Below are 60,735 nucleotides of genomic sequence, written 5' to 3' on the forward strand. Positions count from 1 at the left end.
TTTGAACTCATGTTTGTGTCCACCTGATGGATAGAAATGCAATATTCACTCTCCTTTTGGTCTCCACTCCAACTGCTGAGAAAAATATCTGGCTCTTTAACTGCTAAATTCTGCCCTATGTTCACCAGCTAGTCTCTGATTTTGTCTGTCTGCTGTTTGATGCTGTACAGGAGGGGTTTACCAACCTGGTATGATGCCAAAACGTGTAATACACACAACGGTCCACTGTGTCAGTGTCATATTTTGCCTAACCTAGGCGTGAAAAGTACACAAGTATTTTTTGTGCCTGTACCACGTTAGGAGCAAAAGTAATTATGTTTATGGTGTGACAATGCTGTGGTTAAGGTCTGGTTAGGTTTAGGCACAAAAAACACTTCCTACTACAGTCCACTTTTTGCCAGCCATCCACCCAACCCACCTCTTCCTCTTATTTGTCACCCTATATAGATATCATCTGAACTTCTCTGGGTAGGCAAGTACTTTTTATGCCTAGACGAGGCAAAACGCAAAACGTGACACTGGCAAGGTATTCTCCAGTGGATTGGTTTGTGTATTACATGCTTTGGTGTGATACTGGGCTGGGTTGACTGGAAATAGCTGCCTACGGCCATGGCCAGATTGAGCCCTGGGGCAACAATGAGACATGGGCTCCTACTATCCCCTGTGCCTCCCACTTTGTGTATTGTGTATGCACCTTCAAGTAGGCCTATGCCTACTGGGCTGTAGTGGGACATATTCTTTGCAATTAAGTAAATAACCACAAAGCAACTGCCACACAGTGAACCTGGAGGTCCCAGATGCATGCTGTAACTTTCAAAACATTTTCTACTGTTAAACTAAGAGATGTGGATGATTGTGCATCCTGGGTGAAAAAGCACTTTGCAATCTTGTTGTTGTATTGGGGGATTCAATTTTAATTTCAAACAAGATGGGAACATATAAAACTCTACATAGTGTATTTTATTGTCCCCTTGAAGATATATACATCACATATATAATCTATATTTCTATTTCTCTGTACAGTATAACCAGAGCCATAGTCACACCATGGTCATTTAAAGAAAGCTATAAAATCAAAGGCAGCTTATGCAATGTTCATTCCAGCACTGTATGCATTCATGAGCATTAGTTAAAAATTGAGACCATCAGAAAAAGGAAACCTGTCATTTACTTTGCTGAATGAACCTTCCTTCTTCCCAAAGCAAAAAGACAATACATGTAGAGTGTTATCATTAACCTCAAGCGCTTTATTCTGACTTGTTCTTATATACATATGTAGTATTTCTATACTGTTCTACTTGTATGATACTTTGACAGTATGCAAGTTACATGAGTAGTGATGCAAATGTAATGTAATTGGGAAGAAAAGATTCTATCTACATTGCAATTGGAGAAATTGGTAATTTGTTCCGGTTGGCCCTGGTGGTAACCACTGTTCCTGTAAAGAAGATAAAAAATGGACCACATGGAAATTGAAGGTGACATAATTCACTTTATGCTCAATGAACACTAGTTTGTATCACGTGTTGTCTGACCAAAATTGGACAACACGTGTGTGAAAAGCCACCTGTCATAGAGAGGGGGTAGATGTGATATTGTTTATATATGGGGAAAACAGTGTACATTTTCATACAGTCTCTTCTGGAAGACATTCATAGTGCTGCCCTCAGTGGTTCTCTTGATAACTGACAGAAGCCGTTATGTACAGAATGAACACAGAGAGCTGGAGAGACAAGTTAAAGCCCTGGCTCCTCTCTCACCTCTGAGCAGCTGGCAAATCACAGGGTTAAGTGGGTGTCAGTCAGTCAGTCAGCCCCCCCAATCTGACATCGGAAAGGTGTGTGGGGGGGATATCAGATGCTCTTTGACTGTGTGACAAGAAGTTCTGACTCAGTGTACTGGACCATTCTGTCTCTGCCTACTCTGAAACAGGCTGTTTTTTGTGCTCAACCACCTAGCGACGCCTTAGTAACTATGTAGCAACACTAGGTACTAAGTAAGCAAATAATTAGCCACAATCAACTAATGTTTACTTTATTAGTAAGTATTTTCTTCAGAAATATCACTTTTCAAATTGTTTTCTTCAACTAACTTTTATACAGTGTACTCACAGTTAAACTATGACTATTTGTTTACTATTTCAAACTTTGCTAAACAGCAAATCTCAGACAGAATTGAAATCTCTGCACTGCATTACCACACAATGTTTCAACTTTCTACAAGTTGTTTTTCCTGCAAAACAGAAATGAATAAGAACCAACGGAAGGCTAAAGGGTAGGGAAATAATTGTAAAATGGCTCTAAGTTATGTTAAGTGTATTTGATTTGTAGTAAATGATGTTGCAAAGTGTGAAGTGAAACAGTAACAATCTTGATTTGGCCTTGCCTAGCATGGAATATTATGTGGGCAGAATGGAGAGATGATTTGTAATACACATCATGACAGAATCATAGAGACTTTACTATTGTTCACCATTGTAGTGAGTTTGATGTGAGAGTTTATTGTCAGTGTCTCCTCAGTCAGTTTTCTCAGGGTGTGTGTGTGTGTGTGTGCCTTGCCCCCCCAACCCCCCCCCCCCCCCCCCCCCCCCCAGAACTGAACATCAAACTGTTTGCAGCAAACTACAGGTGTTCTTCAAGCAGCACAGATTCACCAGCGCTTTGTTGTAGGGAAAATTTTACCTTTATACTCAGTTTAAGTGGAGCTGCAGAAGCATCCTGATGAGAAAGAGAGAGAGACAGGCAAAGTCAGATCAAGGGAAGGAGAGAGTGCAGGCTATGATGCGATGACTCAGATCTCTTTTTTTGAGGGATTACTTTCTCAAGGATTTCATCTTTTTTATGTTATTTTTTTGTACTGGTATTGGTCTTTTATCACAGCCCCAGAAAATATGTTCATATTGGATGATTCTTTCAATTCTGCAGATATTGCAGGAATAATTAATTACAAAAACATTGGCACTGAATGTTCCACAAATTCTGGGTCTGCAATTTAACCGCTTGGCTTGTGGGTGGTTTTATCAACAAGACTCAGAGCCAAAACCCCTGCTGGTGGCCCCTAGAGGCTGATCTGTTCATTATACCAAACAATATGAAAGGATGGATGGTGATTTTGGTATTTTCAAAGGCTAAAAACATAAAGATAGTGTGGGGTGTGGCACTAGAGATCATGGGTTTTTTTGATTTTAATGACCCTCCATGTCAACAAGGTTCATATCACTCTGCCTTTTAGTTAAACTTGACATTTTGAGGGTGGTGCTTGAGGAAAAGTTAATGGAGTGCTCAAATTCCAGTTTATTACATCTTACATCTAATTTTCCCACTTTTTATATCAGTAATAATAAAACCGTACTCAGCAAGTCACTCACTGAGATCTTGGAACACGGTGACATCACTAAAAAGAGGTCAGATGGGGCAAGAAACATGAGCAGTCAGAAATGTTTAAAGAGCCACTGATGTGCAGTGAAAGTTGAACAGATAGTTTTCAAATAGGTACAACTAATAACATCATTAGTTGCTGCATTGCACTTCAATAACTGCCGGGACTGACTCATCTTTAATAGTTTTAGTTCCACTTGTACTTTTTCTGCAAGGCAAGATGTTTGCTGTGAAAAAGGTCTATAAATCTCATGCTAGTAAGACACTGTAGACTTAACAAGATTTATAAGAAAACATCCAAATGAGGCATGACAGAAAAAAGTTTGGGAAGTTTTGGAAATCTACACAGCTTTTTAGCCTTTTTTAGCTCATTGTTTTGGTTTTGTGGCACATTTACAGGCAGCTGTTTTCAATGAAAAAGCTCTGATAAATCTACCTGTCAAGCACTAAACAACAGACAGACACAGTTAAAGACTAGCTGGTGAACACAGTGGAGCATTTAGCAGTTAAAGAGCCAGATATAACAGAGCTAATGGGGAGAATGAATATTGCACTGTGTCTGCTGAATGTGTAAATAAGCAACACGATTGCTGTAACAACTTTATGTGGTGATAATATTTGAGTATTATGTTTATAGCTTGTTCGGTGGCCAAAAAAAAAAAAAAAAAAGAAAAAAGAAAAAAAAATATTACTGATTTAAGATTCATCCTCTGGGAACCAATAATATTCATCAGAAATTTCATATTGGTTTAAAAAAGTTCCCAATCTGGACCAAAGTATGAAACTTTCCTGTACCCAAAATTCAGAAATGTTACCTTCAGTGTTGGCCATCTCTGATATGATGGGTATGTTAATGACAAACCAACCTGTCCCCTAGTTTTCTGTGTATCGATTAGTTCAAGGCAATTTGAAAAAATACACTTTTAGTTTATATGGTGCTCATGGTTCATATTTCCATAAAGACAGGGTCACAGGATTACAGTAGGTAATATTACAGCACCTGCCTTGGTTGATATAGTACTTTTGTAAAAACAACAACAACAAAAAAACAATTTCCTATGCACATTTTGCAATTAATCAAATTACATACAACCAATTCAGTGAATCTCTGTGAATTGCCTGGCCGGGTATCCAGCCTTGGTTTATGGGATGACATTTTAAAAGAAGCAGTAGGTGATGGGCATTTCCTTTAAACATACAAAAATGTTACAGAATGCTTAACTTCATATGGGATGACGTTACTATTTTTGCTACTAATACATTATGGAGTTGCAACCATCACAAAACAACAAAAGCCGCTGCGCGTGTACCACTATGTGCGCGGGCATGTGTCAGTTTCCACTCTGCCCAGTAGGTGGGACTTGAAGCTCAGAGGATAGAGTCTCTCTCTCTCTCTCTCTCTCTCTCTCTCTCTCTCTCTCTCTCTCTCTCTCTCTCTCTCTCTCTCTCTCTCTGCCTCCCTGTGTCTCTCTGTGTCTCTCCACCATCATCAGCGCTTGGCACCAGCAGCAACAGAGAGAGAGAGAGAGAGATGGAGGGATGACATAAAACGATGCAGAGAGAGAGAAGGTGAAGAAAAAGAGAATCGGACTGCACGCGCTCAGACTCCTTTATGTCATATAACTGGAATATTTTCGGGATTTCTTTTCATTTTTTTTTTTTGTCTTTCCTTCCCAGCGGTGATTTTTGCGGGCTATAAACGAGCAGGAGAGCCGTGACTGGCATCATCAAAATCTCTGACATAACCACATACACATATGGATATGGACGCACATGAAGGAAGATATGTTTTTGTATTTTAACATTTGGACTCCATTGAGAGAAATAAAGTAAGAATATCGGTTACGCATTCATACACCCACGTACGCGCGGAGCGGACCTTGAATAGAGGATTTGAGTCTTTTTTTTATCATCGCTCCTGCGCTGTAAAGTTGCGAAGAAATCTGGGGACTTGAATCGTGACAGCATGGATGGATTTGGTGCGTTATTTGGCGCATTCGGCGTCCGTCGCCCTCCCAGGATATGGTGCTGCTGGAGGCTTCTCTTTCTGCTCAGTGTCTTCTTTCATAACTACCTGAGCTCCTTGTTGGACTGTCCGCCCACCTGCACCTGCTCGCCCACCGAGATCTACTGCAATAAGTCCGACAACAGCAAATTCTTCCCGCTGCTGTCGTTCCAGGGCACCGGGAGCGCCGGGAACAGCACCGGGGGCATCGAGGACCTTTTCCAGAACATCACCTCTATGTAAGTGCTGCTGTCGCTGGAGATCAAAGCTCTCGGAAACGTCCTTGCTGTGTGTCGATGGTTTTATTTGAGCTGCAAGTGGAAATACACTTACGCTGTTGTTACCCTGGTTATGTTTACAGAATCTGGGTTTTTATGTCATTAATTTTGGGGTGGAAAAAACCCGCACACGTTCATGTTCACCTGCAGAATAGAGGAAATCCTTTATGAGACACATCTATAGTTGGGATATTATGGGCTACTGTTAAACTGACGTCAGTTATTCCTCAACTGGGCGAAAAATCAGTGATCCATGCTTTGAAAATGTGCTTTTTGGCTTAAATGGGTGTTTGTCTTTTTTAAAATACACAAAAATAAACTTTACATCATTCCTATTAAGGTGGACTCAATGAGGGCCTTTTTAAAAACTTTAAATAAATAAAACCATGGACATTAAAAAAACCCGTACCCACAATAATTTACCCTCACCCAAAACTGAAGTTAAGCTATATTGGCAGTTCAGTTCTTTATTATTAAGAAAACAGAACAGTCATTGTTGTGGAAAATATGAAAATCTGTGATTTTTGGATGCTGAGAATGCTTGAGAATATTTAATTGACTGGATATCACAGTTTACTCTTCTGTAGTATTCTATATATCCATCTACTCTATATCTGTGTAAACTAATCTATACTGTATGTACTGCTTTACACTGAGCACACTCAGCAGCTAACTAGCTTTAAAAAAGCCTTTAAACACTTTAATCGTATCTATTTTTCTTTTTATTGTGATCTATTTTGAATTCCTGCAGACACCTTTAATGTAGAGTAAGAATACGCAATATTCAGTGATTCCAAGCTAATTTCGTCGTAATATGAAAAGTTCAAGGAGGTTTTAAATTTTGTCTAAATTTTGTTGCCTAGTCATGGTCCAACATTCAGTAAGTGAGTGAACCATGACTCTGACCATCAATACGAGCAACAGGAATGCATTTTTCCCATTGAAAGATAGATGGTTTAACTAACTTGAGGAGGGCTAACCTTTGTCAACATTGCTGATAAAAGGCAGACTGTGCTTTGTCACCTTGACCTTGAGCAAGATTACTTGGAAACCTCCTGTTTTTTGTCACATGAATCAGTCCAAAAAACAGGGGATAATCATAAAAGCCTAAAATGTTTATAGCCTTTTTACTTTGAATGAGCATCCGGATGATGATATGGAAGGCCCGGTTCTTTAATAAAGTGCAGCAGAAAAGCATTTCCTGATTTTGTGCCTTTAAATATCATTATTTCTCTTCCCCGTTACTTGCTGCAGTATCTCCCTAAATACCTCCTTTTTATATCCTTTGATGACTGGAAACAGCACAGCCTGAGAGGCAATAAGCCCAGATATCTCCAAATAGCTTTTTCATTGGATGATAAAAACCAGTCATGACTCAGTTGCTCGTAAGCACAAATCTAAGTCTAAATGTCAGTTTCCTTAGGATGAACTGCCAAGCATTCATCCAAATACCCATGAAAGCCTGATCTTCCCTGGGTGGGCACTGAATACAAACCATCATAGACCCAAATCACTTTAGATATCCCATTTTCTTCGGGAAGCAAGTCTGAGAATCCCAGACGGCTGAATTTCTCTCAAGAAATCCTCCTTTCTTTGGATGAGAACGGCACAAAAAGACCCCAAAACCAAAATGTATCCACAGGGTTTGATGGGATTTTTTGGTTAGGCGATCAAGAAAATCTTTTATGTCAAGATTGTTCACAACTGAACTAGAGGCGTGTGTAAAAGGTTAAGTCCATCTCACATGTTGAATTTGTGAGTGGCCACCTGTAGGATATTCCACATACATCCTTGCGTCACCTGCTTTGAAAGTGCTCAGCATTCACAATCAGATGTTTCTGTTTGGGTCAGAGCTGAATCCATTAAGTAACACAGAATAATACATTTTTCATACATTTGTGGTTGATGTATGTAGTATATGTCTTGTGCATTTCCATATGTTCCAAATTTTCAGATGTATGATATCTAATGACATATACACCAACTGAAATACAACACCATTTATACTTGTCCTTAACAACATTTCAAAAATTAAGTTTGCACTGAAAATGTGGCCAAAATGGGCTTTATCTAACTTTGAAGTAGCTTAAAGAGAAGCTTGAGGCTGAATTCAGGTTTCAGGAGATTCAAACTGTTGAGTTTTATTGAGTCTTTGTCCTCTTTATACCACTGCAAATTCCTCTCTAGACAGGTGAAGCTGTAAAAAGATAAGAAAAATCAGTCTAAAGACATTGATTATAACATCACTGTGAAAATGTCCAATAATTTGGTAACAGTACAACCAAACTAATCTTGCAGCTGAAAAGCAAATAGTTGATGTTGTGTTTGTCATTTTGGATAAACAGGATGTGCACCATTAAAAAAAGGCACCAACACAGTACACCAGAGCTGACATCATGCTAGCTTGTGGCATGACAGAAGTTAGTGCTACCAGTTAGCAGAGCTAGCTGCTAAATGGTGGAGTTTATCTGTAGCCCAGCTGTCAGTTTAACATGGTGTGCAGCAGGTGAGCTTCTAGCAGGACATTAAAACTGCTGTAGATTTCATCAGCAGGTTGGAGATGTGGTACAAAGCGTTCGCCATGTCGGTGCTGTTAAATTTTAATCATTCACAATTCTTAATGTAGGGGCATTACAAAGGAATGATTACAGTGGTACGTTACTCTTTCAACTTTCATATGGGCATGTAAGTATTGTATTTAAGATTGATTTGAGGTAATCTGAACAGGACGGGTTCAGATGGGTTTCTACACATGTCAAGCCATAGAACAGATGGCTTGACATGTGTAGAAAGCTTTATTTAACAGAAGACTAACTGAAAATGTACCTTTAAACAAATGAATGACTGAGGTTCAAATACGGACAACCACACTGACAGGAACTTATCAATATTTTGGTTCTGACCAGTTAGGAACTGGCTCCAGTTTAAGACCTGTCCTTGATACCCATCCCTACTAACAATACATGACTGGACTGCAAACAGCTAATATTATATAGCATATATTCTGACAGCAAAGTATACATTGTCAGTGGCATGAGTTAATGGGAAATAATGGCTTCATTGCATCGTAGTAAAAACTGTGTTGTGTTGTGTTGTTGTTCAGGGACTCTCTGTACTGTATGGCTCAGGCTCAGTTCACTTGACTTCACTGTGCTTTTTTGGTGTGAAAGTAGAAAACAATGTTGACAGGGTGTTAAGATAAAAGATCAACAATTTTTACATGAAATTCCTTTCGCCACCTTGTAGTAGTGTTGGTCTGTGACTGTGTGTGTGTTTGTTTCTGCTCTGAGGGATTTTCCAGCAACATTTCACCTGGCACTCACAGGCTATAGTCCATCAGATCCTTGTTGTGGAAGGAAGTGGAACTGGCTGCCACTGTATCCCCATGCTTTCTGCTCTGTACTCTGTTGTTTAGCCTGCAAAACACATGCACACAAATGCACACACACACACACACACACACACACACACACACAAACACACATGCACACAGAGACCGTCTCTACTCGTCAGTTTCCCATCTCCCGCTGCATTCTGCATCTCAACGGCACCAGCGTCCTGAGTGTGAGTGCTTTAGATGTGCGCTGTCACTGCTTCCTTGAAAAGCAAAATCCCCTCTGCATCTTAGTTTGAGTTTTGTTCAGATCGTTTTTCTGTGTCCATGTGAATTCGACCTTGGTGCTGCTCACAGTCAAATGAATTTTCTCCTCATGCTTCCATGCGGTGGAGCATGAAGAGAGGGAAACCCAGAATTTGTGGTTTGCATAGGAGAATGGTCACAGCGTAAACTCATACTTTCACAATTACTTTATTGTTCTATGGTAATATAGTGAAGAGTTCAAAATCAATCTGATAGTGATCATTGTAATGTCATCAGCACATTGGGGCCGCAGCTCTCAATTTTTATCCAATGATTTGTTTTTTGCAGCACGCCTATGAACGAATGTTCATCTTAGCTGAAGATATTTAAACCACCTCATCTGTTTAGTCTCTCTGCTTTCATTGCAGTCTGTGCTGCTCTATGATGGGACGCAATCAACTGATGGTATCACTAGAGAAGATGTTTTACTCTGTTAACCACAATGTCCACAGCACGCACATGTGTCCGGTTCTGTTGTGGATTCCGGAGACAATCCGGCGTGTGTGTGACCACTGAGTTCATGAGGCATGAGTCTCTTTTCCACGCTGGCATCTCTAATATGTGAAATTCACTTGTGAATATATAGAAATGCCTGTTTTTATTGACAGTTGACTTAAAATGAACAGAGACAGCGACAGAGAGAGGGAGGGATATGTTCAGTCTCCTGCTCTATATGATTACATACTCTGTGTCTTAATGCAGCTTAATTCAAGATATAGTAGGTCTCATTTATAATTTTTTCTGTTTCTGGCATCAGATACCGGAGGTAATGTGAATTTGATCAAGGTTCATAAATACAAAATACTAACCAGCGGCGATTATCAAAATGCCGTGCCGCAGATAGTCATTATTTTATTATCACATCATCTGACAAAACAAATAAAAATCCAGTTTGCCATGATTGTCATATTCAAGTAAAGCCACAAGCATCTAAAGGAGCTGCAAAACATTTAGGAAATATGCTGTAAAACAAGACAAATGTCGGCAAAACAACTCTGAACTATATTATACATGTGGCTGCTGAAGAACAGATGTTCTACTTCTCAAATGTTTCCAGTGGACATTGAAACAGTGACGGAGGTGCGAGTGAGCCATGTTGCAGCCGGAACACCAGACAGGCAGATCCAGTGGACATAAGGAGTTAGAGTTATTGTAATTACAAAAACACTCTGGCCTGCCATCAAGCTACTCAGAGTTAATGTTAATTAACAACAGCTGGTATGATCTGCAGCTGGTGTTGTTTCTCATTTTAACCAGTCAAAGCAACTGCCAGTGACAGCCAAAACAGAGAAGCTGCTACCTGAATGATTGTACACTGCTCTTTGTGAGTAAAGAAAGGATCCACATTTATTGTGTATATATTAACTAATACATTGCTCTTTAATAATAGAGCATCTGCATTTTTGTTGACTTATGGTGTCCGAGTGAAGTGATTTATAGAAAAGAAATGAAATCATGAAAAAACTTGTGTGGTTCTTAAAATGGTTTGGTTGAGAGTGTGTATTGAACTCATTGTGGGGCTTTGCAAACATTAGGTAGTACATTTCATACAAGGATTATAGTTCAATGTGCTTTACATGCAAATGACAAAGTCAGCACCAGGACAAAGTCAAATCAAGGATCAATAAAAGCAAATAAGAAGAGAAAGAAGTAAAAACATTTGAAGACTTGCATCTTGCTGTGTAAAGTTCATTGCAGTGGCAGTTTTTGGACTTGTGTTTTGGATGGTACAACTACATTTCTTCTTCTTACTGCAAGAATTTCTTGCTTGTTCTGTCTTCCTCACTGTCTCTCCCTCAGATACTGTGTGAAGCCTTTCAGCTGGCAGCAGTCAAGACATCACAGCACATTAGGATCACACAGTAAAGCAACGATTGGAAAATAAAATGGAGAAAAACTAAAAAACAGGAGCTGTATCTGTAAAATCACTGCTTGAAGAAGGGGATTAAATGAGACTATCAATAGCTCTTTACAAGGTTGCAGAGAAAAGGCAGAAAGAGAGAACTTAAAGAGGTTATTGGTGTGATAGACGCTGATTATTTTGTGAGAACAAAACCTCAATTCATTATTGATCCGTTTTGCTTGCGAGAATATTTGGAGAAAAAAAAAGAAGCTGCAGCAGCAGTGATTGAGTCCTGAGTCCTGCATTCCACCCACCACTGTGTGTAGGAGAGTACAACACAGGCCCGCTTTCACGCTGAGCGATTGTTTTTCCCACTAGTCACAGAGAATTTAGTGAAATGAGTGGAAAACCCAGAAAATGAGAGGCACTCTGTGATAAGGAAGCGTTGTGTTTATTTAATGTGTGGAGAAGGAAAAGTGGGAGAGGGGTGTAAAACAGAAAGAGCGACAGAGACTATTCAAGGACAGAAGGAGAGTGTGTGTGTGTGTGTGTGTGTGTGTGTGTGTGTGTGTGTGTGAACAAGTGGGTTGGGTGAAAAAGAGCGAGGAGGTGGCACATCTAAGAGACAAAGAAAGAAAAAGGATCAAATATAACAGCAAAACACACGGCAAGGAAGAAAGTACTGTACCATTTGAAATCAGCACTACATACATGGACAGCTCCCATACACACACACACACACACACAAACACACACACACACACACACACACACACACACACACACACACACACACCCTCCATCACTTCCTGCCTGCTTTTCACAGACTGAAAACAAAAAGCTGGGTTTTATTTTGTGCACCCATTAAGATTTGACATTTGGCAGTCAGATTGTTCAGTGGGGTGCTGCGGTCCCAGGGTTAACACACTTCCATTTGTCAGTGTAACTTCTTTGTAACCATTGCTGCTTAATATAAATAACAAGGTCAGGCTGTTTGTTTACACTGCTGTGGGGACACACAATTGGTAGGCTTCCCAGAATTCTTTGATAGAGTTTTCCAGTCATCGAAAAGTCCCTGAACATTGATCCGAATGCTTTTGAGAGATTTTTCTAACTTAAAGGTAGAGTCAGTGATTCTGGAGAAAGATTTGTTCAATATACTTTTTGTTAAATTCAGCAAATATCTCTTCATGGTCCACTAGTTGTCCGTTCCCTGCCTGGTGAAGGCAGTTTGTCCAGCCACTGTCCTCTCAGCTCTTGAGGACCGTTGTGCTCACAAGATGAAATGTTTTCTCCGCTCGTGATAAAGTGTGAGAGGAACAGAAGTGACTGTACAGCTGACACATCGCTCTGGATTCTGTCATATTTCTCTTTTGGTCGTTCCCATGGCAATGTGCGTCCATGAATTTGTGGGGCAGAGGTTCTGAGGGAACACGAAGGGAGGGGTGTATTTGTTTGGGTGTTAAGTTCAAATATCAACCATATTTCTCCAGAATGACTGACTCTACCTGTAATGATTCAGTCCATTGTAACACCTACTTTCAGTCATGCCAATCCCCAATTTCCGTGTTGAGTTTGGAGATACAATATATTTCTTGGAACCCAGCTGATACAGTAAATCTGCATGGCTGATATCATTATTACATGACATCACATTCATTTAGCAGACACTGTTATCTATAGTGACTCACGATAAGTGCTTTTGACCTCCATAGAAATAAGCTATTTGTGGTTAAAATTTTCAAATGTATCCCTTACTAATGAAGTTAGATGCTACATGTTAGTGAGTGCCTGCTAGTGAGCATGGCCTCTCTAGGTGTAGTTAGAAAAGGTGAATGTGTAAGGGCCGCTATAATATTATATCAGATTTTTGAACTTGAATCCTGAGATCTACAACATCCCCAGGTTCAATGTGTGTGTCAATGTATGCAGTTGGTTTTTGATTAATTGTTTGATTATTATTGATTTTATTATTATTGATTATGATGGCGGAAAGCTTTGTTTGGGAATATGTATGCACCAATAAAACACAATATCAGCTAACATCACAGGGGCCTTTGCAGCTCTGTCTTGAAGAGGGTTCCTTCATTATGGAACCCTTCATTATGTCATCTGACATTGTGCTTACATGCTGCATATTCCTCAATTAATTTGTGTTTAATCAGATTACTACACTGTAAAACTGGACCATGTTATATTACAGCATAAAAATACTAAATACATTGCACAAGGAGAGTAATTGATCTGGCCAAGACCCCTGGTGGTATCAAGCCATGCAGATAGGTTTGGTTATTTTCCCATGTGTTCAGATTATTGAAATGAGCGTTCAATTTTGACCTTCAAAATCAAAAGAAGGATTGCCGATTCTCCCACTATTGCATCCAAAGAAGAAAAAAACATTTCAAAGATGACACAGAGTAGCTTACCGGTAGTCTGCAGCTGCATTACTTTTCAAGACACTGTGGCCACTGCTGGAGTGGAAAATCCTCTTGGTTTGCTGAAGTCACCAGTGTGGCAACATTTTGCCTTCCCTGTGAGTTGTGTAAACAACAAATGAGTCGTTGACACAGTAGATAGACTTATTTGAACTTCCAGGATCAATAATTCATAAGCAAAACGTTAAAAAAGAAACATCGCCTCTTTCTGAAGGCAGCAAGTTAGACAACAAGCCACAACCTAATTTTCACCACAATGAGCCGTCCTTCAAGCTGGACGAATAAAACTGGTCTCTATGTACAGCCGACTGTGAGACAAGTGTGCAGGGACCATCCTAAACTGCAACCCTTAAACTTAAGTGTCCTGCAGGTGAAGAACTCAAGCTGTTGTTGTAAAGTATCCTTTAACAGTTTGTTCCCAATTGACTCGTCAAATAAATTATTATTACATTTTAAATAAATTATTTTAATTGGACCGTATGGCCTTAATGTGGTACATTCCAAAAAAAATATGGTGGTTATATCACACTTGATACCATTTAGCCTTAATACATGTATAGCACCTTTATAGTCTTCTGACCACTCAAAATGTTTTTTACACTACAAGTCACATTTACACATTCATACACTGAATGGGTACAGGTGCTACCATACAAGGTCCCAACCTGCCCATCAGAGGAATCTAATCACTCACTCACATTCAAACACTGCTGGCACAGCCATCAGGAGCAATTTGGGGTTAAGTGTCTTGTCCAAGGACACTTTGACATGCAGACTGGAGGAGCCGGGAATCGAACCCCTGATCTTCTGATTAGTGGATGACCTGCTACCTCCTAAGCCACAGCTGCCCAAGAAGAATTTGAAAATGTAAATGACAGTTGTCAGGGCATAAAATAATGATCAACACAATGGAGCTGAATGGAGTTTGGTTTGTAATGCTTAAAGCATTGCAAAATACATTTCACCTTGTTGAAAACAGTTTTACTGGAACTATTTTCTACTGAGCCACATGCTACATAAACACATTACTGTTGAGTTGTACAAATGATATTCCTCTAACCTCCTTTGTCTTGGAGTGGAGGCAAAAATCTCAGTCACACAAATCTCAACGTGCTCAAAAGATAAAATATTTACATTCAGCTTTTTTCAGTGTGATGTTTTTGCACTTTTGCATAATATGCGTTTAAGTTCAAGAGTTTGACATACTTTGTGATGGTGTAAGTCAGTTCAAAAGGATGTTTTAATACACTTTTCACTTGTTCTGCCACATTGTTATGCTATTGTTATTATGAGAGATTATCAAAATCTATCACAGGTACAAAAGGAAGGCTGTCTTAAAACCACAGCACCCTAGCATTCAGTGCTTGTCAAAGTATGATAATATTAGCCTTGCAAATTATGGAAGCTTCATAAACTGTTATATCATTCAAGTGGAGTGTGTTCATAACTCATGTTTTTTAATGATTATCAGCAGAATGGTTTGGAATGTCATTAACTTTATGATATTAAACAAGGTGAGCGTTCAGTGTTGTGACCTAGCCAGTCACCTTTTTTTCTTTGCCCTGAGGCCTAAGCAGAATGAATGAGCCACTGTACTTACACTATGTTAAAATATCCAATAACATCAGCAGCCATTATATACCACATCAATGTGACAACCCACATCATGTCAGTGACGGTGCGTGGAGTGTGTGTGCGTGTGTGTGTGTGTGTGTGAGGATGTGAGAAGGATTAGACAGTCTGGGGTTGAGATGCTGTTAAAGCGATAATGTGACACTGAGTTTTAGTTGGCTGTTTTCTTCCTCTGGGCTCATCAGCACTTAGTGGGGAGCAGACTGAAATAATTAAAAAGACATTTTTAGAATTGTGTGAGCCATGTGTGCCACTGTTATTTAACTCTTCATTTAAATAGGGAATAAAGATCAATAAAAAAATCCAAGGAAGCCGCAAACATAACATTCAAGACCAAATGTCACATGATACGTACATCAACAGTCTGGACCTATAGTCTAATATACAAATACACAGGTTAAAATATGTATGTGTTTGTCTATAAGTGTTAGCTATGTGATCTTTCTCACTAAATGCATGCTGTGATAAGCTCCAGCCCCGCTGTGACCCTGAACAGGATAAACAGGGATAGAAAATGGATGGGTAGATGGATGCTCAATTTCCCAAATTCCCCCTATCAGATAGCAAATGATGCCAGGTGCTGCTGCTGCTGTGTCACCGGGTCAATGCATTAATGCTGATTAGCGACATGCAGCTATTGGAGGAGGAGGAGGAGGGAACATTGAGCGTGTGGAAAGGGCCACCAGTGGCTGGATTAAAAGCAGGTGTAGGGTTGGTTTCAGAAAGGAAGGGGACACAATACAGACAGGCTTCTTCTTAAAAAGCTATCGAAAGTGGACACTTCAACTGAAATGAAACTTTAAATCCTTAAGCACAAACCACAATAAAAATAAATAAATAAATAATTACACCATTCAAAGACATCTTTAATGCTACATTCTAGTCACAGAGCTAAGTATCTATTTCTGTGAAAGATACTCTGCCAGAAACCCAGAATGTCATATAATATTTAATGCTGTTCTGGAAGTATTTCCAGAATCCTTAAAGATCCCATCCAGACATGTATTAAGACATATAAAAATATTCTACTTGGAACAATAATGTGTGTCTAATATGGGTTTTCCACAAAAAAAAGTACAATTAACTCTTAAAAATCCTTAAAATGACAGTTGAACTTCTGGACACAAGATGTCTTTTACTTCACTGTGAAGTCCATTCTTAGTGTATATGCACTGGAGGCATCAATTGAATATTAGACCAAAATTGCTTCCAAACAAATTGTGATTTCACAAATCCTGCTCGTAGGCCTGCCCCTTAAAATCAGATTGTCAGTGAACTCAGAGAAACTTTCTACCTTCAGCAGATTAAAACATCCTTCTAGTGTCTCTACATTATCACATACATTATCCTGCACAGTGAAGCTCAAACATCCACCTGAAGGAGCAAGAAGAACATTTTTGAGTGGAGGAGAACTTTGAAGACTCTTCTAAAAATATTTTGTCCGCTGCACAATAAATAAATATTTTTAACTCTTTTCCCAGGATGCAGTTCTGTTTCCTATCCAGGTAGCTACCATTGTTTGGATTAGAAAACTGTTTCAACTTGGAAAAATGGTTAAAAATCTTTTTTGTTTTTACTGTGCAGCAGATGGAATATTTTTTTATACAGATGGTTAGAAGAGTGTCTGAGGATTCTCAGAACAGCAGTAAATGTGATATGACTTGAGTTTTTCAAACTTCACACAGTATTTAGGTTTTAGAGAAGCAGATGCTTAGCTCTGTGACTTGAATGTAACACTAACACACAAGAGGCACAACCTGGAGCTAGCAAAGACTGAGATATATTAGTCACTAAAAATCAAGGTACTTTACTTCCTTAGCCAGAAAGATTATTTTGCTAAACTACTATTTCCACATTTATAGTGTAATGTTAACAAGTAGTTTTTTCGAGTGCTGAGTCATATCTGCAGAGCTTGTGTTTGCTGTGTTTGGCTCCAACAAGCTCCACAAATCAGAGGATTAGTATAGCCTGTTTGTACCCTGAGATCAGTACGATTTCAGAACAGCAGAAACAAAAAGGTAGACAATAATATTTTGGTCTTTTATTTTGAAAAATGTAAACCTCCAACAATGGCTCATTGTTCAAAACTATTACTGAAACAGTTTATTTGTGCTGCAGTGGAAAAATAACAAGTTTTCTGTTTCTTGCAAGGAGCCAGGACACCTGCTGACAGCTGTTTTATGCTGATTTAAGGTCTAACTGTATATAAAGTAGTGTAAACTAGCTCCACCTCCAGCAGCTACAACAGTAACATGCTGTTTAAACACTGATGCTTCAGTATTAATAATATAATGATGCCATATATAATAATACACATAATATATGGAAAAATTTAAAGCCATGTTAAAAGTCTGTGTAACTGAGAATTGCAACTGCCTCATTTGAGCTGGATTTAGTCTGTTCCTTGTGTGTTTGATGTTTGTATTCCCTATCTGTTGTGTTTTATGTCTATTTAAACTGTAACTGGTTCGCTGTCTTGGCCAGGTCTCCCTCGGAAAAGAGATTTCAATCTCAAGGTACTTCTTGGTTAAATGAAGGGTAAATAAAAAAATATCAGTCAGATGGACCAAACCACTACTTTTACTTTAATACTTTTTAATTACATTTTTCTCTCACAGAACTGGTCCTTATGACGTGCTGTCTGACCATGTCAAATGTGTTTATAGTTGTTCTGAATGGCTTCACTCAAAGGCGACCGTTACAGAGAGGGGAGGGGGATGGGAAGACGCGGTATCGTTTCTCTACAGGGACAACGGAGCATATTTTAATAATAGTGTTGCACTCGCTCAGTGTTATGGGTCTCTTGTTTGTCATTCTGATGGCAGTGACACTACAGGGTAACCTGGCTAACTTGCCTAAGCTGACTAGCATACACCCATTAGCATGCTATAGCTAATTGTGTGGTGTCAAAACGTAATGGGTGGAACTCGCACTCTAAAATTATTGTTCCACACATCAGACTAAGTGGATTATTAAACTATTTTGACAGTAATTGTTTGGATCATGAAGCGTTATCTTCGCATGCACCGAACTGTATTGTCCATACCATGACGGTTCAGGATGAAAAACACGTACTGTCACGCCCCTGCATTAAGATGCTTGTGAAGATAGAATGCACAGAAGTCTTAAAGGTTTCTCCTCATTGACGGCTGAGATGCTGTTAGTGGTGTTAGCACTCTGAGTCTTTGAGTGGCCTAACAGTATAACGATGCTTAAAAGCTTAGCTTTAAAGTGTTTAAATCCTTACGAACAATACCAAAAAAGTTTTCTCCCAGTTATTACCTTAAATTGTTGCTTATTGTTACCTGAATGTTTCATTTCATAGATAAATAAGAGCTGAAACCAAGTTTTCAGTTTAAAGTTATGAGAGATCAGGAGGGATCAGACATGATCTTTTTACGTGTCACCTGTTATTCATCTTCCACATTTATTAGACTTCATTTCAGCACCAGTGTGACACAAAATGAGTTTGTCATTCACTATTGAACTATGGAAAATACATGTGGATTTCATTTTTGGTTGAAATTCGGCTTTATATTTATATTGTTACATGCCAGATATAATAGATCTCTGAAGTGTGCTTCCACAAATGTAACTAGACAATCAAAACTACCACTATTTGCTGAGCCTTGACTCAGTATTAAGTACATTATAAATAACAGACATAATATGTGAAAATATACAAATTAATATGAATTATACAAATGAAAGAAGATTCCAAAATTGTGTTTAGTAATGTGTGTAATTTTTTGTGCGTAAACATGCCAGCATTTAAAAAATCTACAGTAACATGTCACACTGTGTGCTGCTATTAAATAACCAAAATAATATTTAGCGTTAATATTCTGCAGTGAAATAAACTCTCTGTCGCTCTGACCTCATTGACTTTCATTGAAAATGTTTCCATCCTGCACCTTTTGAACAAGGCCGGACAATCCTGACAGTGTCATTGCTGAAAACATGAGTGTCCTCCTTTTCATCTTTATGTATCTAACAGAGCTGTTTATGAAACGCATTATGACAGAACATCAATGTCTGAGGATCAATGCTCTGCTGATGTCAATATTAAAATGCTGTCAATTATACTTGCTGCACTTTCTATCATTAAAATGAGAAATGCGTCAATATTTTCTTCAGTAATGCACTAACACTGACTGGGATTGTCAATAATTTCCGGAATTATGGATCACAACCAGGTCAGAGGGATGTCTAATGTTACAGTATTTACAAGGCCAACAGCACAGGCTGCAAAGCAAGGTGGGCTTTTACAGTAATTAGCTGTTTTTATTAGATGATACGTGGTTTAAAGCGGCCTTCTGATAAAGAAAACACAATCACAGTGCTGAGCTGTCTGTAGGGATGTCATGTGTTCTCCACGGAAGCTCTGAGAGGCAAAAAAAAAATTCTAGTGATCCAAGTCTTATCTATATTGTTTTCAGGTGGAAAAAAAAGTTTTGCCAGGATAATCTTTCTAAGTTACTTTTTTTTCATCTGTGAAATCAGGTGAAAGCCTTGGCAGGTGAATTTTTGTTGTTGTTGTTGTCAGGATCATTTTTCTAAGTATAATCTTATCAATATAATCTTATCAAATGGGGGCCCATGGTCCTTGACACGAAAAGGCTGGAGAACCAATTGTCTAAGTACCAATGGTTTAACTGTCAACTGAAGGACCGTCGAAGAAAAAGCATCACACTATAATTGCAATATTCAATAAACAGCATCCAATTTTATATCATAACTATGAATAATAACAATATTAATTTAAATTGTCAAAATCAAAATGTATCCAAAGTGCTTATTCTGTTGTGTATCGCTATCATTAAATGTACAAAATGATCCTATTCCCTTAGAAAGTGTTCAAGTGTCCCACTCATAAGGCTGTTTTTTTTAAAATCTTTATTGGTAAAACATCCCACTCATAATGGGTGAAGTGTCCCCGTTACCTAATTAACTAATGTTACTGTAAACTAACGTTAACTATGCAGTCAACTTAACCTAGGTTGTAGCTGTTGGTTAGCCATGAACAATATGGTCTATACTCACTAGCTAGTGGGCTAGGGGCTAATGTCAGTATATCTAAAGCTAAGGGCAGATTAGCGCCAATTAAAATACATATCTATCCAAAAGAAAGACATGGCAGTAATGTTACAGAACTTGCTAACACACAATATATGTCCTTGTGTTTAGAGTGCATGGAAAAATTGAAACTCACCTTGAAGAAAACATGAATGCTTTTAGTTTTATTTAGAACATGGGGTAGTGAGGCACCTCACCCTCTTGTGGCCGAACTGAGTATTACAGTAACAAACACTCAAAAAAATGATCCTGACCAAAAAAATATAATAATCTGCCAAAAAAGTAAAATGATCCTGTCAAAACTTTTTTTCCACCTGTTTCACATATGAAAAAAACAAAAACTCTGGGGGGGGGGGGGGGGTTATATCTCAGTGATTGCCAGTTACATACTCTGAGTGTGTGTGCAGAGGGTGATGATGTGTGATTTATAGTGTTTCAGTATGCCGCATGAATCTTAATATTATGTGTGCGTGTGTATGTGTGTGTGTGTGTTTGTGCTTGGGAAAGAGAGAGAGAGAGAGAGAGAGAGAGAGAGAGAGAGAGAGAGAGAGAGAGAGAGAGAGAGAGAGAGAGAGAGAGAGAGTGTGTAGGTTACACTGATGTATGAATTCTTGTGGTTCATGGCAATGAATCACTTCCCTCTGCAGCCCACACATAATAAGGTCACACACACACACACACACACTCACACACACACTGTACTTCTTTGTCGGCGCAGAGGCATTGATTATAGTGTTCCAGTCTGTGCTATCAGTTCGGTGTTAATAATGGAGGATAGTGACAAGGATGTAATGTAAAGTGTACCATAAAGCTTCTATTATCAGCCTGGCCTGTGTGATATGTGTTGTTCCTCAGGATAAATACAGATTATCTTCCTGGATTTGTGAAGGGAAAGTGGCAAACAGAACCCCCTGTTGGTTGTGCATATTCCTGATGTTTGATAGGCTTTCTGACAGACTCATTCTCTAGGTTAAGAGAATGGATTAGTTAAGTAAAGCCAATGCCATCATCATTCTGTAGGATTGGAGTGCGTATTGCTGCTGCTGCTGCTCTTCTACTAATACAACTGTAACTACTGCTGCTGCCGTAAAAGAAGGGAAACTGGAACGCCAGTACAGCTGTAAACTCGAGTCTACTGCTCCTCTTCTCACTGCGACATACATCCAACACATCCTTTTACCATGGTAGTGTACTTAATCCATCAGTGTTCTGCTCACTCTGTGCATGCCTGCTGCTACACCGCTCACTTGAAAGCTATGCTGCTGCTGCTGCTGTTCCTAATGCATTTCAAACATCACCTTCCACCCAGCATCCACCTGCAGGCTCTGAGTCCATCAACCCCATAGCAAGGAAATTAGTATCATCACTCACACAAGGAAACACCAAGTTCAGCACAGCAGGATGTGGGGAGTGACGCAGTAAGTGGGCTCTTTTCATTTCTCCCGTCTTAGCTTGACCCTACTGGGATGCAAGTGAGGGACGTGATAAAGAGACATGTGAATGGATGAATTGTAGTTACTAAACGTGACATCTTCATGCCAGCCTCATTTTAAGGATACAACAATTATTTTTGACACACAGCATCTTAACTGTCCTATAATGTATAAAATCATGTAATTAAAAAAACCCTATTGCCTGATGCCTGCTGCTCTAATATCTTTCAGAGATCTATTGCAGTATCAGGGTGGCACTGATAGAAATAACTCCAAGAGACTATTCAATAAGTTGTTTGTGAAAGGCCAAAGGTACAGTAAGTCTGTCCTTTCTATGCTCAGGCTGACATTACAGGACTGATAACAATTGTGACTGTGCGGCTACATAGGACACATATTTGGATATGCTGCCTCATTTTTCCTGAAAGAGGTGAGATGAACTTGAAATGACAAATAAGAAAATTAAAAAAACTGCAAAGAGCATCTTTATGATATATTCATCAACATTCATCTGAATATACACATTTAATAATTCTTTTGTTATGAAAAAGCAATGAAGAACATCAGAGCTGCCATTTCTGTGTTATTCCAGTTTCCACTAGATTGCCTAATATATTGCAATCATGCATGCATTCTGTGATATTGCAGTAATGCAGCTGTTCCCACAGCAGTCTCTCCCAGAAGATCAGCTGAACAATCACAGACAGTCTGATTGTAGAGAGAATCATTGACAGTCTGGTAAAAACTTCTGCATAGGACAAACCTGTGGTTCCTTTGCTCCAAGCTCTTCTGAAGCCTAGTTTCTCCTCATCTCCTCTGAGACACATTTAAGGGACTGGCCGGTCCCCAAGAGACTGGCTGGCAAAGGCTGACAGAGAGTAACAGACATTCATACCTTTTGATCACTGTTAAGCTATTGTCAGTGAAACTCAACTCCTCCCTCAGATGTTTGCCTTCGGAGCCACTTCAAGGCTTTTAATGTGAAACGTGCACAGGAAGTGCTGCGTTTTATTGACGGTATAACACCAAAATGAAAAAAATGACAAAGCAGAACCAATTGCAATGAATTAAAAAAAAATGAGACTAGAAAGTGGTGAGTTTGATATAACTCTGTTATTGTGATGGTATTAGTGCTGTGGAAATGCATTATATTGTATTTAGAAAGACAACAGGTATTTACAACGTTGAATTTGCTTCAACAGCATATTACAACAGGAGAAGATCAGAAAACAGGGTGGCGTCTTTCAAACAATGTCTTAAAACATGCTGACAGAAAGGGGAACATTTTGATACATATGTTTCAAATGAAACATGGTTCTATTGCAGATTCCAGCTTTAGTTTCTGTCAGAGCTGTAACTTACTTCCCACAAAATTCAACAAAGAGTGTGTATTTGCTTTTCTGATAACAGTTGTGTTTGTGTGAGTATTGCAACAGACTTAAATAAGTAGTCAAAGTTCACAGTTCACTGTAATCTGAATGTTTTGGCTATTTGCTACACTAAGCTAGGCCCTCTGTGCATGAACCCCCACCCGTAATAATCAGCAGTACCGACCTGTGTAAACTTTGCTCACACACCCTGGAGGGATTAGTGTCAACCTAACTTCACATTTTCAGAGGTGGGTGTGTTTACTGTACACTACAGCCCCACCCAGGACACTTCACTCTGCTATTACTGTCCAAGCTTAATTGTCACATCTCCACTGGGCTGACTTACAAATTGAAGTGTCTTCACAGGGTACCTACTATCCGTGGTGGGTTTAATTCATTTTATTAATACCAGATACTGAGACCCCAGTATTTGTATAGTATTTCATTGATATATGTTCCCTTTTAACAGGAAAAATACCTGCAGGAACCTTGGATTTTTATCACGTGTGTACTTGATTTCAAGCATGAGCCTGTGTTTGCATTCTTAAGATTAACATAAGCACAGACAGAGATACTCAGACGATCTAATAGAACCTCAAAACTGATATAGAATAACATCAAACATGAGAATAATGCCGTTTTTGATTAAGTATCTGCAGTTTTGTGTTGACAGCAAACCTCATTTACAGTGTGACAAGACTGTTATCCTGCGAAAAGAGTGGTACATTTTTATGAAGTCATAATTATAAAATCACAGCAAAACCTTCAACCATATTCATGTATGGCTCATTAGTAAATGACCGTCATTAACCCCAGCTCTGTAGTAGCTACCGCCTTGACAGATAGATGAGAAGCTGTCATGCCTTGTGCTTGGCTGTAAAAACCTCAGAGAAATGGACACAGCAGCACTTCCAGTCTGAAGTCAAAATTGACATTTTCAGCTCAATTCAGAATTGGATATGAGAGCTGATTTGACTGTACTCATAGTCCACATCGTGTTTCTTACAGCCCTATGATGTCACGCATCACCATCTGCCTCCAACTCTCAGAGAAATGGATTGTCTTACTCGTGTCGGAATTCTTTTATTCAAAGTCACACCTGGCTGTCAACTGCAGAAGCACAGAGAAAATGGAGCCCTGACTCATGCATGAATGAGTCAACATGATTTCTGCTGCGACTGTACAGGTGTGTCTGAGGAAAGCTTTTTTCCTCTTAAATTCAAACCTCATCTGATTTGTCATCTTCAGCTGTGCTTCTTATTTTTTTTATCATTTGTCATAAAATTTTCTTTAAAATAAGAGAAAGGTTAAACTGAGTTAGTTTGGTTGGATTGTTGATGATTCAACAATCAACCAACTATTGCTCTCCTCAGCTCTACAGAGCTTCTTAGACTGTTGTAGCTCATTGTTTTAGTTTTACTGCTCACAAATTACTGGGTTGGTTCAGTCTCAGCACAGTCATGCACATCATTTTGAGCAACAGGCTCTAAAAACCCACTCTTTCATCTGTTTCACTCTCCGGATGTCTCTCGTTTTTCATTGTATGAATGTTTTGTCAGTGATTGTTATTTAGAGTGCTTTAACTCCCTCATGCGCCTCTTTTTTTTCCTGCCTCTTTCCCGGTTAAGGAAGCTGCAGTTGAAATTGTGAATGAAAGTTTTGACAACATTTTAGGTGCAAATTCAGGAGGCTCATCTCAGCCTGGTTACCGCAGTTATAGTCAAATCAAGCGCACCTGCAGAGCAGCTGCCCAACACTAACCTGATATAACAGCTACATGTTTAACCTGCAAGACAGCTACATGTTTAACCTGCACGACACGTGTTTTAATGCTGTTCTTCATTGTTTGTGATGTGAAAACATCAGAGAAATAAAAAGTTTGCATCCTGGTATTAGTTCAGTTATAAAATCAAGTGTCTCTCCTGCTGGCTGTCAACAGCGCTGTCAGCCGGAGAGTCGATCACACAGGACAGTAGAGGATGAGACAGTAGAGATGCTGGTACGTATCTGTTTAAACAGGAGTTTAGCCGACTTCACTGCATTTAACACCAGAGCTGAGAGTGTCAGAGCCCGGAGCAGAAACACTCTGAGTCACACTGCTGTCCTCTGCTTCCATCATCTTGCGCTGATTCATTTTGAAAGAGCAACAGCCAATGAGGAAACTCCAACACCCTGCTGGCCGACTAATGGTGTAACTTCATCACTCACTCAGTCACTCACAGACAAGTGTGGTTATAGGGCTGGCTCCTCTATTGTGATCCAACCAAAAATCAACTAGTGCACCTTTAAGGAAGCATTTAAGTATAATTTGGGAAACTAAGGGGATAAATTTGGGTAATCTTAGGTTCTCTTATCAGATCTATAGACCCAGAAAACATGACATTTACTTGTGACATATCGATTGGGAATTTGTCACTTAAAAGCTAAGCTATTTTAATTATTAATTGGATCCATTTGGATTGAAACAATCAATTCAATTTAGTTCATTTTGAGTCAGTTTCAGAATTTACAGATACACTGTGTAAGTCAGATTATTTATCAAACTGGCAGGGTTTTATTTCATAATCAGAATATGTTTGTTAGATTAAATGTTATTGAATTACTGGGAATTTTACCAAAATTCTTTCCTGAAAATTGTCAAATGAGATAATGAATATCAGCACCCAATAAAATGAGCACCTTTAAACCCAGATGGCTTCATCAGACTCACATTGTCCCTGCTAGTCTTATGTCATCAGGATGCTTTGAAAGAGCACTTGAGGGTTAACTTATCAACTTGTTTACAGCAAGACCCTGAGTAAGACATTGTGTATGCGCACACACACATACACACGCACAATGTCCTTGAAGGACCCTTTTCAAGAGAAGAAATGAGGCTGGAAATCTTGTTGCAATTGCTAGTCTCTGATTGCCAACACATCATCTTAAGAGTGACTGTGTGATTGTGTGTGATTGTGTGTGTGGGTGTGTTTGTGTGTGTGTGTTGGTGGCAGTCTAATCACAGTGAACAGAGAAGGCAATTTGTTCAGCCAGAGCCCCTGTTGTGTTGATAAGCTGGTCACACAAACCGCTGTCTGCCACCAGCTCTCTCTCTCTCTCTCTCTCTCTCTCTCTCTCTCTCTCTGTCTGTCTGGCTCTCAGCCCATCTTAGCTTCCAGTGTGTTTAGATCCAGGCTGAACCTGGCTGAAAAACAGCTGAGCTAGCCTCAGTTCACAACCAGCCAGAAGCTGGCCCCAAGCTTCCAAATAAATCCAACGCTAATGCTCAGTGGTTCTGGAGACAATCCATTTTCTGTATCTCTGCACAGCATTAGTTTTTATTTCATTTTGTTTATATATATATATATATTTATATATTAAAAAATACAGTAGTTTATATTAACTTATACTGTCTGTCATGATTTTCAAAAAATATTTGCTGCTCCTTACTTGTGCTGTTGTCATGGCAACATAGTCACGGGGTGAAATGTCCTTGGTATTAATGTTCTTCCAACTTAGTTTTAGATGATTAATCCACATAAAGTCACTTTAAGGTCATTTGTTCTCAGCTATTGTCTGTTGAGGATTCCATCCTTTCATTTCTATACCCACTTTATGCTGTGCAGGGTCATGGGCTCATTGAGGATTTATTGTAACTTTACTTTTTGACTCAATTTGTTGTTATTGTTCTGTCGTACTTAACTGACAAAAAACTGACAATAAGCCCTTTCACTTCAACTGATAAAAAGTGCTTGTACTTCAACATTTCTTCAACTCCTTTTAATATTTACTAGACACTTCAACTTCTTTAAGTAGTTAAATTTTGTATGGCACTTAACAAGGTGAAGTAGCTGAGCTACTTCAAGTCCTTTTAGCTTCTTTACTTCAACGGACACTTCAATGTCTTTCATTGGTCACATCTAATCTGCCACTTAATTCTCTGTAAGTGCTTCTGTTTCAGCTGCCACTTCAACTTCTTCCGGTGTTTCAGCTACAGCATCAGCTCCTTGAAGTCCTTCAATGCTGCTTTTTCTGTCAGTGTAGACAATTGAACTGACTTTTGAACTGACACTGAACTTCTTTCCGCAGACACTTCAACTCATTTCAGTGCTTCCAGTTAAACTATCTCTTGAAGTCCTTTAAGTGCTTTCACTTTAACTGCCACTTCAAACACAACCTGGGTGCTTTTACTTTTAACATTTTATCACACATTTAGAAGTTTTACATGAAAACCAGGCGAGCATGTAGGAGCAATGTTCCCTCTAAGCTGTTGGTTTGGTTAATTTATGACATTTAATGCTGATATATGATAGTTGCCATATAGTAATAATGCTGTCATTCATTAATGAGACATTTAATATTTGTATAGTGTATATGAAGGTTTGGACATAGTATCAAGTGAAAGATACAGGTCACATGTTTTAGTTTTGAAATGAGTGAATGTCTTTTGCAGTTTGTATACTGTGTGTTCATTGAATGACATATTGAGAATCAAACATTATTACTGGTGATGTTTTTGCTGTCTGTGTTTAATTAACCGTGTTAACCTATTTTAAGCAGGTGAAATTCAGTGGTGGTTTCCTCACATGAAGATATTTCACCAGACTGCTCTGACAGGAATGCTAAAATTTTCTCCTACAGGCACGGACTAAGCATTTTCAGCATCAAACTTTTTCTGTGCCCCTCACAGCTACAAGCGACGGGTTGTAAAATGGTCTTGCAATTTTTTTTCATCTTTATTCAAATTTGTTTTTTAATTTGGTCTCATTAAGGGGTGTCTTCACTTTGCTCCAAGCATTACTGTGATCCAATTAGACTCATTTTGTTCTGTTTTGGCTCTAAGCAGTCTGAGTTGTCCGTGGTTCATCCTAGAGTTTCTCATCTGGGCCAACGCTGTTTGAGCAGATGAAATTATTCATCATGCACAAATTCCTAGACACACGCACACACGCACACACACACACAGTAAACTGTACAAAACATCTGAAGCAAAATAAAAGATCCAGTACAATATTTTTTTTTAAATGTAGAGGACCACACTGAAAGTCAGAAAGGAAAACATGACACACAGTCATAGTCATGAGCCCCTTTCACACATGCAGTCAATCCCTGGAATATTCAGGAACATTTCCCACATGGGGTCATGTGTGAACCGGAGCAGGGATGAATATTCAGGAAATCTGTAATGCCAATTTCCCACCTCAAGATGTAGTAACATTTCAGGGAAAATGCCGGTACGGCTGTGTTGTGAATGAATGCAGTAACTCTCTGATGAAAGACGAAAGAATTCATGCATTAATTATGACAACATCTCACATAAATGTCTAATTGGATAAAATGATGAAAGGTATCCAAAAGGTCAAAGGTCAACTTCGCTGTGACATCATGATGTTCTGCAAAAACACTGTTCTGGCCATTATTCAAAGCCATTACTCAGGAACAGAAGGGGAGATTGTTAACATATTTTACATTTGGTCGGATACTGAATTGGTGACACTAATCTTGGTTCCCACCTTGAAACTGTGGTGATTGTAGATCTTCTGTGCTGCCGGGTTGAAGATGTGTGTGAGGCATCCATGTTTTAGAATTTGTAGCTTCTTTGCAGCAACATCCATATCTGAAGCTTTGTGTTCTGTCAGAATCAGCTTTATTGGCCAAGCATGTGAACACATATAAGGAAAATACACTTAATATCTTTCATTAAATTCCTTCAAAGTCTTCACTACAAATATTTTATGAGTCTGGACAGACATGGATGTAAACTGCAACTTGACTGGTTGGTGGAGACATACAACCATGAGACTTATTTCTAGTTAATCTTGTAGCCATGTCATAAAAAGGTTTTAAAAACATATTGTACTACAATACACTATGCACTATATCTCAATGGATTTTGGGGGATTCAATTCCACTGTTCTTTGGGTGAACTGAGAGTTAATGCCTAGTTTTACGAGCATGAATTTGAAATTTGAACACTGGTCTATTTGTTTATTCGTATGGTCCAGTGAGACTGTACAGATGTACCTAGCCAGCAACAAATGCCTGAGTATGGTTTCTGGATGCAAAACTTTACAAGAAGTCCAGTTATTTATTTTTCCCCTCCATTTTCTTTTCATTTTCTTTTTCCTCTTCCTCTTTATCTCTGCACAATGCTGAGTCACACAGCCTCTGTTACAAGCTTTCTGCTGACACACCCTTGCCTTATTTTATGCCGCCCACCGTAAATTTGCATTTTTTTTCACATCCACTTGCTTCACATTCACTGAGAACACACCTTTACAGCTTTACCAGGAGGGAAGATAAAACTTTAAAAACTTAGGTGGTGGTCAAGGAAGTTTGGCCTGGTGATGAGCTGCAGTTAAAAATCCCTTTGTAACAACTAAAAATACAACTATTGATAATAGACATATCTATAGTTGATTATCAAACCAAAAACCAAATACAAAAGAAAAAAAAATTGTATCACAACCAAAACATATCACTCCTTTACTGTTCAGAAACACAAATCTAAAACTCCATCTCCCAAAGCCTTTTTGCAGAGAAATAACTTCATATTGTCCACTCTTTGATATGAGGCATGTTCAACTCTAAGAGAGCTGCCATCATTCCCTGCAGGACCACTGGCTCCATTGAACCAGCATCCTGAACTATATTCTTGCTGGTTGTCCAGATGGCCAGCTTAGCCCACCCATATAAGCAACTGACTAGCATAAACTTACATGCACATCCTTCTGACAGTACATCTTAGGCAGAAAATAAATAAACTGAATGAAAATCATCTTTCCAAACCCACAAAATTTAGCTCCAAAAGTGCATTGATGATGTACTAAAGGAGAGGGCCAGACGTCAACAAAACTTTTCAAAATCATCCAGCCATAGATATCCATAGCAATGTTAATTGAGAAACAAGACAAGTTAAATACATTGTATCAGTGTTCACATTTCATAAAGTGAGTCAATGAACTGAGTAAAAAGCTTGCTGTAATTGATTTTCCCATTGCTCTTGATGCATTAATGATGATTCACAGCACGGATGGTAATTTCTCTATGAGTGAGAAACTGTAACATGAGGTTTTCAACAAAGAATGCGTGTACAGTAAATCTTATATGTGGCTGTAAGTAGGTTAGGAAATGGTTGTAGCTACAGAGACATGTTCATATGTGAGTGGATTAATGTCTTAGGACAAGATGAACAGTCTTGGAGCTTCAACTGCTGTGGGTCTCTGCTGAGAGAAATTACACACAGAGCCACATTAAGAATTAAACAGCATGTCCTCCATCATTAACTGAACATCATGTCTGGTGTCTTTTATGGACTCCTTTGAACATTTGTCAACCAGTGAGGATGACTGATGATATGAACTGTAGTGCAGTGCTGGCCCTGCTCTGTGGAAACATCATACACTCACTCAGTACTTTCAACCTGAAACTTGGTCTGACTGTTCTTATTCTCTGTGTCAGGGCCCAAGCAAATCAGGCACAAGAGACACAGTGGAAATGTTTACCTACATTTCAATGTCCATGACAAAAAAATCACTTCAACTCAAATGTGAACAGGGCAAAAGTCATGTGGCCCTTTCTAGTCTCCCATGAACTGAGATCCAAATCAGAAATTGAGCTACAAGCATGAGCGATAAACAGACTGAGTAGACTGATAAAGACACAAAAGGGGAAGAAGGAAATACTATACATTACAGAAAATTGTGAGAATAATATGGAATTAACTGTGAATAGTTTCTCAGTTTAATTTGTAATATTGCTGTATAATTAAAGAACTTAACCCTTTGAACTCTGTAATAGAAATGGTCCGCCAGTGCCTACATGGGTATTTTTGCTTATTGTGATGTCATTTTTTGGAGTATCTTGAAATGCTTCATATCCCTAGAATCTGTACAACCTAAGCTGAAAGGTTATGTAAGTCAATAAACCATAATAATTGATAAAGGCATTGAAATTGTGTCATATATTTAAAAAATACAAATATCAGGCATGTTTTCTTTAAATCAAATTTTACTGAATAAACACACAAAACACATTGATCCAAAACATTTCTGAATGTAGAAACATGAACAAAATATTTCTTAACATTCCATAGGTTATTTGAACTATGTACATTTTTTAGTTTTTGAGATATGTTCATTTTTATGAGCAGAGTGCAAAGGCGTTTTATTAGTTTCATCTGCAATACACATATTTCCCCAGTGCCTACATTGGTATTTTTGCTTATTGTGATGTCATTTTCCAGAATATCTTAAAATGCTTCATATCCCTAAAATCTGTACAACCTAAGCTAAAATGTTATGTAAGCCAATAAACCATAATGATTGATATAAGTATTGCAATTGTGTAATTTACATTGAATAACACATGAAATTATGATTTCCCATGAATCCTGATGAGTTAGTTCAGACTAATTAGAGTTACACACCTACAGTATGTAGATAAGTCAACGCTCTAGTTGTTACCACTGCAGATGGAAAGTAGTTAGTAGCTAGCTAAATCTGGTACTAAGTAGAGTTTGACCAATACTGATGTAGATATTTGAGAGTTAACAAACACAACATCAAGATATCTCCTGATATTTGTTTTATTTTGACGAGGAGATGTACTGAGCGGGATATTTTTCAGTGTACGAATAAACTTGTCAGTGCTCTCTGGTGGACAAACATTGTAATGGAGACACTGTTTCCTAATGAATCCTGATCCAATCCTAATTCTAACCAGCTGACATTCATGCTGATACCTATATATCTGCATATAGCGATTAAAGAGGCGACTAACATTGGCCCACAGATAAATTCATCTGCAGTGAAATCACTGTGTGTAGATAAATAAATAAATGCTTTTTTTTAGTGCAGTTGGGAATATCAAAGCAAACACAAGGGAATACACAAGGTTGAAGCATTGAGTGTTTTGGGCACAACAAATCCAAGCAAAACCATTCAGCCTTTTTCAGGGAGAGCATGCTTCTCACAATGTTTCATATAATAGATTTTTTCTATTAAAATATTACCTCTGTTCACATGGTGACTCTTAACAATTTTATTGTTAGTAATTGTCTCACTTGTCTCAGTTACACACTGCAGTAATCACTATTCAAGATATCAAAATGAAGAACAAGAATCCCGGTGATTATCACCTTATTAATGAATTATTCTATTAACATTTATTCATAGAGCTCATACTCAGACCCTTTACAGAGATAAATACATTTAAAAAGCTAAAAAATGTTGCTTGCAGTAGAAGTGTGTCCACTCTTATACATAGGAAGAAATTGATAGATGTGTCATAGAAAGGGCAAGAAAGGCCTTTAAAAGAAGGTCAAATTGTACCCACCTCCTATCATGTACTCACGGAACATTACACATTTGTAAATATGCCTCTTGCTCCGTCCTCTGTGTTTGCCTTGCACTCTCAAATACTAATTGTGGCAACCTGACAATGCAGTCATATTAAAGGTCCTACATGTACAATTGTGAAGCAATTTACATGTATTAATGGTTTTTTATTGCCAATGAGTGAACGGGTAGTAATGTAACATAAAAAATGCATGACTGACTGACTGACTGACTGGGAGTGAGAGATGCTTTGCTGAAACATGTGGCAAAACACAACGTTAGAGATCTTGCAATAGCGTGATCATTAAGGTGTTGACTGCACCTCATTTAACAGCCACAGATGTCACTAATGAGAAGGAATTTCTTATTCCTACATACAAGGTCAGTGGATTTTGAGAGCCAAATAACAACCAAATGAATGGGACTAAATACTATACCAATACATCCAATAATAGAATTAATATTTTATTGGGTGACAAAGAATGTGAGACAAAACATTTTCTTATCAGTCCTTTAAGCGAGCTTGAACTTGTCTTCTTTTTTTCTTGACTTGTTTTTTCAGAGCTGAATCCGTGAAGGTACTGTAATTTTTATTTAAGTTTTATCCCTCTGCTCACTCCACCAGCTTCTTCAAGATAAATTAGTTGCACTTAAAAGTCATTTTCTTTGAGATTAAGGTTGTGGGAGCCTACAGTTTTGTAGCTAAAGTCAAACTCATCAGGTTGACTTGGATAGCAGTGCTGTAAGTAGTTAATTTGTAATTATACTAAAGGAAAAACCACAAAACCAAACTTCCTTTAAAGAGTAAGGGACACCAAGTTTTTGTCTGTTGGTGATGAGAAGAAAGAAACCTGGGTCCTTAGTATGATTCTTTCTGGTTCTCCATGTAACCGCAAACATTATAACTATAAATATAATGTGTCACTATTACTATCCAAGTTTGTAGACGGGCCTTCATTAATGGTATTAACATCTTAAACCCAGATTTTCTTCAAGTTATATCAGAAAAAAAAGATGTCACATACTCTATTTACTCTATTTACAGCTTTTTAAAAAAAATCTTCAGGAGCTATATTCACTGTGTGCCAGTTGGTTTGTGACAACTTGATTAATTGCACATTTGTTTGGTAGTTTTCACCTTGAAAGCACATTATCAAAGGAAATGATTAGGGCTGTAATGTGGGTCTTGGATTATTACTTTTCTCGTCTGCCTGTCATATATGGAGCCCCAAAACGGACAAAAATTAATGACAGGTTATCCTGACAGGTTATCCAATGAGTCCAAAATATGACTCAACACGTCAATCAATAATACTGTTAAATAACAGTTAAATAACCACATTTTGTTATTTGGCAGACTTGGCTTTTATCCAAATTGACGTACGAGGCAAGACAATCAAGTGTGAGAGGACAGAGAATCCGAAAGTCATGATACAAACTCTCAAGTAGCTGACCAGGTACAAGTACAATGAGAAAGAGTGCTAGACAGAAGTTTGTTTTTTTTAATATACTGTATAAAGTAAGAAACAACAGGAAGTACACAAGTGTATAAGAAATACCATAAGCAACAAGAAAGAAGTGCAATCAACAAAGTGCTACAAAGGTTAAGGTGCTCAAGAGGTGTTCATGGGAGAGCTGAGTTTTCTTAAATGCACCAAAGGAGTCAGCAGACTGTATGGAGCATTGATGTATGTATGATATCATGCTAAAGCAAAGCTTTAAAGAAAGTGTGCAAGCATTACCAGGTTTTTCAAGTCCCACCACTAAATTATCTTTTTGTTTCACTCTTAGTTCATTCTGTTTATGAGAAGCAGGTATGTGTTAGGAATTATTAGACTCATAATAAATTAACAGGTTTCTCACAAAGACTAAACTCCAGATGGCCAATGAGAGTAATTAAAATCGCAAGAGTATCACAAAGTCTGCCAGCCAATAAATATGGATGTGTTACTGTTTGAAAGTGCAGTGATATTTATATGACTATATCTCAGTTAGCTTCTCAGTTTGTGTGTTTTGTCCAGCAATAATATTTCTCCTTATTCTCTGTTTAATACTTGAATGTTAAACATATATTATTACCGTTTTTTAATGTTGAACTCCTTAAAAAGACAAGTGACCAAATTGAGCCGTATTTGGCCCACAAAAGCCATATCAGATGATCAATTAATGATTTTAATGTTCAGAACTGCCTACAGTACACAATGGGCCAAATCCACAGAAGGATTGCGTGAGTTTTCTGGCTGCTAAACCTGTGCAAATGAGACAAAAAGATAGCGTGTAATTCACAAAGCACCCGCAAAGGGTGAAATGCACCGCAACTGGCCCCTTTCTATGCAAATAAGTATTGTTGCAAAAACAGTCTAATTCACAAAGACCAGCGCTAATAATCATACGCAGTTGGGGTGGAGTTATGAGTGTCTTCAGAGATTTGGTGTGAACTGCACGCACACTCACTCCTCCCTCGCTCTCTCTCTCTCTCTCTCTCTCTCTCTTTTCACATCTTCAAGCTTGTGAGGCTTGAATGATACTGACTTGATATTCAATGATGTCAGAGGCAAAAACTTCAGTCAGACTTTGGGGGGGATCAAGTTAGTATCGGGTAGCAGGCTGATCTCGGACTTTCAGCTACTAAAAAATAAAAATGTCCTGACAGCTCTGATGGAGCTCAGGATTCATCCAAAAGTAGGGATGCACGATATTGGATTTTTTGCCGATATCTGATATGCCGATATTTCCAACTCACTGTGGCCGATTGCCGATGCCGATACCGATATATGCGCTGATACTGATATATGCACATATTTTTTTCCAGATGGCTGAGGATACTATTATGCATGCAAGCATAGATTGTACTAAGTATGATCTAGAAAGACAATATATGAAGGAAGAATTTAGGAAGCCTTAAAACTTTAATGAACCTGCCAAGTGAGTGGAGCAGTAGAGTTTTCATTTAGTTTATTAGACAGACAGGATTAATGTGTAGGATCTAATTTCTGGTCCTCACTCCGGAGCAGAGGGTGGCGGTAATGCACCGAATACACTGGTTACCAACTGCAGTTATCAACCAAAAAGATTTTTTTTCCCCAAACAGAGTGGTACATCCTGTCAGCCGAGGTGTTTCCTATCTGTACATGGAGAGCCGGGGCTAACGGGCTAACGTTAGCTGAGAGGCTAGCAGAGTGTTAGCCGCAGCATGGCCGGAGGGAAGCACAGCCCACTAGCCTCTGCTAGCCTCCCAGCTAACGTTAGCCCCGGTTCTGCATGTGGATCCAACCAGAGCACCGAGCCCCGGTGGAAGAAGGGAGGGTCTTACGGGCAGCTTGAGTGAAGTGGAGCCTGTGGAGGAAGCACTGGGACCGTCAGGGTGAAACAGTCCGTGAAGGGACATGGTCAGGTGGCGGAGGAGATGGTAACAAATCGGCCTCTCATAATCTCACAGAAAAGGCCAATGCTGATATTTAATTTTAGAGCCTTCGTTGGCCGATACTGATGACGTGCCGATAATATCGTGCATCCCTATCCAAAAGTTACGCTTTATTACAAACAATTCTACTGCATAAACCTTGAATCTGTGTGTAACAGCTGACCTGTGTAGATGTGTAGCAGAACACAGAACACTAATTATCGTCAGATCGGGACGGATCTGATGTTAATGAAGTTACCACTGCTGTGTGTGCACATAAATGCGCACAGCCTCTTTTTCAGTTTGGAGACACACTTTTCAGCTGCTGTGTGATGCTGCAGCCAGCTGTGACACACAGCCAGCTGTGGGCAACAAAAAGAACATCACTACTGATGTTTCTGCGAAATCCTGGATACATTCAGTGACACCTGAATATTATTGCAAGATTCAGACATTACTCTAACACATTTCAGACCTGACTCACATTAATAGCTGTATTTTGACATTTGACATTTCAGTAGATCATGTTATAGATGCAAAAAACTAGAGAACTAAAATAAGCAAAATTCATGAAAGTCGGTTTGTGATGTTGCAGAGCTCTGTGTGTGTCCAACTCTGCTAATTAAAGGTACACAATTTGAGGCTTTTGTGCTCTCTGTAGTTTTCAATAAGGAACAATCTGTGTGCTGAAATGTGAAGAAAAGCCTGAAATACTGGAAACAGCTCCGCTCACTCAATCAGATGCAAAACAAGGGCAAATTGCACTCTGCTTCTAAACATTATAGGCATGTCTGCGCCAGCATATCATTAGCGCAAAATCTTTTGTGAACAGGACCTTAAAATGGGGCAGATTGTGGTGCAAATACTGAGAAATTCATGGTGCTATTAGGGGGCGCAATCCATTCTTTGAGGATTTGGCCCTATGTGTATTAGCAGTGACTGTGAAACCTATGATTAAAACAGACATTTCTAATAGGGAAGATGTTTATTAAATCAATGTTCATTATGCAGTATTGCATGAACATTCGATCTGAATGATTTTGTAAGAATCTTACCATCAGATCCTCTTGAGTTTTAAGGATAACATAATGCTTGTATAGTTTCCACTCATCGTTGTACAAAGGATTCGATGGAAATGTGCTTTTCACACTGATATAAGCAATGATGGCTGTTGTTCCAAACTACTGTAATAAGGTTGAAAGTTTGGCTTTAATCTGTTGTACTGAGGTTTGCAAATAGATTTTACTACATGGGAACTAAGCATGATATTGTTTACCTTGCCAACAATGGTCCTGATTAAATGGTGAAATACACAGAAAAAATATATATGTCAGAAAATAAAGTAAAATTGTTATCTTAAGAAAAGACTAGGCCTGGTCTATATTTTTGTTATTGTGAGCAAATCCAATGAAAAGATCCAAACCAAATGGAGCATAGTGTTAGTTGAGGCAGAGCACTGAAGTTGTGCTTTTATTGGATGTTAGTCACACTCATGCTGACTCTGTTTGCTGCTGCAGCTGGCCTGACACATCCCTTCATTACCATGAACACATTTTGACTCAATCACAGGCACACCGTCCTGCTACCAAAAATACTCACTAGAGCACCAAATGTGGATTCGTGTGCCGCCAAAAATAGTACCCAACAAATGCACTGTTTCCTTTTATTTGAGTAACAGTTGTTAAAGCCTACAGTGACCAGCTGTTTTAGGACATTACTGAGCCTTTAAAAAAATGAATCTTTATATTTGTGAGCCAAACTATATATTTCTGAGAAAGTAGAGCCAATGGGAAAGACATAGATAGTGTAGGGAGGTCAGAAAGTGTTGAGAGATGGAATAACACATTGCTGGTTTGGGTCTTTCCATGGGATTTGTTGACATTAAGAATTCTTCCTCTCTACTGAAAGCTTTACACAACTTAATCTAATTTGTAGTAAAACCATAAACAGCACTGGCTACAAAGCAGTTTATCAGAAAGCAAATCAACTTAAACAAATAAGTTTCTCCATAAATTAGCTGTGGGGATGACAGACAGCAAGAAAGAGCCAACACTTTAGAACTAAGCCAGTAATTTACTGAAAAATCATTTTCATTATGGCATTGTAGCAGTGTCATTATAACTCCACCCAATGGTTGGCTTGCTGGTCATTCTACAGCCATCATTTCACTCTTATACTGGTAAAGAAAGCCTGAGTGATGGTAATGATGCACAATTTACACTTACCTTTTATGTGGTAATTGATCACATCATAAGGATAATCAAGTAAAATGAAACCTGTCAACCAGCCTTTATGTGGCTACATCTAGAGTTAGTAGACCTCAGTCTATAACTATCATGTGGCTGATCACTGCAAAGTGTATATTTCCTGTTGCTATGCAGTGATTTGGTTACTGCCTCTTTTTAAATCATATATTCAGGAATTCCCTAATTTTCTCTCTAGCAGCAATCGGTAGAGGCTTGTTAATGCAAACCCACAGAGCTTCAGCACTGGACAGCTCCCCTGAGTGTGTTTCCTGCTGCTGAATACAAAATAACTGTGGTGGACAGCTGATGGAATGCTTACGTGGGTGCATAGTGGTTGCCATAGTTACCTTGGCTTTAGCTCTCGCATTTGTGCAGCTCTACTTTACACTAAATAATTCCTGATTGTTATCCTGCTTTTTTGTAAACAGGAGGAGACTTAAGCTGGGCTTTTACCTGGATGTCCTGTACCAGAATAGTTCATAGGTGGCTGTTTGTCCTTTACTCTCATTGCACTGTGAGAAGTAAAGACCCCCCCGAAAATCATTCCCATACAAAGTGAATTTATTTATTTATTAATACAAAGCTGTAATTTGTCCACAAATGGCCAATATACATTTGAAGCTTAAGGATTTGCAACAAGTTGTCAATATCCAACACCTTGTACTCTGCTGGAGTAGAGATTCATGTTCATTTCAGTGTGGTCAGTGCCATCCAAGAAATTCCTCTGAATAGTTTCAGAGTTTCCTCTCCCTACTCCGAGTAGTGTTATCATAACTGACAGAAAAGATTGCCATTATATTCAAATTGCCATTACATTCAATTACATTCAAATCGTAATGAACCAGAATTTCAGTCAGAGTCAGAGCAAGCCAGTGTGAAAAAAATCTTACAAATTCATACAAGGTGAGTCCTGGGGACCTGGTGGTTGAGACACATACTATATAACCATAGCTTCCCTGGTTTGATTGCGGCCAGGAACTGTTTCTTGTCTAATTCTTAGTGGATTGTAGTAGATGGATTTAGTCCATAAATCTGTTTCTTCCAGGGCTACATTCACATTACATGCTGAACTGGCCCAAATATGATTTTTTTGCCTCCAAGTGACGCAGATCTGTTTTTTTCACAGAAGTGTGAACAAACCAAATCAGATTTTTTGATATTAGATCTGGGCCACTTGCATGTGTGGTCCTAGATCTGATTCATATCCAATCTCTGGCTTTGCGACCGCTTTTAGAAAGGTCAGAATGGAATGTGTGTGTTTTTTTTACGTCTCCCCTCTCTCTGCATATTGCTGTCGTCATCATTCAGGGTTAGTGCCTCACAGTTCGGTAATAACAAATATTGAGGAGAGCAAGTACAACGACGGGGGTCAATGGAGAAATGAGGAAGTTTCACATTTGTTGGAAATTTATGGAGAAGCTTCTATTCAAGCCAAACTGGAAGGAACTTATTGTAACTGAATGCTAGCACCGCCATGTCATCCATGTTTATAATTTCACTTTTGCACAAATTACATTATTATTGTTATTCGTGTACACATTTGCTCACATTTCAGTTAAATCTGTGCATTTGTGGTAGTTTAGAACCTCAACAGTGTTCACACCAGAGCAAGATACATGTCACTTACAAACATGAATGTGAACCATCAACATAAAAAGATTAGATCTGACTAAAAAATGCGAGGTAAGCATCATTGCCTGTAATGTGAAAGTAGCCCAAGAAGCATTACTGACAGAGACAGAACGTTACTGAATGTAAGATGCTTCTTATTAACAGTAGTGCAACAGTTCAAACTAAATCAACTGTCGGAAGATACTGCTTTACCAGTTAAGAGCTACAGTGTGTGATTCCACAGATGCTTCCAGCCCTGTCAATCAGACTTTGCATTAAAATAGTAATTAGTAATTAATTTGTCCATTCGTCCATCTTTCACTGTTTAGTTTTTAATCATTGATGAAAAATGTAATACATTTCATCATAGTTCTTGTTTTCAAAGGTTGTTAATGTCACAGTATGGAAACATCTGTATTTAGTATGTTTCTACACAATTTATTCAGGTTTTCCTCTCATTTGTTGTCTGTAGAGTGTTCTGAGAGTAAGAAGGGTGTTAATGACTTTACAGTAGGATTTGATCAGTACAGCCAGCACTGATAACTATAATTGGTTTCAAAGTGTCAGTAGTCAATAATTTGTGCCAATATTTAATGTCTTAGTTTGGACAGAAACAAATAAAGAGACAGAGACAGGTACTGTGGAGTTAGTGTATATCCGGTGAGAAAAGAGACAGACTCACACAGCTGCACTGCAGAGATGCTACTGTCCTCATTCTTTCTCTCTCTCTTACATACACACACACACATTTCCCCAAGCTTTCGCCTGTGTTAGGATGCCCTGCAGAAACATCTAACCTCCATGTTGTTACACTCTGTTAAAGGCACAGATCCTGTGTGTGTGTGTGTGTTCGTGTTTGTATGTGTGTGTGTGTGTGTGTATGACTGGGTGCATTAGAGGAATTCATTTGTTCTTTGAGAGAATATAAAAGACACAAGGTTTGCCTCTAACCCAATGTCTTCCTCCCACGTCACACACTTTTCATAATTTAAATCTTTTCATTATGAATTAAGATGATTGCTTCAAGCAGTCGATCTAAAGTACTGTTCTATCACACATTATCCCCTCTTCCCTTCCAAATTTTAGATTAATAAATATGTTTTTGAAAAACCAAACTTACTGCAAAAGTCCTCAAAGTACTTATGGAAGGCTAGAAAATCATCAGTCACTATTCTCCAGTCTGTAAAGGCTTTGAAAAATGAAAGCATGGCTGGATGACTCACTGCCACCAAAATGCTACAAGGTAGTAACTGCATAATGTCAAGGAAAGGTGGAGGGTTGAGAAAGAGGGGATGAGTCAGAAACAAGGCAAGACAAAGTAATTAACTGTCAAAATGTCAGGCAAGTCTTTCACATATGAACTTGTTTTAATCTGTTTTTCCAGAAACCTTTGTCCTTCAGGTAAGTTCATTAGCTTATCTGCCTTAAAGGTGGTACAGTATAAAATTCAAGAATTCAAGAAAAAATACTTTTTTGTGTAAATGCTTTTTAGACATTTTCTGTTATAAATGCAGAAACTTGATTCTACTTGATTGTCAGATGGTAATGATTCTCCTAACTGTTACAAATTAGACCAATGACCCTTAATCATTAGCACTTCTCTAACCTCATTTAACTCATAAAGTGTGTGTGTGTGTGTGTGTGTGTGTGTGTGTGTGTGTGTGTGTGTGTGTGTGTGCTGTGCTTTGAAATATTTCAGTCTTAAAGTACAAAGACACTGTTGTGTTCCCATTGTGAAGACCCAAAACCTTGTTAGACACTATACACCATCCTCGTGTAAAAAGCACACGTTCATACATTCCCTTCTTTTCCAAGCTTATTTACAATTAGGCTAACCAAAACTGTCTCACTCCATTGGTGATATTATGAATGGGGTTACATATATAGTGAAAACTGTTTGCAAATGATGTATTTCTAGTCTGGTCAAAAGAATACAATATTTTAATGAAGCTGTTTACATGCTGGCATTGATCGAATACTTTTTCAGTCTTATTTCTTCTCTCTCTCATGTTGTAAATTGTTACATCATATTGCAAAATGTGATGCAACAGTGTTAGCATTGTAAGGCATTTCAAGAATAAAATATGAACCGCTGAAGTGAATAGAGGCTGCAGATTACTTAACATGTGTCCTGCTGCCTTCAGATGCTGCAGGGATTTAATGACATGAAGGAGAAGCTTTTCATACAGTGTAAAGCAGCTGTGGACAATAGGGGTGTGCCCAAATACAAATACATTATTCGGCAAAGCATAAATAGTGATTTTTTTTATGAATATTTGTTTCATACAGATATTTTAAAAATTATTTGTATTCGGGAAGAAAAAAAAAAAAAACGTCAAATATCAGTGCGCTGGTTGGTCACATCGCTATCTCAATCTCTCTCCTCTGCTTCGCTGTTACGTCTGTCAGTTGGTTTCAACAAGGGGAGTCATATCCACGTGCTACATGACGCACATTTCTTAATTTGGACATCACTCCTGGAGTTGGGGGTGTTCCCCAGAGATAAAGCTGAGCTACTGACACATGTGAAGTGCTCCCAAGATACTCTCCATAACCTGTTGTTTCCCTTCTCCTTTCCACAAAGTTAGGTTGTAAAAAATAGGCAATAAATGAAAAGTGCAAAGCAAGAATCACCTTTGAAGTTCTTTCCTACTTGTTACATGGCGTGCTGTCTCTGTGTTATAGGTGTATAAATAAGTAGAGGTCTGTCTGTAATTAGGCGATGAGTAAAGTTTTAGCTCAGTAGTCAGTGCTGTCGTCTATGATCTGGGAGATTCCAGTTGGAGACCTGTTGTGGGGACCTCCTTCGTAAGGTAGTTTATCCTTGAACACTTATTGTAACACTTTAATTTTCTGAAATTAAAAGCATAATAAAAACAAAAACAGGATTTTTAAGCTTCTTTCCAGTTTTATTCGAACAAAAATACAAATACGAATAATTTTACTGCATCAAGAAATACAGATACAAATACAAATACTGGGCTCTCTGTATATCCCTATTGGACAACAGATACTGTCAGAATCAATCATACTAATTTATGAATCAAGCTAGACTACTTTACTACTTTAACCACATTAAAGGACCAGTGTGGCATGTAGCGGTGAGGTTGCAGATTGCAACCAACTTAATACCCCTCCCCTCACCCTACCCTTCCAAGCATATAGGAGAACGTACGGTGGCCACGAAACTTGCAAAATTTGTGAAACTCATGAAAAATGTGAAAAACATGAAAGGCCCTCTCTAGAGGCAGTGTTTGGTTTGTCCCTTCTAGGCTACTGTAGAAACATGGTGGTGAAACATGGTAGCCTCCGTGGAAGGGGACCTGCTCCCTATGTAGCTATAAAGAGCTCATTCTAGGGTAACAGAAACACAACAGTTCTAATTTTCAGGTGATTATACACTGATTAAAACACACTTATGAATATTTTAGTCCATTTCTGCCAAGTCCGTTTCACTAGATGCCACTAAATTCTACAAACTGTGCCTCTAAACTTCATATTATTTTAAGCCGATTTAAACACATCTATTGGCTGGCTAATTGGCTATTGGACTGTTTGATTAAATATACTTTATTTATATTTTATACATTATTCCATTATTTCTGTGCATTTGCTGAATGAATTTAGTTTGGTCTTGTTGATAAAATCACTGAAGTGCCAAGGGAATGACATTGCTGAAACAGACGTGGTTCTGGGGCATCTATTCTCAGCACAGCTTTATCTGAATAAATCACTCCACCTGTTTGTTCCTCTCCTCCCACCTGTGTGGAGCGCTGCTTGCGTTGGTCATTATAATCAGTAACGAGAGGCTTCTCTCGCTCCCACTTGGTCTCTCAGCAGCCTCTGTCACTTGCTCGCTCTCTTTCACCAAAATAACCTGTTAGCTGTTGCATCCAAATAGCAATCAGCAAGCCAAGTAATTCACACAAAGCTTCAGCATAATATTTCCATGATCATTTTTATTAGCATTGCCTATGCTTATAATGAACAGTATTTAAAGGATAATTTCATGTTTATTACAACTTGGGACTTATTTTCATAGTTTTGTTCATCGTTTCTATCGGTTATGATAACATTGTACTCAACAAGTTATTTGCTGAGGTCTGAAATACTGTCACATCACTAAAAAGATGATATGTCAAGAGACACACGCTGTTAGACAATGAAAATAAGACTGAGGACTACAGACTGTAATAAACAAGACTAATCCTTTAAATTGCATTGTCATTGATAACATAATGACAGAGAAGGTTCTTTGTTGAATGACCACATTTGGCTTTTCTGTTTTTAGCCTCTCTTTATTTGTTTCTCCCTTCTCACTTCCTCCATTTATTTATCTACCATTCTCTTGTTGTCTTATCTTAATTTCTGGTCTTTCCGTCCTTCTCTGTTTTTCCTTCTCAGTCCTTTTCACTGCTGTCACACCAATGTATCATCCTCTCTAGGTTCAGTTATTATGGGTTTTATAGGCTGATACAAATACTGATGTTTTGTTAACTTTTCTTTTCTACCCACATACTGTATTCTTATGATAAAACCTCAGAGATAATATATTAAAATAAAAAAATCAAATGCCCATCTAAATCACTCTCATCCTCTATCTATTTACCTCCTCCTCCCATTGTCTCTGTCTCTCTCTATCATGGCAAATTAAATCAGAGTCTAGTTTCACACTGACTTCTGTAACAAGACTTCACTCACTCCTCTTGGCTGGTTTTCTCTCCTACTTATGTGTCTTGGTATTTTTCCTCTCCTCAGCTCTCCACATGACACTTTTTTCTCTCTCCATGTTCCTCCACTGGCTCAGTCCTGCAGCTAATTGAAAGATCTGTGTTTGGAACTTGAGAGAGCCTTGTACACTTTTTGCACCTACTGTAGGCCTACTGTAAACACTTATGGCATACTCTATATAGGGGGTTGACTGGTCCACTAAATTACAGACCATGGATTTAATGTCTGTGATATCACACGCAAAGGAGACATTTTGAAGCTTGGATTTGGGTTACTGCTGCTATTCTTGGCAGGTACAGTACTAAAGCAACAAAACACAAATGTAGGCAAAGAGTAATAGAGTAATAGTAGTTTCATGACTGTGTGTGATTAGGACAAGGCCTTACTATCATAAAAATCCCAACAGCAGTGAGTGAGTGAGTGTTTGTACCCTTCTGCACAAAGTGATCAAAGACTTTGCACTTTTGAGGACGTGTGTTTGCTGTATTGATTTTAAAAAGTGATGTATTAAGTAATGCTGAATACTGGTGGTCACAGTGAGTCCCTGCGCCAGTCACTGCTACAGGCTTAAAGTCAATTGTTTCCTTGAGGGAAGTGTGTAAGTTTAGTAATAACACTGAAACCTTCACCCCTGACTTTTTGTCAGGATATTTGATAAAAGACACAAATTCTAGCACCACTGCACCAAAATTCCAACTCTGTACACAAGATTGGCTGGATAGCCTGAAATCTGTTTATATATTTAAGGTCTCCCTCCACTTAAAATATGTTTTTCTTCTTGTCCCTGCAGTTGGATGTTTGAACTTTGACACTAGAAGAATGTTTTCACATCAGTCTGCTAAAAGTGGAAAGTTTCTCTGTGTTCACTGAAAATCTAACTTTAAAGGGCAGGACTAAGAGCATGATTTGTGACATCACAACTAGTTTGGGAGCCAATCTTGGACCAATATTTAACTTATATGTGGAAACTTGAAGCCTCCAGTGCACATACAGTACACTGAGAATGGACCATGCAGTTAAGTAGGAGACATCTTATGTCCAGCAGGAAAACTTCCGAAATAAAAAATATTTGGGAATTATCATTTTTAATGAGGGAGAATGAGTAGATGCCATATAAAGAATTTTAACCTGGTAATTAACCTTTTTTTGTGGAAAACCCATTCCAGACAAACATTATTGTTCTAAGTATAGAATATCTAATGTTTGTATATGTCTATGTCTTAATACATATCAGAGGGGGATCTTTAATGTGTAGTGCCACAACTTCATCAATATGACCAAATGCACAGAAAATAAAGTTACCTGCCTCCCATCTCTGATTTGTTAAGTGATTGAAATAGGTCTGGTGTCATCCTTAGGTTTATTAATGTCTTTGCTCTGATGAGACCATCAATGTTGAGTGAATGTTTATGAGCTAACATTACACCAGTAGTAAGCTCTGTGTAGGCTTAAGCCACTAACAAAGTTATGTATGATCATGTAAGAGTACTTCAAAGGAATGATGCTCCAATATTTAAAAGATGTTACCTCTTCTAACAAGATCGGTCACCAGAAAACTTTTTTCCATGTATTTACTGGTAAGAAACCTTGAACCTTTGCATCTGCTCTTGCTACCATATTGCTGCTCCTCAGGTGTGTTGATTGTATTAGAAAAAACAACTAACCAATCCGATACAATTACTAATTACCTGTTAAAAAATGCAATCAGTAACCTAATCCAAGTATCACAATATTAAAGTATTGTAACTTGATTACTTTCCATTACTTTTGGATTACTTCAATACCAAATATGTAAATGAAGTCAAGAGAAAAGACATATCAATAAGATAACTTTTACTTAATCCACTAAGACAACAGAACAATCAATGGCAGTTTAAATGCAGGTCCAGAGCAAGTGTGTGTTTCGGTGTTCAGCCACCAGATGACAGTTAGAGATTTATTTATTTTAAATTATTGTTTAGCAAATGACAAACTGAACCGAGGGCTGAATACAACTGAGCGTGTCTTCTCATGCTGTTACTATAATGTTAGTTACCATCAGCGGGGGGCAGCAGTGTCTGTGCAGTGCTCTGCCTCCACTCCCTGCAGGCATAGTGGGCGTACCAACCGGTGACAGATCAAGAGACATAGCTACAAGCAAGCACAAATGCTCTTGCCAAATTGTAATCCTGCTAATAATCCCCCTTTTGACTAAATGTATCTGTAATCTGATTACATCTTTTTTTTGACTGTAACAGAATACTGTTAATTACGTAATGCCAATACATTCGTTTCGTTTCGTTTCTCCCCGAGCCTGCTGGCTGCACACATGAAATAGAATAGTGACAGAGAAATGTCCACAAAAATGGCGACAAGCAGGACAGATGTTGAGCGGGACTCGCTACTGTTTGTTCAAAACAAAAGAACCCCCTCGTAACGTTACATTTTAAACTAAACACTAGAGGTGAGACTCCAAAAATAGCGTTGTTGTTGTGAGGTGTAATGCAGATTGAAGCCTCAGGGGGGCACTAACAAGACTGCAGACATATATGTTTTTTTTTTTCTTTTCACTACATTTTGTGTGGAATCTCATATTCAGAGCTCAGAGACAAATACAATGTTATTTTTAAAATTATCATAAGTATTATTTTTTAAGTCAATTGTCATTTCAAAAATGTCAGCTCTTAACCAGGCCCCACTATCACATCACAGCAAGAAGGTCCTGGGTTTGAATCCCGGCTGGGGCAGGGCCTTTCTATGTGGAGTTTGCATGTTCTCCCCGTGTTTTTGTGGGTTTCGCCTGGGGGCTCCAGTTTCCCCCACAATCAAAAACATATATATTAGGTTAATTCTCCGGTCAGTGCCCTGACCAAGGCACTGGCTAGAGATGGAGTGTTTCCCCGGGTGCCGTACAATGGCTGCTCACTGCTTCTCAGGGATGGGTTAAATGCAGAGATCAAATTTCACTACACTTTACTGTCTTACGACGGTATGTGACAATACAAACCTAATTTTTACAATGCTATCAATGTAGAACTAATGGTTGTCAGATTTTGTTTTTGTATGGGTGGGGTGGAAGTAGAGGACGTCTTCTCAGGTGTACAGGTGAAACTGTTTCTGTTAATTGGTGATAATATGATGTGTCCTTTATAAAGAGAACAAATCAGCCCCAAACTGTATATTTGCGGTTTTAAGATTACACATTCAGCCCTAGGCTAGCTGCTCTGTGTATCTATGTTAGGGCCATGTAGCAAAAGAGTAAAAGCAGGCTTTATGATGTCTCCAGCTGTATATGTGGTGGGAAATCACTTATTACTTTCAACGATTAGCACTGGTGTCACATACACACACACACACACATCAAAGATGATTTAGTACTTAAACACACTGTCTGTTTCCATGTCAGCATGTCCTCCGCAATGTTCATCTTAAGCAGTTCTGTGTATCACCCCCACTCTCCCTCCCACACACACACATGCACACACACACATTTGCTGGTCTCTTTAGTAAATGGAGCTTCATGAATGTTTAATGTGTTTGAAACCAAATACGGCAATCAATTCAACGCTCTCACACCTTGCACACACCAGGAAAACACAGGAGTAATCACAACCTATTCTTTCTAAGCTATCTCACTTTACCCCTTTCTGTTCTTTCTACCCCACTTCTTTGTTCTTCCATCTTTTCTATCTCTTTTTTTACCCTCTACCTCTTTCATCTGACTGAATGTAAATGGTGTGTGATAGCTGGAGATGGTGGAGGCAGCTAGTTGGCCCCAGGAGGCCTTTCTTTCTCTTAATGACAGGTTGGCTTTCAGAAAGCGTGAATATATTTGTGGAGAGAGAGAGAGAGAGAGAGAGAGAGAGAGAGAGAGAGAGAGAGAATTGGTAAAGGATTTCTGAAGGACATGTGTGGAACATACACCTATATCTGGAAAATCAGAACCTGCAGTGGCTGCATAGAACACAAATCTGACCATGACATTTCCATACAATTACAGTGGCAAGGAGAAATGTAGCTTTTCCTGGTATTGTGCTTAGAATTATATGGAAACTCATAAATTTGATGCATGGAGTGTGGCTGTAAGGCTGAATTTAGCTGCACATACACAGTGATGAGTATTGAACCTCAATTATTTCTGAGTATGGACTGAAATGTGTCTGTAGCATCCAAGAATTGAAAATTGCCTAGTGGTTGACATAGAGTGTTTGGTTAGATTCTTCTTTCTGTCTTGTTTTCACATTTTTTAGCCACATTTTGGGTTAGGGTTAGGGTAGGAGTCTGGAAATCAGGAAACTTCTCAATTTTAGACATATTTCTATTTGGAAAAAGTTCTTGTACACCAGACAGTCTTACTGATAGGTGTGTGTAATCAAAAACTTGTGAGGAAACCAAAGAGCCAAAGACAGTGTGTGGGATTCTTTGGTTTCTTCATGATGATGAAATGATCATGAAATGTGGTAAAAAAGCACTGTTTATATTCCTTAAACTAAGGAATGGATAAATGTATCCTTTTGGCATCACTATTGTATTGGCACCTGTATTAAGAAAATCTAAATAACACCCAGCCCTAGATACATATTGATCAGACAACAGCCTATTATAGCTCTAACATCTGCCTTAATTGGACTTACGGTACAATGGAGCCCCAGCACTTAGGCACATGTAGTGTAAAAGCAAGGTGAGCTAATAACGAGAAATTACACAGGTCTATCCCAAAGGCTGTAGTGGAGCAATATTGTTGGTCTCAAATAGTCTGTTGCAAAGTGGAAGGGGCCACTGGTTCCTGAAGTGTTTTGCCCATTCTGTATTCTCATTTCTATGTTTTCTGTAAACAATCTCCTTGATGTTACTGAACATAGAAACTCAGGACTCTACCGGATAATATAACAATACTGTAGATTTATATTTTATGACCACTAGTTTCAATTATTTCAACGTCATGTCTGAGAAATCACATTTTGTCTGTGATTTTGGCAGATGACTAAGAATACTACAATACCCATGAGCCTTGGCCACTGTTGCTATGGAGAGGAAGCCACAGGTGCAAATCAGAGCGTAATGAATTAAAAAGGCTTTGTCACTGAAGTTGTAAACAAGTTACTGAATTCACTCAAAAGTGAATGAAAAGCAGACTGATTCACTCTGCAGATTGTAAAATTAGTTTTCTCAACATTATAATATTTAGCTTCTGCCTGCCATTAGCAGCACATGTGACCAAATTTGGCTGTTTCTTGCTGAAATGCACAATGGAAGTCGTAGTGAACTCCTACCCCAAAACTTTGATGTCCGAGGTACTTTTGGCTTTTTACTAAAGAACAAGATATTTTCTAACATAGTTCTTCATCTTTTGTAATGATGATTTAACCGGGAGAGTTTCATGCCAATCCAAGCTGCAGAGGTGCTCAAACTGTGAGTAACATAACATTATCTATGGGGAAAATTAATTGGATTTTTACTTCTGGAACCAGGGGTGCCAGAAATAGTTCTTCCCACTTTGCAACTCTATAATGTTATCTTTAAATAGAAAAGCATAACTTTGATTTAAGACTGTATAAGGCTGTATTTAGGGAAACCCAAGAGTCAGACAAATAGTGTAGCTGTTGGTCGTTACAGTAAACAGATGTGCCCGGAATACTTCCACAGGGAGATGTCTTAATCATATGTTTAAACCAGCCTCAGACTTGATAACAGTTCTCATTTAGTAGTTGTTTGTTAAGTCTTCTAAGATTCTAGTAACCTTACAATGACTGAGCTGAGTTATGTGCAGCATTTCTATAACTATACTGACAAGACAGCAAATAGTAATATCATTTAAGTCTTAGCACATTTAAATGAATCAAGTGTAACACAAATGCTTCAGTTAGGCGTTACAGACTCTGTGTAATAATGCAGGCATGCCATTTAAAACCACCTGTAAGCTTCTCTCTTGATTCTTTGTTCTGTTTTTCTCTTAGCAGCATCCTCTCTTCACCTCCATCTCTCTGCTGTAATGTTGCAGTTCCTGCTCTGTCCTGGCAGGCAAACATTGTTGGTTTGTATGTGTGAGAGGTCACTGCCAAAATCAGGGGGGAAAGGGAGGAGAGGGGGAGGGTGAGACAGGGAGAGAGAATGGAAAGGGAGGACAGCGGCAGAGACAGTAGCAAGGTTAGGTATTGAGAACCAGTCCTGAATTGGAACTGCTTCCTAATTCATAAGAACTGGGCTGACTGGGAAACCTGCTTTTTGATTTTGTTTTGGATTTCTTAATGACTGAATAAAAACAGTGTAGTAGGTACTAGGGATGTGCAGAGGTCCTAGTATTTGTATTTGTATCTGTATTTGTTGAGGCAGCAAAATTATTTGTATTTGTATTTGTATTCGAATTAAAGTGGAAAGAGGCTTAAAAATCCTGTTTTTGTTTTTATTGCACTTTTAATTTTAGAAAATTAAAGTGTTACAATAAGTGATCATGAATAAACTACCTTATGAAGGAGGTCCCCACACCGGGTCTCAAACTGGAGTCTCCTAGATCATAGATGACTGCACTGACTATGGAGCTAAAACTTTACTCATTACCTCATTGCAGACAGACCTCTACCTATTTATACACCCATAACACAGAGACAGAACACCCCGTAATGTGTGGGGAAGAACTTCAAAGGCGATTATTGCTTTACACTTTTCATTTATTGCCTATTTTTTACAACCTAACTTTGTGGAAAGGAGAAGGGGAACAACGGGTTATAGAGAGTCCCTTGGGAACACTTCGCATGTGTCAGTAGTTCAACTTTATCTCTGGGGAACACCCCCAACTCTGGGCGTGTTGTCCAAATTAGGAAAGGTGCATCATGTAGCAGGTGGATGTGACTCCCCTTGTTGTCAGTGGAGCAGAGGAGAGAGACTGAGATAGTGATGTAACCAATCTGCACACTGGTATTTGACATGTTTTTTTTTTCTTCCCTAAAACAAATAATTTTTAAAATATTTGTATGAAACAAATATTCGTAAAAACCCACTATTTGTGCTTTGCTGAATAACGTATTTGTATTCGGGCACAGCCCTAGTAGGTATGGACCTATCACACTTGGGTCTATAGTTGAGATTCTGCTGAAATGAAAACTAAGCTTTCCAGTAATCACTAGTGACAGTTTAGATGTTTCTAGTCACAGTCAGGCACCAGCATCAGCTAAAGCTTGTATTTGCAGTCAAACAAGTGTTAAACTGCCAACATTTCATTTAGCAAGATAACATTTATATTTTAGTTTCATGGTTGTCATGTATGACAAATATTATGTCAATACTTCAGAAAATAAGAGTGTTTTTTTCCTTTTTCTTTTTTAAGATATTTTAGTCCCTCTTCTTGGTGAAATGAAAAATGCAAACATGATTTTATGAAAAATGAGAATCAATAATTAGAACCAGAATGACAGAGAAATTCTGCTTAGCAACCCTGTCTCCCAAAGATGACGTTAATTTGAATCAGCAGATATGTTTGTAGAAAACATAAAGCCAGATTATGTCATTTAACAACAGAATGAGGACACGTTAACATTGAACATCTCTGCAAACGGTTCACTGCCAATGTGTTTGGTTTTTCCCCTAAAATAGCTGCTCTAACGTTTTATGGTCATGTTTACACAGCTCAAAGTGATTGTGGTCTTGGTTAAAAATGGAATGAGTGTCTGACACTGACTTGAAGCACAAGACAGTACAGCTTGATGTTTTCTGTTCTAAAACCACAATCTTTTCATATGCTTAAAGCTTCAGTAACTGATTTTTTTGGCCAAATATCAAGTTACAAAATTGTCATAGCTAAGGTGTTAGCAAACAGCAGCTAATTTCCACATCCAGCAGACCCAGAGCTACATTAGCATTCATTTCATTTCATATTTGTGTCCACCTGAAGAATGTAAGACCAATATTCACTCTCCTTTGAGCTCTGTTTTGGTCTCCACCAATTCTTGAGAAAAATACCTGGCTCTTTATCTGCAAAATGCTCCTACTATGTTCACCTGCTAGTCTCTGTATCTGTCTGCTGTGTGTTTATCAGAGCTTTTTCACTGAAAACAACTGCCTAACTCTGTCATAAAACCAAAAGGATGAGCTGAAAGACAATGAAGTGTGAGGGAACTGCAGAATTGGTAATAATTCTATGTAGGTTCATCACTTTAAGAAACAACCCTCACATTGCAATAAATCATTTGATCCATTGTTAATGTAAAAATATCAATTACTGCAGCTTAAACTAAGTGTTTTAGTAGCCTAGCAACAACATGTGGGACTCAGGATATGAACTCCAGTCTTCTGTGTCAGAATCCTTAGGTTAGTACGCCTTCTACTGTGCACCATGTCATGAATTGAATGGAGACCGTCCCCCCAAGAAAAACAGAATTAGTTGTTTCAGCAAGAACCCCAAATATGCTTATGTTCAAGTGACAGAAGCCCTCTAGTGGCCGTAGTAATTATAAGAGGAGCAAAGAAGGAACATTATTATAGAGCAACAAAGTCCGTGTAGAAAGGAGGTCGGGGTGGATGGATCGGGCATCAAAACATCAAGCTTTAACACAAGAGATCACTGTTCACTTCCTGTTTCCAGCCATGAGTCAACACTGTTTTTTAAACACCATGACTACCATTGTCCCCCAACCTTAACCATGTGGTTGGTATTGTTATCATGATGACAAAGGTCTCCTAAACTTAAGGAAATAGTCGTTTCAACCGAAATGATTTTTATCTAAACAAAGTGACAAAGTCATCATTTTAATTCAAGCTATGATTTTTCCCTAAACCTAACCAAGTGGTTTTTGTGCCTGAACATAACCTTAACCACATCATTGTCATATTGTAAAACATATTGATTTTTCAACAGTGATTTGTAACAGTATAGAAAGTACAGACAAATGATGTCATCCTGCAGTCATCAGATCAGAAAATGCTTATATATGTTGTTCTAGAGTGCATGGACAAACAAACATATTATGTTGTTTAATTTGGAGAACTTGCTGATTGAAAGCACACACATTTAAAATGACAGATTAGAGGACATGAGGTTTGACTGACTTAATTTGATTATGTATTTCTTATATCATTGATTGCAGTATTAGAAATACTAATGGTTATTCATCAGTTTTTAGAGACCACCCTTCAACCTCACAATTTTGTTGCTTTCAAGGGGTTGTATTCATCCAGCTTCTCAGAGTAGGAAATCACTCCTAACTGGCCAAAAATTCTCAGTGACGCATATTTGGTCCTACTTTTAGGACTGGCAGTGAAAGCATCTTATCAACTTTATTAATTTATTAAATCACTCCTATCTAGGTTGATTTTTAGGAGTGCTCCAGATGTGTTCTGACCTCTTAGGAGTTTTCAGGGGACGGCATTCAGGCATAGATATTCAATGAGGAGTGATATTTTAGGAAAACTTGATGAGAATAAGCGTATTAAAAGATAATTTTTACCAGAAAAAAAGAAAAAAAATGCTAGACTAGAGATAGACTCTCACAGTGCATTTCCCAACACTGTGTGACATTCACAGAAATGATCATTTTTCCCCTCATATTGGGACCACAAGTTAACAGGTGGTTAAATTGGAAATGGACAATGGAAGGGAAGATGCCCCACAGCGGTGCTGCACAGTGCAGTTTGCAACTGCCTGTGCAATGGGTATATGCAAGATGCTGCACTATAATGGGGAATTGTAAAATGCTGTGGTTGAATAGGGCTGATTTCACACAGCTGAGTCACATTAGGACTACCTACTATTTTTATTTACTTAATAAGCTATATTTATTTTTTATTTATATGAAGGTTGTGTATATATCTATATAAGAGAACTACAACATGTCATCATAGTCTCTACTCTCTAAGAGTATACTTCATAAAGATCTCAAGTCCTACTCTGAGGTAGGACTAATTTTAGTCCTAAATGAACTTTCAGTGTTATTCCTTGAGGTGATTTTGAGAAGCTTGATAAATATGGGCCCAGGTATCTTTTGGGGAAATAAGCCCCGCCTGACTCCCCCATAATTCAAACACTGGTTTTATTCATGTCAGAATAAAAATGGAGTTTTATGGCCCAGAGGTAGAAGCTCAGTATTTTAGACCGTGGCTATGATGACAATTCTTGTCAGAATAAATTCATTGTAAATAAAAAGATAAAGTAATGAAAGACTATTTGCATCATTTTCCCACCTTCTCACCTTGTGCACCAAAACCTTTGCACTGTCAATTAACAGTCTAAGACTGTAGGTTATTATTCTTCTCTGTTGCATTTCATCTTCTTTTCCTTTACTTCTCCATCACTCTTCCTCCTTCCTTTACCAGTGACTCTCTCTGCATATCTCTCTGCTCTTTATGCAGCAGCAAATCTAATCTGGAATATCTCCATATTTAGATGCGCAGGTTGTCCGATAGCACAGAGGAGCTGCTTTCCAAGCAGCTTCTTTATTCAAGGTTTGTTTAATGGAGGGGTTTTAATATTTTTCTGCTCTGGGACATTTTCTAGCATAACATTATACAGTTTTGCACTTGAGTTTTTTTCTGGGATGTTTTCAAGAAAAATGGGTTCATTTAAAATACAAGGTTTACACTGTCAGATTTTTGTTTTGCTTGGGATGCTTTTAAACATGAGTGAGGGAGCTAGAAGGCTGAAGCATGGAGGTGTGAGGAAGCTGGTAGGCAGAAGCACAGTGGCGCGTTTCCTGAAGGAGGGGATAATCACGGTACAGGCACGTGTCCTCTAGCGAGGTTTGACCTCGGATGACTAGACACGTCAGCCCTTAGCCAGAAGGTTGACCCTCTGGTTGAGTGGTTAGTATGGTTTTCTTTGGTCTGGGAGACTGGGGTTTAAGACCCTCCTTTGCTACATTTACAATATATATTTTTTTATTTTTTACTTTTATTCAAACACTTATTCAGTGCTAGAGAGGTTTTTGCCATAGTGTACGTCATTCTATTTAATTTCAAAAACACTGGGTGGGATTGCAGCTCATTGTTTTATATGTTTTTAAAGGGAAAGGATTTATATTGTGTAGTTTATCACTTTTTTTCTTTTAATGTGAAGACAAAAAGAATAGAGGTGGGATACTAATTAGCCTGAGACGTTTGGATGCTTGGTCTTGAAGTCCAGCTTTCTTAGGGGGGTTCAGAGTGGCATGTAGCCTATGAATGATTTAAGAGAATTTGTGGTACTTTTTGCACAGCTTGAATTTTCTCTGAGGTATGATCAGAATTCTCAAGCAGTCCAGACCTGTCATATGAGTCAAGAACAGACAGTCTGATTTTCTCCACATAGGTAAAAACCACTCCTTTGATCTGAAATAATAATGCCTTCATCCAAATGAATTTAGAGTCTAATAATTATACTGAAATATCTATATAATAGATATTTCGCTTTAGAAAGACATTATTTAGCATCTAACGTCATGTCAAAGCATTCCCTCTTTATTTCTGTCACAGTCCAGCGCTGCTCTAATGGAATCATAATGTCTAATTGTTTCAGCTCCTCTGACTACCGACACTGATAAATGTGTCTGCTGATTTCTGACAGCAGTAACCTCAGATTCTTCTTTTTAATCTTTGGGAACATTTTTGTGAATGAAATTTGCCCACAAACTGATAATGCTAATGATCAAATCTCACAAATGCACACCTCCTCATAAACAGGTGACATTCATCAGGCTGAAATGAGAGATTTACGACAATTTTTTCCAGTTAAGAAAGTTTGTTGGATCCAACTTGGAACAAACCTCAAGCAAACATCATAGAAAAAGTCAGAGATGTTAAGAAGAAGAATACATACTGTAGTAAAGTGCACTATAAAGATATAAAGAGCAGGCAGAACAGCATGTTAAACATGTTAAACCACTATCTGTAATGATGCATGCAATCATCACTCAGACTCATTGTTGTGCAGGTGTTGGCAAAAGCAATGTAATAACATTGTATTTGTCCTCTGCTTTGTCAAAGCATGCTGATGTGTGTGTGTAGCAGTCTCAATCGTTTATCATGCTGTTGGTTCAGGTGGCATTTGGTTTTATTGCCACACAAGGTGTCAGTTCATATCAGTACAAGATACTTTGTATGCCATGCTTGTATGCCATATGTAAATGATGTGAAAACCTCAGCCACTGAGCACAAACCTGCACTATGCTGACCAGAAAGGGAAAAAAGAGAAGTATCACTGCTTTCAGTACCATTCTACAGAATGTGACAATGATGCCAATGTATTGTAGCTCTGGTCATATACAGACCTATGCATACTTCACTTAGTCATTCTTTGACTTATATTACATAACATCCTGTGATGTCAGATTTTTCAGAACATAGACAATATCCAAATATGCATTTACCTTGTTTTCAACATGAAGTCTCAGAAAAATATTGCAGTATATAGAGTTGGAAGGAGTCTCAACTGCCATTCTGTCCACAGTCTGAGAGGCTGTAGCTGCATTTTCTCTCATAACGGGTGCTATTCAGCTGAAAATAGATGTTGTGCAGAACATCTATCCTGTCCATGCTGTTAAAGCACTTTGGAAACCCATAGCAACCCCTTATAAACAATTGTATTTGAATTTGAAGACTTGCTTTCAGTGTAATTAACGGAGCACAAACCATGTCTGCAGGTTGAAAATCAGGCCTGTCTTGATTTGATCAGTTACTTTGCTCACTTTAATTGGCACCTTGGGCCTTTTGAATGCTACTTTTTTGAACATGACTCATAGTTTGTTAGATGGAACAAACTATATTGTGGCAGTTAAGCTATTCCCAGAGCTTTATTAGTAGTGGAGTAGAACTACTACTACAGTAGTAGTTCCAACCTGGGGACTGGGGCCCCTAGAGGGGACAAAAAGTAAATCGTAAGGTTCAACAGATGATGAACTACTGGAGAACCTTGGACTGGATCATAACTTACAGAGGATTACTGGTTCCAAACCAAGAAGTTAAATCAGAAGGGTCATGAGTAAATGGAGTTGGAGAAAAGAAAAAATGTTTCTGCTCCACAAAATTGTGTTTATCCTACTAATAACTGCTTTTCACTTGTGAATTGATGAATATTCTGACACCTCAAGGGCTTTAAAATGTGGTTAGACAGACAGTGGGGTTGCAAGTAGACAGATTTATTTTAAGGGGTCATGAGTCAAAAACTTTGGGGACCACTCTGCTCGAAGAAAGGCCATGGGGGTCATGATAATTCAACAGCCTTTTTTCATTCAGCCCACTCACTCTAAACATTTCATTTCCTATGTTGTTGCTACTTTTACTTCTATTGTAAATACTCATGTTAGAGATGATTGGGTGTGCTGAGGTAATAGATAAAATCTGGAATGAGGAACTATTTTGATCACACAGGTGGATTACAAACTGCAGATACATTGTAAACCATAGACTGCATATAAAGCTGGACATAGCGAGGTGTGACATCACCTATTGCTTTGCATTGGAGCCAGTTTGAAGCCCAGAGTTGCGGCTTCTGGTCAGTACCATCTTTTCTGTTTGGAGCCAGGACCTTCCAAATAAGGAGTGCAGGGTGTTGCCTTTCATGCTCTGGAAATGTCCCGCTACCTCGGACCCAAGCTAACACTAGCTTACTGTGAACACGGAGCAGTGCACACTTGGGCTAACATTATCTGTTTTAGCTAAATTGTGCTAAAAGGGCAGGTATCATAATCAAGTAACATTAAAAGGGACGTATTATGCTTCTCCTTATTTTCAGACATTGATATAATGTCACAATGTCGGATATTCATGTTAAAAGTGGCCGACGTGTCAAATAACGAGGTTAACGTATGTAGTAGTAATCCCTGTGAGCAAAAAGCAGCAGCTTCAGACTGCTCTGAACACTCGGTTTCCAGCGTTTTTTTTCTACTTTCTGCCTGAGCTGACATCAGTTTGTGACAGATTTCTTTATTTCTTTATATGGACATCTGCTACATGCACAGCGTGCAAGTTTGCTGCTCCGCTCTAGGAGTAGTTACACCAAGCCATGACGCCATTACACAGCATAGCAAAGTAAAATAAGTAGTTTACTTGTTGGAGGTGTGCTAGTTGTCTGCAGCTTTTCATAAAACATCTCACTGTGGCTGTTTCTGCTTGTACTAGTCCTCCCTGCATCATTTCTAACTGATCCACTGATCAAATAGCTCCAAATAGCTCTATATGTTGTTGTTTTGTCTGGTTTTCAGCGCTGCTAACGAAGCTCCGCTAAGTCAGTGAGGTACATGTTTTTACTTCCTATATATTCTTCACAATAAAAGTCTCCCATTAGTTAGTCATTTAAAAGCTTTTAATTTGAAGCAGTAAAGCAGGAAATGTTTGGTTCGCAATGACAGTAAAGTTACACAACTCTGATACGTAAAACTGGCCAATCAGAACAGAGTGGGCTCATCGGGAGGGGGGCCTTAAACAGACAGGAGCTAAAATGGAGTGTAAGAGAAACTGTGTATATTGAGGGGCTGCATAAAGGGCCAGTATAAGATAAATAAGGAGTTTGAACTTTGAATCATGAAGACCTACTGTAGTGGAGTCCAAAAATAAAAATTTAGAGCTGAGATGAGCACAATAGGTCCCCTTTAAACTTAGTAAAATATTGTGACAAAAGTCTGACGTCTCAGTGCGAGTCCTGGAGCCAGGGAGAGCAGCAGGTGAGCCAACTGTCAATCACAGCTGTCAATCAACGCCCACATGGCGGATATCCAAGTCTTCAAATCTTATTAACGGAGCAATAATTTAAAAAATGACCACCTTCTTCCCACCAGAAGCGCCACAGTGCGTCTTTGTTTTATTGTTACACTATTGTGTCTTTCCTCTTGACTTGTAAAATGCCTCTTAGATTATGAAATATTTTGTATTTATTACTCAAAATTTGGCCTAAGTGTGGTGCCAGAGCAAAGCTTGATGGATGACTACAGGGTTTGTCCTCTGGGCAGCATCAACATGCTCAGTAATTTTCATGTCTATCTGCCCATTTGATATTTCTTGTGTCAAAAGGGACATTTAAGCCTGATGATGGTGTTAGAAGAAAGACCAGGGGGGCAGGGAACTGCAGACCATGAATATACACAGGACATTGCATGTCCTACTGGCTAGTAGTTGTTGAGTCTTTCTTGTCTGAAGAGTTGGCATTACCATTCTTCTCCACTGGCTTGGTAAATATTGTAATTGAGATTGTGATTGGTTTACATAAAAGTAATTTTTCATAGACTTGTTTTTGAATAACTGTTGTAGTTATTTTTCATGTTGGACATGTTTTTTAGGCAGTGGCGTAATTGACTTCACATTGTTTTTTCTTAAAACAGTAGTAGTATTTTTAAAGCACGAGGAGGTTGTCATTTATAAGAAAAATGTCTTCTCTGTATGAGTTTGATTTGCTCCAACAAGCTCAATTTTTAGTGTGAGTCATGTTTCAAGAAAGCTGCAGTGTGCTTGTTCCAGGCTGTAATCTGTGCAAAAAAGGCAAATTTGTTGCTGCAAGCAACAAGGATTTAATTTATTACCAAGCAAAGCTCCTTTTTTGACACCGGCCGCTCTACAAGTGAATGATTTTATATTCAGAGATGAAAAGCTGCTGCAGTGAGTGTGCAAAAAGCTGCCATGCAGAGAGAACGCAATGCAAATACTTTTAGAAGTTGAATTTAAAATGTGTTTGTGCATGTATCTGCTGTATAATTAAATCTAATGGACTTCTCTGTTTGGCTCTGTCTACTTCTGTGTATGTGTGTGTCGTACCAGTGGGACCAGTAACTGGCGTGTTACAGGCTATTTAGACTTTGAATGGATAATTGATCAGTCATTCAATTAGTTCATCAGCAGGCCCTCGGGGTGGGGCAGGCCCTGTTGTCATAATCACAAGTTTGGTCAATATTGAGATCACGATTATTTAACACAACTATTCATTGATTCAAAGAACATAAATGCTTCCATTGTATTAAATGTAAAGCCTAACTTTACTTTTAATGTTATTAAATGAAGACAAATGTCCTTATCTCTTCCTAGTAATGTTTTTGGTTGTACAGCGTTACAGGTTGTGTTTCTCCAAAAGTTGATTCTTGTTCAACTTACTCACTGCAGCCCGCTGCAGGGCCCCTAGAGCCCCCACCCCTCCAGCCTAAACGCACAACCCATCTGCTTTGAGCTGGTTACCTGAGGCTGGTGCTGTGTACACAGTGAAATCATGACAGGAAAAAGAAAGTCATTTTCTCTCAATGGAAAACATAGTCTTCTTAAAGCTCCTGACAAAATGCCAAAAACGAGCCAACAAGATGCAGCAGCAAAACAACAAGCGTTTGAAACAGCTGTTCTGTATTTTGAAACAGTCAATAAAATTCAGTAAATAGTGAAGCTGCCTGTTTCATTACTTTATATTCATGAAATAAATAT

The 60,735-nt window shown here is 38.5% G+C and overlaps 1 protein-coding gene and 1 long non-coding RNA gene across 2 annotated transcripts; one reads left to right on the plus strand and one right to left on the minus strand.

Moving 5' to 3' along the window:
- The first annotated feature begins 4,893 nt into the window (after positions 1-4,893).
- On the plus strand, positions 4,894-50,430 carry LOC121896670 (NT-3 growth factor receptor-like). Its single transcript, XM_042410585.1, has 2 exons — positions 4,894-5,621; positions 50,337-50,430. Exons 1-2 carry the CDS (start codon positions 5,344-5,346, stop codon positions 50,422-50,424), a joined length of 366 nt encoding a protein of 121 aa, XP_042266519.1. The 5' UTR covers positions 4,894-5,343; the 3' UTR covers positions 50,425-50,430.
- Positions 7,382-13,674, minus strand: LOC121896671. The gene is made up of 3 exons (XR_006096067.1): positions 13,570-13,674; positions 8,984-9,076; positions 7,382-7,857 (listed from the first exon to the last, which is right to left on the minus strand). It is a non-coding gene; the product is annotated as an uncharacterized LOC121896671 (long non-coding RNA).
- Positions 50,431-60,735: the final 10,305 nt, after the last annotated feature.

The sequence above is a fragment of the Thunnus maccoyii genome, chromosome 5, assembly GCF_910596095.1.
Source record: "Thunnus maccoyii chromosome 5, fThuMac1.1, whole genome shotgun sequence".
Classification (NCBI taxonomy): Eukaryota; Metazoa; Chordata; class Actinopteri; order Scombriformes; family Scombridae; genus Thunnus; species Thunnus maccoyii.

What these genes read in the sequence shown, in the direction of transcription:
- LOC121896670 (XM_042410585.1), top strand. Translation starts at nt 5,344, where the DNA reads ATGGATGGATTTGGTGCGTTATTTGGCGCATTCGGCGTCCGTCGCCCT. An exon ending in TTCCAGAACATCACCTCTAT is followed by an intron (nt 5,622 to 50,336) that starts GTAAGTGCTGCT and finishes TTCTCTTAGCAG; the next exon opens with CATCCTCTCTTCACCTCCAT.